This window comes from Eretmochelys imbricata, chromosome 1 (genome assembly GCF_965152235.1).
Source record: "Eretmochelys imbricata isolate rEreImb1 chromosome 1, rEreImb1.hap1, whole genome shotgun sequence".
Classification (NCBI taxonomy): Eukaryota; Metazoa; Chordata; order Testudines; family Cheloniidae; genus Eretmochelys; species Eretmochelys imbricata.
The window spans coordinates 155,985,557-156,057,645 of NC_135572.1; the positions used below are offsets into that span (position 1 = coordinate 155,985,557).

The 72,089-nt window shown below is 42.6% G+C and overlaps 1 protein-coding gene across 1 annotated transcript; it reads left to right on the forward strand.

Annotated features, from left to right (window-relative positions):
- Positions 1-19,161: 19,161 nt before the first annotated feature.
- On the forward strand, positions 19,162-58,566 carry MAOA (monoamine oxidase A). The gene is made up of 15 exons (XM_077817604.1): positions 19,162-19,353; positions 27,467-27,561; positions 29,728-29,865; positions 42,612-42,716; positions 43,954-44,045; positions 46,924-47,065; positions 47,633-47,782; positions 48,127-48,286; positions 49,113-49,209; positions 51,189-51,242; positions 52,140-52,197; positions 52,633-52,730; positions 54,197-54,308; positions 56,207-56,269; positions 56,797-58,566. The coding sequence occupies exons 1-15, from the start codon at positions 19,308-19,310 to the stop codon at positions 56,950-56,952; spliced, it is 1,566 nt and encodes a 521-aa protein (XP_077673730.1). The 5' UTR covers positions 19,162-19,307; the 3' UTR covers positions 56,953-58,566.
- The last annotated feature ends 13,523 nt before the right edge of the window (positions 58,567-72,089 follow it).

Below are 72,089 nucleotides of genomic sequence, written 5' to 3' on the forward strand. Positions count from 1 at the left end.
AAAATCCTCACCAATTTGCATAGGTGACCACAGACGCAAACCCTTGGATCTTAGAACAATGAAAAAGCATTCAGTTTTCTTACAAGAAGACTTTTAATAGAAGTAAAGGAATCACCTCTGTAAAATCAGGATGGTAGATACCTTACAGGGTAATTCGATTCAAAACAGAGAATCCCTCTAGGCAAAACCTTAAGTCACAAAAAAGACACACAGACAGGAATAGTCATTCTATTCAGCACAATTCTTTTCTCAGCCATTTAAAGAAATCATAATCTAACACATACCTAGCTAGATTACTTACTAAAAGTTCTAAGACTCCATTCCTGTTCTGTCCCCAGCAAAAGCATCATACAGACAGACACAGACCCTTTGTTTTTCTCCCTCCTCCCAGCTTTTGAAAGTATCTTGTCTCCTCATTGGTCATTTTGGTCAGGTGCCAGCGAGGTTACCTTTAGCTTCTTAACCCTTTACAGGTGAGAGGATTTTTCCTCTGGCCAGGAGGGATTTTAAAGGGGTTTACCCTTCCCTTTATATTTATGACACCTTGTCATAAATATAAAAAGGGTCTGAACCAAGCTGAAGAGGGTACATTTTGGATGAGATATAAAACCAAGCTTCTAGATGTTTGTGGCCATTAAAAAAAACCATGGCCTTTTAATTTTTACAAGTGTAGGCATATTAGCTCTAGCGTCCTAGGCAATGTCCAATGTGGGTAAATCTGCAAACCTATTCTACATTTCCCCTGCAACTTCACTGCTGTGTGTATTTACACAATTCCTGCATTTCACCCTATGGCAGCCATGATTTGTAGTGGGTGAATTGATTCCTGTGTATGCTAGTTTGTCAAGCACTTTGGTGTACGTTGGGGATGAAAAGCAGGATCTAATTATTATTCACAGCTTTTTTTATTTTCTGGATGACTGAGGAAGCGGCAGGCTACTAACTAACAATTTCTTATTTGAATCCTTGTATTCTACTTGCCCTGTGTCAGCCCCTTCTTCTATGTGCTTTCTTTCCCTTTCTGCTGTTGCTCGATATACTGAATAAGCACTAAACACTCTTGCAGGCCCCAGTTCAGCAAATCACTTTAACACAGTGTAACTTTAAGCACATCAGTAGTCCAATTGACTTCAAAGCCATCAGGAAGACATTCCAGAGGCTAATAGAAGACATGATGAAGACAAAGAAGTTCCCAGAGAATGACTGTTTCCTAACTGAAAAGAAAGGGAATACTAGTGGCACCTTAGAGACTAACCAATTTATTTGAGCATAAGCTTTCGTGAGCTACAGCTCACTTCATCGGATGCATTCAGTGGAAAATACAGTGGGGAGATTTATATACACACAGAACATGAAAAGATGGGTGTTATCATACACACTGTAAGGAGAGTGATCACTTAAGATGAGCTATTACCAGCAGGAGAGCGGTGGGGCGGGGGGAGAAGAAAACCTTTTGTAGTGATAATCAAGGTGGGCCATTTCCAGCAGTTAACAGGAAGGTCCGAGGAGCGGGGGGGGAGGGGGTGGAAATAAACATGGGGAAATAGTTTTACTTTGTGTAATGACACATCCATTCCCAGTCTCTATTCAAGCCTAAGTTAATTGTATCCAGTTTGCAAATTAATTCCAATTCAGCTGTCTCTCGTTGGAGTCTGTTTTTGAAGTCTTTTTGTTTTAATATTGCGACCTTTAGGTCTGAGATCGAGTGACCAGAGAGATTGAAGTGTTCTCCGACTGGTTTATGAATGTTATAATTCTTGACATCTGATTTGTGTCCATTTATTCTTTTACGTAGACACTGTCCAGTTTGGCCAATGTACATGGCAGAGGGGCATTGCTGGCACATGATGGCATATATCACATTGGTAGATGTGGAGGTGAATGAGCCTTTGATAGTGTGGCTGATGTGATTAGGCCCTATGATGGTGTCCCCTGAATAGATATGTGGACACAGTTGGCAACGGGCTTTGTTGCAAGGATAGGTTCCTGGGTTAGTGGTTCTGTTGTGTGGTGTGTGGTTGCTGGTGAGTATTTGCTTCAGGTTAGGGGGCTGTCTGTAGGCAAGGACTGGCCTGCCTCCCAAGATTTGTGAGAATGATGGATTGTCCTTCAGGATAGGTTGTAGATCCTCGATGATGCGTTGGAGAGGCGTTCTGTTATTAACTTTGTTGGGCCTGTCCTGTAGTAGGTGACTTCTGGGTACTCTTCTGGCTCTGTCAATTTGTTTCTTCACTTCAGAAAGTGGGTACTGTAGTTGTAAGAATGCTTGATAGAGATCTTGTAGGTGTTTGTCTCTGTCAGAGGGGTTGGAGCAAATGCGGTTGTATCGTAGAGCTTGGCTGTAGACAATGGACCGTGTGGTGTGGTCTGGGTGAAAGCTGGAGGCATGTAGGTAGTAATAGCGGTCAGTAGGTTTCCGATATAGGGTGGTGTTTATGTGACCATCACTTATTAGCACCGTAGTGTCCAGGAAGTGGATCTCTTGTGTGGACTGGTCCAGGCTGAGGTTGATGTTGGGATGGAAATTGCTCATCTTAAGTGATCACTCTCCTTACAGTGTGTATGATAACACCCATCTTTTCATGTTCTGTGTGTATATAAATATCCTCACTGTATTTTCCACTTAATGCATCCGATGAAGTGAGCTGTAGCTCACGAAAGCTTATGCTCAAATAAATTGGTTAGTCTCTAAGGTGCCACTAGTATTCCCTTTCTTTTTAGTTAGGAAACAGTCATTCTCTGGGAACTTCTTTGTCTTCATCATGTCTTCTATTAGCCTCTGGAATGTCTTCCTGATGGCTTTGAAGTCAATTGGACTACTGATGTGCTTAAAGTTACACTGTGTTAAAGCGATTTGCTGAACTGGGGCCTGCAAGAGTGTTTAGTGCTTATTCAGTATATCGAGCCACAGCAGAAAGGGAAAAAAATCACATAGCAGAAGAGGCTGACACAGGGCAAGTAGAATATAAGGATTGAAATAAGAAATTGTTGGTTAGTAGCCTGCTGCTCCCTCAGTCATCCAGAAAATAAAAAAGCTGTGAATAATAATTAGATCCTGCTTTTCATCCCCAACGTACACCAAAGTGCTTGACAAACTAGCATACACAGGAATCAATTCACCCACTACAAATCATGGCTGCCCATAGGGTGAAATGCAGGAATTGTGTAAATACACACAGCAGTGAAGTTGCAGGGGAAATGTAGAATAGGTTTGCAGATTTACCCACATTGGACGTTGCCTAGGACGTTAGAGCTAATATGCCTACACTTGTAAAAATAAAAAGGCCATGGTTTTTTTTAATGGCCACAAACATCTAGAAGCTTGGTTTTATATCTCATCCAAAATGTGCCCTCTTCAGCTTGGTTCAGACCCTTTTTATATTTATGACAAGGTGTCATAAATATAAAGGGAAGGGTAAACCCCTTTAAAATCCCTCCTGGCCAGAGGAAAAATCCTCTCACCTGTAAAGGGTTAAGAAGCTAAAGGTAACCTCGCTGGCACCTGACCAAAATGACCAATGAGGAGACAAGATACTTTCAAAAGCTGGGAGGAGGGAGAAAAACAAAGGGTCTGTGTCTGTCTGTATGATGCTTTTGCTGGGGACAGAACAGGAATGGAGTCTTAGAACTTTTAGTAAGTAATCTAGCTAGGTATGTGTTAGATTATGATTTCTTTAAATGGCTGAGAAAAGAATTGTGCTGAATAGAATGACTATTCCTGTCTGTGTGTCTTTTTTGTGACTTAAGGTTTTGCCTAGAGGGATTCTCTGTTTTGAATCGAATTACCCTGTAAGGTATCTACCATCCTGATTTTACAGAGGTGATTCCTTTACTTCTATTAAAAGTCTTCTTGTAAGAAAACTGAATGCTTTTTCATTGTTCTAAGATCCAAGGGTTTGCGTCTGTGGTCACCTATGCAAATTGGTGAGGATTTTTACCAAACCTTCCCCAGGAAGTGGGGTGCAAGGGTTGGGACGATTTTTTGGGGAAAGACATATCCAAACTACGTTTCCCAGTAAACCCAGATAAAGTTTGGTGGTGGCAGGGGAAATCCAAGGGTAAAATAACTTTGTACCTTGGGGAAGTTTTAACCTAAGCTGGTAAAAGTAAGCTTAGGAGGTTTTCATGCACGTCCCCACATCTGTACCGTAGAGTTCAGAGTGGGGGAGTAACCTTGACAATAGGTCATGAAGGCAAACTTAAATAAGGACCATTAAGGTAAAAACTATTATCTGGGTTTGGAAATCTCATTGTTCTCTGCATTAATTTATCACAAGGATTCTTGAGCTTTTCAATGAGAGATGGTGCCCACTCTTCACTACTCCCTTCTTTTGCAGTCGAAGACATGCATGAGAAATAAGGGTTAGCAGTGCAATTTCATACCTAATAAAGCTTCCAATCATCAACAATGTCCACTGATTAATTAAAAGTTCCATCGAGCCAATTTGTGGACTTAAACCTTTTTTAGTTCTGCAGTTTGTTAGCTGCAGTTAGGATATAGCACAAGGTACATTAGGTATTCTTCATTAAAGCAATCAGTTAACTTCTTGTGGAGGTGGTAAAATGAATTCTGTCAGGGTTTTATTCTGCGGAGCACAGGTGTGAGGTGTATATAAGCTCATATATAAGCACAAAGTAAAAGTGCTGAGCGGGGCAAAAAATTCAAGACAAACCTGATCCCGCATTAATAAGGACATTACTCAGCCAGTGTCATGTTACTCCTTGATGCAGATTGTATTTAATCCAGGTCGTCTGAGACTTGCTCATACTCCACCTTCGCTACACTGTGGACTTTTAAGTAAAAAACATCGGAAACTTACTGTGTTGCTGGTCAGTGCAAAGGACTGAGTCCACCTACACTCCCCTCCCCAAGGGACTGCACACACGCTTAAAGTTAGGCACATTGTTTCATACACCACTTGCTGGGTAATAACATGAGAGAACTATGTTCTTATTTAAACTGGTTCTTTATTAAAATAACTATTTTATAGAGCTGCTCCAACTGCCCCTAGCATGCCAGCTAGGTGTACACAAACTAATTTCCGCTGCCTTCAGCAAACACTTCCTTCTGCAACCTGCGCTTCTCCCTCCAAGATCCAAGCAGGTCACTATGCTTTGGTACCTCTCTCAGTCAAAGCCCTAGCATCAAACTTTACTTCTCCTCCGTTACCAATTGTACTGAAGAACAATAACCTGGCATGCCCTGCTGATCACCATGTAATGCAAAGATGGCAGGGTCAGGAGTACCCACAGGGATAGTCACACTTCTGTTTCATTCAGCTGCTTCACAGTTACCGTAACTCCTCACTTAATGTCGTCCCAGTTAATGTTGTTTCGTTGATGATCAATTAGGGAACATGCTTGTTTGAAGTTGCGCAATGCTCCCTTATAACATTGCTTGTTAGCCACCTGCTTTGTCCACTGCTTGCAGGAAGAGCAGGCGTTGGAGCTAGCTGGTGGGGGCTTGGAACCAGCGTGGGCCAGCAGCCCCCCATCAGCACTCCACTCCCCTCAGGTCCCTGTGTGGCATCTGCCCAGCAAGCTATCGATTGCCAGGCAGTTCAGCTGTTCCTCCCCCATTGCCGTGTGCTGCTCCTGCCCTCTGCCTTGGAGCTGCTCCCGGGAGCCTCCTGCTTGCTCTGCGGGGGTGGCGGGGGAGAGGGGTTCTAATGTCAGTCGTGTCCCACCCCCACTCCTGCCCCCTGCTCCTTTACCCCATCTCCACAGAGCGGCAGGGGACACAACAGGACTCAGGACTGAGGGAGCTAGCTGGCAGCAGCTGCTGTCTCAAATTGCTGATCTATTTAAAAAAGGCAATGTATTTAGAGTGTGGTCAGCGTACTTAAAGGGGCAATGTGTATCTCTCTCTCTCTCTCTCTGACATATGGTGTGTGTCCCTGTCTCTCTCTGCCATGTTGTCTCCCCTCCCTCCATTTGTGCTGCCTTGTAGAGTGTGAGGCTACACAAACAACAATGCGTTAACCCTTAAGGACTCAGCCAAGTGCTAGTTCATCATTTAGCAGTAAGGCATTCCCTGGGAAATATCCCACCCTCTGATTCCACCACCTCAACCAAGCTTCACAATCACCATTGTGTGCAGTATTTAATTGTTTGTTTAAAACTTATACTGTGTATATGTGTGTGTGTATAAAATATAGTCTTTTGTCTGGTGAAAAAAATTTCCCTGGAACCTAACCCCACCCGCCGCATTTACATTAAGACTTATGGGGAAGTTGGATTCGCTTAACATCGTTTCGCCTAAAGTAGCATTTTTCAGGAACAGAACTACAACGTTAAGCGAGGAGTTACTGTATGTGAAATAAGAACTTGCAAGATTGGAAGAGCAAGCATTTCCAATGCTTCGTATAAAATAAAACAGGAGGCTCCTATTCCCTTAAAACCCTTTTCATTAAATCTAATCTTCACTGAATAAAAGGCCCTACCTCCTCCCTAAATATAGGAACCTGTAAAAGATTTCTGTCCTCCCTCCTGGAGTAGCCATTAATATCCCACAATGCCCAGGTGCAGACAGGTATTTGGAAACAATGGTAAAACCACGTGCCAACTGAATGTCTGTTATTGATTCTCCTCTGCTACAACAGCAGCTCTTGGAAAAACAATGCAGTTTGACTGGAGCGTATATTCTGAGTGCGTAAACACAGAGGACACTTTTCAGACTAGTGTTAAACATGCTTTGACTGTATATTCTTAAAACACATCAACATAACACTATGCACACATCCAAAATAATGCCTAGTGTACAAAAACATTTTTTCTACTGAAAAGAAAGATTTGATTAGTATGAAGTACAGTTGAGTCTGTGCATTAAGGGGCTACAGAAGTTGATTCTTTGCAGCCAAATTATTACTAGTGATGCTGCAAGTTAAGCCACAATCCAAGTGGGAAACTATACTACCCCATGCTAGTAGATAATGTCTTTTGCAGTCTTGACTATTTTGACGTGGGACTATATTCTATAGGAGCTACACACTGTAGGTTCCTGGAGACTTGTGCCATGAGGAAAGTATTTCAGTCTTTGGATGTTAGTGTTGTTTTCCAAAGATCTGTTGATCTTTTGTGTTTCTCTTTGTGGCTCTGGTGTGGTGGATGGGAGAACCTCTGTAGGCAATGAAGACGCGTCAGTGAATTAACAGAGGATATCATTAAAAAAATGACCCAAGGAAGAAATTAAAAGAATTATTTTTATTTTATGCTTGCTAATGATAAAAATATCACTCAGAGAATCAAGATAATCACTATCGTTAAAGATCCTGAACAGTTGTAAAGTCCTGCTTTTCTGGCCGTCATTCAACCACAAAAAGACACGGTAACTCTTTTATGAACCACATCAGAAGCTTTTGGCAGATCAGAGTTTATCTCCTGGAAACTTAAAGTAAGACTTTATGTAGCTAAGACTGTGCTGGCAACCGTGAGTGATAGGCTCTTTAAATGTCTTACTATGAAGACTTTTTCTTTATCAAGGTGCTGTGTACTCTAATGCCAGAATGAACCTTTTACAGCTGAGAAGTGAATCATCTGGAAAGCAAACATCTCCATTCTTCCCCTTGGCTAGTAGCACTAGTCAATAGTAGAACTGAGCTTAGTTGCATTCTGCTCTATAGAAGCTAGCTAAAATGCTGAATCTTTACTTTTTCTGCAAAAAGGCCACTCCATCCAGCATGTAGTCAGAACCTACAGAACATCATGGAAGCTGCCTTTCTCTTTAAGGATCAGATTGTGCCATCTTTGCTCACATGAGTGATACCTTACTCTAATAATCCCATTGAATTCAAAGGGGCTACTTGCAGAGTAAACTACTATTCAGCCTAAGTAGGGGAGGCACAGTCTGTCCTCAGTGTGCCAGCCTCAGGGACCAAACTTAAGATGCCTTTGAGGATATTATATATCTGTATTTGTATATAGGGAGCAACATATGGACATGGTTCTACCCGGATGCAGATGCTCCCCTTTGTAAAAATTTGTGGCCTATTTTTTTCTTTTCTTTTTGTCCTTGAGGAGTCCCCCGTGTCTCCTTGAATTTTAAAAAATGATTACTGGTAGGTTTATTAATAAATTCCCTTAAAATTTGTTGAATGCATTATTGCCAGGACCTGTTGGTTTGTACATATTCAATTTTGCCTCAGCTATCCCTTTACCTGCTTTTAGTTACTAACTATTACTGAGGTTTTCACTATTTCCTAGGGGCATAGGAAGCAACAAACGTTTACTTAGACTATCATGAAAACAGTATTCTTATTAGTTTGTGAGAAATAAGTATAACCCACTGATGGGAGTGTGCTACATGTCCCCCCACTGTGCCAATCCACAGAAGATATGAGTTGTTATAGCTCCCAGCTGTCGCTGTCACATAAACACACGTTCCTTTGTCTCTCTTTATGTTCTGTGCTTGTGTCATATAGGTTGTCAGTTCTTCAGAGCAACAGCTGTGTCTTCTTTAAATCTCTGTAATGACTATCACTTTCCAGCATATTTGAGGACTCAGTGTGCCATATTCTTGTTCATCCCCCTGTTTTCAAAAAGTTTCAATTATACACCATTGAGCTTGTTGCCGGCACAGAGTGTCCAAGGCAAGCAACAGTAGGGGTTCGTTGCCCGGTATGCATCACCCAATAATCACAACAGGGTGGAGAAGCAGAGAGTTTATTTGCAGCTGCAAACAGGCCCAGGGAGACACAGCTGTCTCAAATCCTGCACCCCGACTGCAGATTACATCATATAATTTGTACCCTTTTTCCCAATTTAGCTACAGAAGCATATACAACCAATTACCTATTGCCCTGTACAATAATACAGCCAAAGCGGCCAATTAGATGTTTCCTCATTAGCATTATTTGGTTGTATCCGTTCCTGTGTTGCAGAAAGCTAGTGCAAAACATTCCTTTCTTATCTATACGCTTACCCTGGCCAGAGCTGTCTGAAGGCTGTCTCTGAGAGCAGGCTGTCCGCTCTAAACTGTTTTTGCAGCTTTCTATCTCTGTTTTTATACTAGCTTCCTCATAGTCTGGCAGGATTACAGAAAGTTCACAGAATGGAGAGGCTTTGGTTTGTCTGGGCCTAGCGCGGGGGGGGCTTCCTCGGCACTCGTGGCCTTCCACCCTCACGAGTTACCTAGTATGATGCCCAGTGTAACCAACAAGCTGGAGTAGATTAAGAATGTCATTATGATTAAGGAGTCAGAGGAATGGCCCAGTAACTGCAGTAAGCAGTCATACTCTGCCACTCACAAACCAAAAGTTCAGAAATTGTGTTGTTAGGGTTCCACCTTGATGATCCAGAGCATCTTGGCAGCTTCAAGCATCCCATCTCTTGGCCTTCTTTCCTAAAGGCATTTCTCCTGTTTCCCCTTCCCTGGGCCAGCTCCAAACCACAAGAGCACAATGATACAGGGAACCCCACTGCTGTGGGAGTCTGTCCCTGAGTTCTAAGCAGGGCTGATGAGGCCATGGCACGGGGATCCTGAGAGCGAGGGGCTGCTGCAACCCCTTGTAATACTGTTTCAATATGACTCCAGCATGGTATCTGTTAGAACGGATCCTTATAACTCCGCACAGCTACAATGTGGTATAAGGAGCTAGAAGATCCCACTTCAGGATCTGGGCCTTGGTTTACATTTATACTGTAAACATAACCCCATAATATGCACTGAGTATTGTAAGTTGCATGAGAAAATGCCAAGATACCAGGAGGAGAAAGTCTGTTATTGTGATATTTTCAGCAAGATTTCCTGATCTTACTGTCCTTACTCAGGACACATTCCCACTGAACCCAATACTAGTCTGAGAAAGGACTACAGGATCAGAGTCTAGTTTTGCAGACCTGAGAGATTTGGATGGTTCAGATAACCATCCAGACTTTTGGGTACTTACCTGACCTGCACATTTACACTGTCACCCATCAAAGATATATAGCTGCCTCAGCACAGCTGCGTTTCAGATAAGGTATCAGTCCCAGAAGACTCTTAACAGTGATGTCTGCTCCCAAACCTCTTCAGAGCAATCTTGTTACTTTCCAGGTTGCTTTGCAGCAGAGGAACTACATGCACATAAAATGCCTTGCAGTGGAGTACACACACACTTACCTACACACACACACACACACACACTTACCTACACACACACACACACACACACACACACACACACACACACACTTACCTACACACACACACACACACACACACACACACACACACACACACTTACCTACACACACACACACACACACACTTACCTACACACACACACTTACCTACACACACACACACACACACACACACTTACCTACACACACACACTTACCTACACACACACACACACACACTTACCTACACACACACACACACACACACACACTTACCTACACACACACACTTACCTACACACACACACACACACACACACACTTACCTACACACACACACTTACCTACACACACACACACACACACACACACACACTTACCTACACACACACACACACACACACACACACACTTACCTACACACACACACACACACACACACACACAAGTTTTCAACCCCACATTAAAAAAAACTGTACAGATTCAATAGAATCTATTTAACCAAAATCCACGTGCCAAGAATTCATTTGCCATGCCCCAAACCTGAACCCTGGAAGCCTTTTCCAGTGTATACATTCTAATGGGAAAGGAGGAGAAAATCTATTAAAAATAAACTAGTTCGTCAAGGGGAAAATTGTCACCCAATTAACAAGTGTATTTTCTGAGTACCTAGCAAAGATATGTAATATAAAGCAGCAGAATCCTTGTAGTACCTTTAATATTTATATATATAAAAGAGGAATTTTTTCTCTTGTCTGAGATTGCAGCAATGGTGGTGTTAAAAAAATATAAAGTACAAGACATAAAAAAATTTGAGCAACTGCTCAGCATTCCATTAAAAGGTGATTTTATTTTTCAGAAGTCACTGATTTCTGAATTTTTATTAACATCTATGGTACCTCTTAATACAGAAACCTGCAGCAGTTAGCTGTGACAGAGACTTCAGAAGTTGACCACAGTGAGCTGAGTTTTGAAGTCAAAACAGGAGTATGTCAGGGGTGTATCATGTCTGCAATCCTCTTCAGCATTGCCATCGACTGGGTAATGTGGCATACAACAGAAGACATGCCAATACAGTCTGGAAATCATCAAAATTCAACACCAAAACCAAACTCAAGATTTATCAGAGCTGCGTACTTTCACTACTACTTTATAGTGCAGAATGCTGTGGAATGACAAAGTATGACATGTCCAAACTGTCTTCATTCCAGATAACCTGCCTCAGAAAAATCCTCTGTATCTTTTGGCCCAGAACAATCTCAAACCAAGACTTATTCGCACAGTGCAGCCCAGAAAATACGAGCACCATCATTGCCAGGAGGCATTGGAGATGGATTGGCCATGTGGTTTGGATGGAAAATGATTCCATCACCAGAGTAGCAATAAGATGGACACCTGAAGGTAAGCAAAAACGAGGCTGCCCGAAAACAACATGATGAAGAGCTGTGGAAGCTGAGCTGAAAAATCTGGGGCACAGCTGGCTTCGTCGCTGCCCTAAATGCCAGAGGTGTAATGTGTACTAACTAAGCTAACTAACTAACAAGCATTTCCCTGCCTCAGTTTCTTCACCACTCCAGAGCATTCTTTGGGCTTGCATCAGAGTGCTCTGTGGGATCCAGGATACTTCCAGCACAGTTGCATAACTGCTCTTCTGAAACATGGACATGGAATCTCTCCTTCCAAAACTCCTTTTGTGTATCTCCATGCATCTTCCAATGTGAGTCCTTTTATAACTTTTTACTTTGGACACCTGTCACTTTATCTTGCTTGGTAACTTTCTACCTCTCTCCACTTCCCCCTGTCCCTTCAGCCAGGAGGAGGAAGTATCTTCTGTCAGCTCAAGCAAACCCATTGGCCACTGGCACTTTACCTTGAATCAATGGTCATTGAGTTCTAAGGACCTGCTCTTGTCCCTAGTCTGGCAGAGACATGACACAGCCCTGCCCGCTTATGGTGAATATACACATCAACAGGTATTCAAAATAAAGCATTTTCATAGTAACAGCTCCTTAATATCAGCCAGAATTCATAAATTGTACATAAGCTCCACAAATCACCACAATAATTAATTGGGTCCAATACAGAAAATTGAGATTTTTGTTTAAAAAAATTATTCCTTAGGAAGGTGGATGGGAGAGAGGGAAAAGGGTATTGCTAGGAGAGTTCTGTTGGAAGGATATACAGTAAATGGGATTATTTCTAATCAGATTACTCACTAAGGGATCAGAATATGAACTACACACCCCAGAGAGACAAAAGGTCTCTGGAGACACAAACATGAGCTAGAGAAGAGTGTTTACTAAGGTGAAACCAAACTTGCTTCCATAACAACATTGCAGCTGGCATAAAAACATTCAGGCATAGTGATGACTAAATATTCTCAGAAAGGTACATGGAAAAGCCCATAGCTCTGACTGTGAGTAGTCAAAGACAAAGATATTAACCATAAATGCAAGTTAGGAGTACTGTATCTGCCTTTATCTTTAGTGCTTTCATGTAATCCAATTTACTTACTCTCTTCTGGAGGACAGACAGCTGCCTCCATCAGATAAATATTTTTCCAGGAATCATTTTATAACTGGATACTAGCTTCCTATAGACCTTTGCAAACCTGTTCCTTTGTATTTTAGAGAAAATTCTCCTTTTTGAATAGAATGGATGATTTAAAGCTGCCCGTCTTGTAACCTCTTGAGCACAAGAACTAGGTTTTCAGGTAAAAGAGCCCCAGTTAGGTGTAATATCTCACATTCGTGGGGGTTCCCAGGGTTCTGAGAACAGAACTACATATTAAACCACACACACAGTTATTTATTGTGACAAATTCCTGTTTTTATCCATGCTATACACTCTACTTTAATAAGGTATTTTAGACAATAAGAGAAAAAGTACAATCAACATGATGATTTATAATGGTAACACCTTAAGGCCCCAGCTGAGATTAGGGTACCATTGTACTAAGCATACTATCAACTCGTGGTTAGAAGTAGGGTAAAGAGGGAAAAGGCACAGAGAAATGAAATGATTGTCCAAGTGGCAGAGCAAGGACTAGAGCCCAGATCTTCAGACACCCAGTACAGTGTCCTATCCACACTGACTCTCATATTAACAGTTTTTGATTTAGTTTTATGGGCAGAGAATTCTACCTGTAAGAAAAAACATACATAGCCCTTTCCTCCAGAACTACAGCCAGCTGCTATAGCCGGTCAAACCATTCCTATTGCTGTCCCACAGACTAGATTTATGAGATTTTTGTTTACAGTTGCAAGCAAAAGTGAATTTACGTTGTCATGGTAGTTTTCTTCTAATCCTCCTTACATAATCTGCATGGGATTTCATTAGGGTAATTAAGGGTTTTATGTCATAATACAGAGTGTGAGTGCTGAAATAATCTTTAAGAATAATTTCAAAATCACAGTATACAAACTGAGATTGTCCCATTTCTTGCATGCTGCATAAAGCAGAAGAAACCGTGTACAATGCTCTCTTTTAGGGACAAACAGGTACAAGTTAACCTGCCAAACCCTGTGCTGCTTTGCTTCTCATTTCCAAAGCAGCAGGGCATTGTTGCACACCAGCTGCATGCTTTGGTCATGCAGAAATGCCAAAAGGGGCATAGCCCCACTGAAAGAGCCAAGGCTGGACCGCATAGCCACACTGAAAGGGCACATACTCAGACCACATTCCTTTGTGCTCAAAAGGCCCAAGAAAACTGCCTCTTCCTGCTGTACATTATGTTTAGTTCTGGGCATGGCACTGTGGCTCTTAGGTTAAAAAGCACCAGAGAGAGACAAACAGAATTTCACACTTTACAGCAATGTTCCAGGCCTTACCCTCTGTTTCCCTAATTCTGTGGACTGAACTTAATTATCTTGATCTGGCTATATCGTACAAACCCCTTCTAAACATCTGCCTGCCTTCCATAGATTCTGGCTGTGTGTGTGTGGATGAGATATGGCATTGCCAGGGCTCCCTGTATGTGTGTTAATCAAGCGGCTGTGGTACTGCACTGTACAGATATTTGCCATCTGTGACCATTTTCCTGGCTGCTGGCCCCCAGTCCTGTTACATACAATAAGTGTGCAGTTCTTGCCATTGTGTGTGTTGTCTCACATTGGGGATGGAACTGTGAGTAGTCAGAGTTCGTAGCAATCAGTGCCATCACATGGTTTATCTGGTTGCCCTTGTAGGAAGCCAGACCAGCATAAGTGTGAATGAGGATCAGATTTCGGAATTTGCCAGTTAGATTTGAATGCTGAAATCCAACCAACTAGATTTGCTGATCTGATAAAATGTTGTAGTCCACACTGAAATTTGTTTTAAAAGGCATAGAGAGGTTATGGGAGGTGCAATCTGTGTTCTGAGGTCGTTTTGGCAGCTGGCAGGGGAGACCCTTTGTTTCCCTTTAGAAGTGGGGTGAAGAAGAGAATGAAGTGCTGCTTTCTAGGTCTGAACTTCAAAACTCCAAGACCCAGCAGGTTCAGCTGCTGAAGATATAAGTCCCGTCAAACCCATCTATAACCCCTGCACCCCCACCCCTCTCCTGCACCCATGTGGGGAAACTGACCTGGATGCACATTGGCATTTCTCCCTCCCCCTTTCCCCCGCCACCCAGGAGGCTGTGAGGGAGAGAGTGAAGAGCAACCTCAGGGCTCCCTGCATTCGGCATCAGGAGCTGCTGCTCCCCTCACAGCACAGCACAGGTGGGGAAAATGACCTGGATGCACGGAGCACTTCATGTTGCTCCTCGCTCCCCCTACCCCAGCCCAGCTCCCTAGGTGGGTGTGGAGGAACGTTGATGGGGATGTGAGCAGTATCTGTGTGTCACTGGTTCACCTAGTCCCAGCTGAGTCCTTTTCATATGCACTTATATCACTAGAAAGGTCAGGCTAACCAACTGGTTTATATAACATCTTACAGAAAACAAAAGTTAGCTAAATAAAAAGGCTAATAAAGCTTGGTCTGTAATTTTACTACCACAGAGACCATGATGCAGAAAGTTACTATGCAACAGTGCAAATGTCAATACAATTAAGTTTTTTTTTTTCAAATTAAGGCATAAATCCTTTTTCTGCCCTAAATCTGCGTTACAGTGTATTCCAAAAACAAACTAACAAAAACAGATGCTGAATCATAAGAACATGAGAACGGCCATACTGGGTCAGACCAAAGGTCCATCTAGCCCAGTATCCTGTCTTCCAGCAGTGGCCAATGCCAGGTGCCCCAGAGGGAATGAACAGAACAGGTAATCATCAAGTGATCCATCCCCGGTTGCACACTCCCAGCTTCTGGCAAACAGAGGCTAGGAACAACAGCCCTGCCCATCCTGGCTAATAGCCATTAATGGACCTATCCTCCATGAATTTATCTATTTCTTTGTTGAGCCCTGTTATAGTCTTGGCCTTCACAACATCCTCTGGCAAGGAGTTTCACAGGTTAACTGTGCGTTGTATGAAAAAATACTTCCTATTGTTTGTTTTAAACCTGCAGCCTCTTAATTTCATTTGATGACCCCTAGTTTGTGTGTTATGAGAAGTAGTAAATAATATTTCCTTATTTACTTTTTCCGCATCAGTCATGATTTTATAAACCTCTATCATATCCCCCCTTAGTCTCTTTTCCAAGCTGAAAAGTCCCAGTTTTATTAATCTTTCATCATATGAAAGCCACTCCATACCCCTAATAATTTTTGTTGCCCTTTTCTGAACCTTTTCCAATTCCAACATATCTTTTTTGAGAGGGGGCGACCACATCTGCATGCAGTATTCAAGATGTGGGTGTACCATGGATTTATATAGAGGCAACATGATATTTTCTGTCTTATTATCTATCCCTTTCTTAATGATTCCCAACATTCAGTTCACATTTTTGACTGCCACTGCACATTCAGTGGATGATTTCAGAGAACTATCCGCAATGACTCCAAGATCTCTTTCTTGAGCGGTAACAGCTAATTTAGACCCCATCATTTTATAGGTATAATTGAGATTATGTTTTCCAATGTCCATTACTTTGCAATAATCAACATTGAATTTCATCTGCCATTTAGTTGCCCAGTCACTCCGTTTTGTGAGATCCTTTTGTAGTTCTTTGCAGTCTGCTTGGGACTTAACTATCTTGAATAGTTTTGTATCATCTGCAAATTTTGCCACCTCACTGTTTACCCGTTTTTCCAGATCATTTATGAATATGTTGAATAGGACTGGTCCAAGTACAGACCCCTGGGAGACACCACTATTTACCTCTCTCCATTCTGAAAACTGACCATTTATTCCTACACTTTGTTTCCTATCTTTTAACCAGTTACCAATCCATGAGAGGACCTTCCCTCTTACACCATGAGATAATCCAGGTTTTTCTGGTGTTTTTACACTAGAATCTTGATTTTTTGTTTCTGTTGTTGGACTCAAAGTAGCCGTATTGGTTCTCCCTTTAGACAGTGGAATTTGGAGGATCAGAGCCAGAATTTGTCTGGATGTGGGTAGGTTCCCAGTACTGGATCTAGATGTTTGTGATACTGTAGGAGGACATCAGGAACTATTTTTTAAAAAAAAACTGGACTATTTTGATAGGCCATTCAAATTACAGAGATTTTTTTTGAGCAGGTGGGGGGAGAGGGGAAGGAAAGAGTGAGCAGGATCCAGGTAGAACCATCTTTCCCCCCAAACAGTAGATTATTAGCAGCGCAGTCCCAGTTACCTATCAGGGAAAAGACATCAAAGTATCTGTGCCTCTTAGGGATGGCTAAACTGCAGCTCGTGAGCCACATGTGGCTCTTGTAGAGTTAAAGTGAGGCTCGCAGAACACCTCCCCGCTCCCCTCCGCCCCTTAGCAAATTGTGGGTAGAGGGGAAGCTCTGGGCTTCTATCCTGTGGTGCGACTGCGCTTCTGCCAGAGACAACTGGTACTCACTGAGAGGTGGGTGGCACAATTTAAAGGTTTGCTGCCCCGCAACAACTTGCACCACCCCTCCAGACATGCCCCCGTTGCCCTCAGCAGCCCCTCCCTCCAGCTCCCAGGTGTTAGCACCACAGGGCGGGGTAGTGGCAAGCTGCAGGGAGTTGCTGCTGCTGCCTTAGCTCCTTGGGGAGAGGCAGCAGCAAAAGCAGCAGCTCTCCCTGCAGCTCCCAGCTGTTTGCTGCTGCCTCTCCCCATGGCTGTAACTCCCAGCTTGTGGGCTCCAGCAGCTGCCATGTAACCATGTAACCAAGCAGGGCCAGCAAACCCTGGCAAAAATCTGGGGCGGCGGCACGTAAGCCCAGAGTCCTGGCAGGTGCCTCCCGGCTCTGGAACTTCTGAAGATTGTCATATGTGGTTGGGAGAGTCAGTAAATTTGGCCACCCCGATCTAGGTCCTTGGGCTGTGCAGTGACTGGGGATCACCTGAGGGCAGGGCTGGATTAAGACCTTTAGGGGCCCTAAGCACTGAAAAGATTATGGTGCCCCCCCCATACATAATTCAAAATAAAAACAATACTATACCGTAAAATAAAATTTTCTTTTTTGAAATGACACAAAAACTTACTTACATGTACATGCTGAAATTAAAATAGCTTCTTTCTAGATTTTCTGATTGCAAAATTCTGGATAAGTTCATCGAAGCTGACTCGACAAAGCATGTCTGCTTCCATACACAATAGGGAAAGTGAATCAAGACTGTCCTGACACAATGTTGTTCTCTGAGGGTTTTTTATTCTTTTCAGCTGAGAAAAAGAGCGTTCTGCGGAGCAGTTAGTAACCATCAATGATAGAAAAATACGTAGCACGATCTCTACGTTTGGAAATACACATTGTATTCCGTCTTTCAATATTGTGTCATGAAGATCAATGTGACTGAATTTCATTTTTCCTGTTTCGTTAAACTTTTTGCACATATAACAGTGGAACTGCCGTACTTCTCCTCAGAGATTCATGTTCAAGTCAAGAGGGTATGAGTCAACTAGCTTCTGGGAACCTTGTGAATATTGTTCGTCAGATAAATCCATATCGTTTAGAAATAAAATCTCCTTGATACTTCTTTGTACACTTCACCTCTCCTCTTCATATGAGCTTCAAGTGTATCAATTATAGTATAGTAAGTAGATACGTGAAATTTGTCTCTAGGATTCAATGCTGTTTCTGTTGCACTACTATCATTTGCTTGTTTTTTCCTGATTCGCTTGCAGGACTGGGCTTCTTTGTAGTTAGTATCAGGCAACATATCTTTTGATATGTCTTCAAATCTTTCGAAATCATTCCTCAAAGTGTGTAAATGGTCTGCTAATGATTGACAGAGGTCTGCACATGTTTTCAAATCCAATTCTTTTTCTTGGAGAGCTTAACTTGTGTGGTAAAAGTGTTGTAAAATTTCATTCCACAGGGTCAGCATGAATACAGACTCTAGTCCTTGCATCTTGTTTGCAATGTTTTCTGCCTCTTGTATAGTTTCTCCCTTTTGTGATTGGTCTTCAGCTATACTCGGAAGAATATATCAATAATAAAACATAACTTTATTGCAATACATGACAGGATCTGATTTCCCCGCATTATTCCGATCTACCTCAGTAGGATGCCCCCCCCCCCGGGTTTAGGTGGGGATAAGTAATAAAAAGAGAACAGAAAAAGGGGGGAAGAGTGTGTAGTGGAGTGTAAGGAAGTCTAACAAAGTTCTGATTTTTCCCATGATGACTACTTTGGTGCTTTTTTGGAAATATCAAATTTTAAAAAAAAAAATCTCTTTTTTTTTTGGTGCCTGCTACTTTGCTGGTGCCCTAAGCAGGTGCTTGGTCTGCCTCCTGGGTAATCCAGCCCTGCCTGAGGGGCTGAGGAGTTCACAAGCACTGCTGCTCTGAGGGCGCTGTCCTGGGTGCGCGCTCCCCTGGCCCCTGCAAGAAGGAACTTTTCATCCCCAGGAGACCCGAGCCGCGCCCCACAGGGAAGAAGAGGACGCGAGACCGGCCGCCGGTGTCTTCCCTTCCCACGACAGTCCGGGAGGGGGCGCTTCGGAGGGGGGGGGGGCTCGCCCCGCTTTTCCCAGGACCTGATTGACACGCGGCGCTGCGCGCTCCCTCCCCGCACCCCCGCGGCCGGCTCCCCGCCTCCAGCGGGCCGCTCCCCAGCGGGGGCCCTGATTGGCGGGGCGGCGGGCGGGGCCGGGAGCGCCGCTGTCAGACTCCGGCCGGCAGCGAGGGAGGCGCGAGCGGCAGCTGCTCCGGGAGCCGAGGCAGAGCCATGAGCGAGAAATGCGACGTGATCGTTGTTGGGGGCGGCATCTCAGGTCAGTGCGGCCCCTGGCGTGTCACGGCTGGGGGCTCGCTGCCTTTGTAACTCATCCTTTACAGAGGAGGGGGCTCTAATTTACCCCCCCCTCCCCACCGCCCTCCGCCTCTGAGTTCCACGCCCTGGGGATGGCAACGGGTTGTGTGCCTGATGGGTGCCCTTGTTTAGCCCCCGCGAAAGTGCAAACCCGAGGCAAAATCGTCACAGGCCCCTTGACCCTGATTCAGACCTGGCACAGCGGAGAAGCAAAAGGTGCAGCTGCACTGCGGGTGGTCTTGAGTTTTGTATGCAAGCTGAAATGTGATGCCCCCCCCCCCCAAGGCAATGGGTGAAAGCCTTGCCCCATCGCAGTCCGGTGAGCCGGGTGGCAAGGAAACTGTAACTGCCTCTATCATGCTGCAACAGCTATAACTGTTGCAATGTCAGGAGTTATGTTTTCCCGACTGAACTCTATTGATACTGATGTGTTGCATAGGTGTCCGTTGCAATAATCAGCCCAGGTTAGGCTTCCCTTTACTTAACTGATCTTATAAGGAGTGTAGGGTAAAGCACTTTTGTGACCTATTTTGAATAAGTATCTCTGATAATAGATTGTCTGAGCAGGATGCTTTATACATTTTCTCTCCACTTCTCATTTTGGGCTCATATTTCCTTCTTTAGGGACTCAACCATTCCCCTCTCAGCAGCAATAACCCTGTTGTCCCCTTTCCTCAGAAGCGGAACAGTCTCCCTTGGCACTATCACGCTGCTGTTTGGAAGATTGCCTCAGTGCATGTGACAGGTTTCAGAGTAGCAGCCGTGTTAGTCTGTATCTGCAAAAAGAAAAGGAGTACTTGTGGCAGCTTAGAGACTAACCAATTTATTTGAGCATAAACTTTCGTGAGCGACAGCTCACTTCATCGGATGTATGTAGTGGAAAATACAGTGGGGAGATTTATATACACAGAGAATATGAAACAGTGGGTGTTACCATACACACTGTAAGGAGAGTGATCAGGTAAGGTGAGCTATTACCAGCGGGGGGGGGGGAACCTTTTGTAGTGATAATCAAGGTGGGCCATTTCCAGCAGTTAACAAGAATGTCTGAGGAACGGAGTACTTTATTAGGCATATTAGCCAGGCTTAAAGGATTTATGCAAAGCAAACCCAAACATTCTAAAACAGTGTTTAATTCTGATCTCTGGCATTCCTGTGCAGCTCTCACTAAAGTAAATGGGAGTCATTCACAGGTACATGGAGCAAGAATTTTTTTTATCGTATAAAAAAGTATGTGTTCAGAATATTGTAGCAGGTGAAATGTGAAAAGCCCAGAATTTCTGAGGGACCCAGGCTTCTAGCAAGGACATCTTTTCTCAAAGAAAAAAACCCCGTTTTAACTGTCATACTGTAATTTGGAAAGATCAATGTTAATCAAGAAAATATAAACTACATCTGTGCTGCAACCATTTAAAAATAGTGTTTCTGTCACAGTTGAATGACAGATTGAATTGAACCTATCCTAAACCTTGGCCTACACATGTGAAAACAATAACATTAAACAAGAGCCATCTAGTTCACACACACACCGTTTTCTTACTGGCAAAACAGCAGTAACAAAGTGCAAGAACGAGCTATGCATTAAGAAACATCTGAAATGACAATAAGGGCACCTTCTACTTCTCTTGTAACTTCTCAGAAGTGAAAGACAAACTCTCCCCATGCCTACGATTCTAGTCTGTTTCAAAAGCAAGAAAACCAAGCCAAAACTTTTATCTCCTGGCTCCATTCAGTTTCATTGTACAGTGGGGTTTACAGGCCATTTCATTACATTGTACCTAACTAGGGTGCTACATTATTTACTAATATTGACACTGCTGTAACTTTACAATTCTATGAAAAGGGTTCCCCACTTAAAATCAACCGATGGTTGTGGTCAGCCTGTTGGGACAGTTGATAACTGACTCACTGAGTTGCTGCACTGAAAATGACCTCTTTCCTCAAACCACTAACAAAGATTTCCACATACACTGTAAAAGGAAAAGGAGAACTTGGTGGCACCTTAGAGACTAACAAATTTATTTGAGCATAAGCTTTCGTGAGCTACAGCCCACTTCATCGAATGCATGCAGTGGAAAATACCGTGGGGAGATTTATATACACAGAGAACATGAAACAATGGGTGTTACCATACATACTATAAGGAGAGTGATCAGGTTAGGTGAGCTATTACCAGCAGGAGAGTGGGGGGTGGGGGGGGAGAGGGAAGGAGTACTTGTGGCACCTTTGTTAGTCTCTAAGGTGCCACAATTACTCCTTTTCTTTTTTCCAGTTAAAGTGTATCCTGAAATGGAGATCAGTTATTCTGCATTGTTCTGAAAACTATGCCATGAATCAATTAGAGGGTGGGTTTTTTGATTGAGAGAAATGAGTTGATCAAGAAAACTAACACTGACAAACACAGAAACCAGTGATCTTAAAATCACAAACTAAATGAACCCTCATCCTTAATATTGCCTAAACTGTCAGTGGATATAAGGAAGAACAAGTAAAGTTTCAGACAAATAGAAAGCTAGTAGCACTCTGGGTGAAGGGAGATTGAAAAGAGGAAATGAACTTAGCCTAGTTATGGTAGTTAGCATTTTTTTCAGCTCCTAAATGGCTTTGCTGTCTTGTGAAAAAAGGTAGTGGTTGAAATGAATGTATTTATTCATTTCATTCTTGTTTGTTGTTTTTCTTCAGTGATCTCAGATGGATCCTTTTACAGTCTGAAAAGAAAAAATGGGCCTGATTCTCCTCTCATTTGCAATCTTTTATACCAGGTGTAACCACGCTGATGTCAGTGAAGTAACTCTCAAATTACACCAGTGTAACGGAGAAGAAAATCAGGCACAACTCACTTAAACGTGTATTTGTGGTACCCAACCAATCTCCATTAAAAGGGAAATGGGAGTGGGAATAGAGGAGAGAGTTTCTCCCTCAGGATATGGTGGAAATGTGTTGTAGCTCAGATTGGTACATCCACATTTGCTTGGCAAAGATTTCTGTTAGACTAATGAGAGCTGAGTTTAAGGTGACCATTGCCAGATTTAATTTCTCAATTGTGTGTGGAAATAATTAGATTTGCCATCATTGAAGCAGTAAAAGTAATCACAGCACTAGCATGTTGTTGTAGTAGAACTTTAATGTAATAAAGATTTATTGATAATTGCCTTACTTTACTGCTAACTGATAAATCTTAGGAGAATAAAAAAAGAAAAATATTCACACCTTAAGGTCAGGAAAAATTGCAGACAACCCCCTAAAGAGTTTTTTTTCCTTTTATTGCTCATTCAGACTCAGCCACATTTACTGCTACAATGGGTTAGTAGCTAATTTTATGTGGAATATGTGAATTGCCATAATACTTTAAGAAATAATAGCCTACAGTGTTTTTTTTAAAGCTGGTCTCTTTGTTGCCTATAGTAAACAAATGAACAGAGAAAGAGGTTGACAGGTGAAAGATATTTATCTCTGTGTATTTTCAAAATTAAGGCTATCTTTTTGTTTTTTAAAGTGACTATTGATTTTGGTTTCAGAGTAAGAGCCATGTTAGTCTGTATTCGCAAAAAGAACGAGGAGGACTTGTGGCACCTTAGAGACTAGCAAATTTATTTGAGCATAAGCTTTCGTGAGCTACAGCTCACTTTGTCGGATGCACGCAGTAGAAAAAATTTATTTTGGGTGTCTTAATTTTTAGGTTCCCAGCTTGGGAAGCCTTAAAGGGACCTGATTTGGGAGGGTTGGATGCTCAGCATTTTCTGAAAACCACTCTTGTTTAAAGTTCCTCAAGCCTGGCACCTAAAATCATGAGTATTATTTGAAAATTTACATCCATAACCATATGCCCCTCCCCGCCCAATACAGTAGTTTAACTTCTTGCGTTGCCGTAATGTTTTTAAAAAGATTTCCCAAGATGTAATCTCACAGTCCTAGAGGTTGCGGAGAAGCTAGGCTGCAAATAGTCTGACACAGGGATGTACAGCAATAGGCCATTGCGCTGCCATTGGAAAGAAAGAGATTCATGACTGAGACAAGACTTTGCTTCTCAGCCTATTACAGGGGTGGCCAAACTGACTCGCAAGCCACATGCGGCTCTTTCACCATTAAAGTGCAGCTTGCAAGCCTCCCACGCAGCCCCCTCTTCTTGACCTACCAGACTTGGGGTGGGGGAGAGCTCAGGACCTCTACCTTGCAGTGAGGTGGTGGGATAGGGGCTTCTTTCCAGCAGGGAGGGGGTCTTGGGGCTTCAGCCCTGCAGGGCGCACCTGCTGGGGCTTGGGACTTCAGGAGGAGTGGGGCTGAAGCCCTGAGCCCTGGCTTCTGTCTCTTGAACTTCTGAAGGTTGTCATATGTGTCTTGAAAGGCCAGTAAGTTTGGCTACCCATTGCATGAGGCTAGGCACTTGCAACGCCTGCTCTTTCAGGTTAAAGGTCTTTAACGTCAAATAGCTGGTCTCCAGGCTTACGGTTGTTCCTGATGTAAGTAACTTTGAAAACACTGGGTGAAATTCTGGCCCCATTCATGTCAATGGTAAAACTCCTATTGATTTCAGTAGGGTCAGGATTTCATCCAGTAATTCTGGATCTGATAGTGTGGTTTCAGACATATTCTTTGCCTGGTGCTGTGATATCAGAGATAGAAATATAGTTACCTCTGCACCGCACTGTTCCTCAAACTTTTGCAGTGTGCTGTGTGCTAATAGTCCACCAAGGTGCTGCTTTCTGGTCTCGCTGTGACTGCATTCTTGTGATCTTCTGTGTATATCATTTGGGATATGCTTTGGGTCTCTCGGGATGGAAAGTGCTATCTGTAAGTAAAATAATAATTATTCTGGTTATGGCATAACTATAACCTTCTGGTTATGGCATAACTCTAGACTCTTCGCTGCACCAGCAACTCTGAAGGTCAGGTATTAAAGGAATGTCCACAATATATACTGATGTTGGCAGTCTAATACAAATTTCAGATAAAATGAATTCTTCCTTAGAGAGCTACACTGAATAGTCTACTTACATGGACCTCATCAGAATAGCATCTGAGCAGTTTGCAGTCATTAATGAATTTTTATCATCACAACAATCCTGTGAGGTAGGAAAATATTACCTCCATTTTACAGACAGAGAGTGGAAGCACAAAGTGCACTAAACTAAGCAACTTGCCCAAACTCACACAGGGAGTCTGTGGCTAAGCCAGGATTGAACTCTGATCTCTTGAGTCTGAGTCTTATACCCTATCTACTAGATCATTCTTCCTACCCTATGAGCTAAAAGGCCTGGTTAATTTTATTGTGCTTGCAAATAGCTTTTTCTGGACTTCTATCTGCAAGCCAGATAGTGTTACTTGACAGCTGTATACTTTCTAAGCAGCTGTATTTTTCACCAGTTAGACTTGGTTTGTGTTCTGCAGGCTGACATTAATTTATCTTCCTCTTATCTAATTTTACTGTTTAGTGCACACTGTACATCTTGTGTTTTACGTCTGATGACTGCTTTGGTTGATATTATTGCTATTTCTTCTGAAATGAAGGCAGTGACAGGAGTCATTTAGGGCCTCCAGTAGCATGACAAAAATTAACTGGAATACAGTTTTCTTGTAGTGTCTTCAAATGGATGGAGCTTGATTTCAGGTTGCCATGGAAACCCCTGTGGAGGCTGTACAAATTGTCTTGCCTTGTTTATCCTGATTTAATAACAAGTGGACTTCTACAGCTTGAGAATAAACAAGGCACGTTCTTGGCAGGCTCACTAGACCAACTAATGCACTGCTAATTTCTAAACTTGGCACCCCCCAAAAAGTGGTATATAGGAAAACAGAGACCATAATTTGGACCATGTTGTGGCTTTTATAGTCTCAGCTATGTTTAGTGGGGATAGAGAATGCAGTGGTGCACTGCTCCAGCACCAGCTGCTGGAGGCATTCTCTTTGTGGCGGAGAGAAGCAGAGAGAATCCCTGCAAGGGTGTTGGGAGAACACACTGATGCAGTAACTACTATCCTCCTGGAAAAGGTACAGCATGTGTTCCCCACAGTACTGGCCACCAGCTACTACAGGGTGCAAAAGGAAGGAAGCCTAGTACCTTAGTCACGGGAGTGCTTCCACTGAAGTCTACAAAGCTGTTTGTGTGCGAGGAAGGTGCTACCCAGCGTGATTAAGGCTTGGAGAATCAGACTCTGAAACAGTGTGCCCTATTTCCCTGTTCTTTACCCTGTCTTGTTGGAACGTCATTATGGGCTAGATTATACACAATTTACATACAGGGCCAAGCACAGCACCCCAAAGGTCTTCCCCCTCCCTCCTTCCCTCCCCCTGCTGATAGGGTAGAACTAGTGCAGAGTGGGCTGTGCCAGTTTAAGGGGTGTTAGCAGTAGGCATACTCCAAGCTGCTCAAGGAGACATCTGTATCTCTGAGATCCCTCTCTTAGTGCTCCCTGTGAGGCAGAGTCTCTGTGCTGCCCCTGTTGCAGAGCTATGCGTTAAAGGTGTAGTTTAGCTCTGTGATACCTTTTATTCAGCTGTCACCTATGTAGGGTCTCCCCTTTTTCTTTCCCTTTATACTGAGCTAAACCTGCATAATTCTGACACTGACTGGGAGAAAGGAACCTTATGGGTCAATGAACCTCACAGCACAGCTGACATTTAGAGACCATACAATGGAAGCACCAGATGGGAATATTCTTTCTCCTCTTTAACTCAGATATCACCACTTTCCTGATACAATAAATGTTGTTGTTGCTCAAATGTATCCTCTTTAATGGGCTAGCATTTCTCATCATTTTCTAAAATGCACCAAATTATAAGCAGTAATGAGAAACTGTGTGGTGAAAGTGGAATGTAAAGGGAAAAACTGGAGACACCCAAGTTAGACACTTTCGCAAGCTTCTCACTAGCAATTATTTTTTTCAGTACAGTATTTCAAACTTCTACCAGCACAGCTGCACATAATCACGTATTTCATTTGTGCAACAACAGGGCATTTTAACTTTCTCGGTTTCTGAGAATGATTTTTTTTTCTTATGAATGTTTTTCCTACCTATGAAATAAAGTACCATCTGGACAAGGGCTATAGGGATTACTCCATTTTGTCTTCAGAACAAATGCAAACACACAGTTACACTGTCCATAGCATTAGAATGATATATGATCTGGCCTTTTGAGGTGTGTGTGTGTGTGTGTGTGTAAAAGCAGTGGTTTTTAAATCACATCTCTAAGGAGTATGATCAGCATGAATATTAAATTACTGTTCCTTACTGCAGGGTATCTTATTGGAAACCTAAGACTGTCTTTCCGATACTTCAAAACAAAACAAAAGAAAACAAAGAAGCTGCTCTATGCCAAATTGGCCTAAGGAACAATGGGTTAATGACAAACTTGTGATTGTTTTTTACAATCTTGGTTCACATTCATAAAAATAAAGAGGATTGCTATCCTAATGGTTTTTCGGTGTCTCTCATCTCCATCATATGCTCTCATAATTAGATCATCTGGAAGAGAAAATCATTTATCTTGCAAAGCATCCACATTCAGCCAATTTGATTGCCAGGGCCAAACCCTGCTGTATTAAAATAAATCCCTATATCAAATGTACTGTACTTCTGATTGTGGACAGGGATAGTGGCAGGGAGTGAGACAGGGAGTTGATGGGAGAGAGAAGAACTAGGAAAGGTTGCTTTCCGAAGATGTCATTCTATATATCATCATATATTATTTGTAGCACCTAGTGGCTACAATCAACACGGGGGGCCTATCTCTTCAGGCATTGTACAAACACATAGAAAGAAACAGTCCCTGCACTGAATAGCAGATATTTTGTTGTCTAAAATCTTAATAAGTTTTTAAAACCTTGGAGATTGAAGCTTGAGTCTTTGGGATTTTATCTGTCCCAGTGTTTTTTACACAGAGAACTCAAAGTTAATGTTAACCAGATGCTTCTGTAGTGAAGTTGCATTTCACATTTAATAGGGTGCTAAAGCTTTTCACGGCTTCTGGAGACAGCATGGAAAGTTCTGACCACACGGTTTTGTTGTTTTTAAAAAGCTCTTCTTCCTCTGAATAGGTCTTATACTTTAAAATGATAGTTTCTCTTTTTCCTGTAGGTATGTCAGCAGCCAAGCTGCTGGCTGAATCTGGGCTTAGTGTTGTGGTTTTAGAGGCCCGTGACAGAGTTGGAGGAAGGACTTTCACGGTTAAGGTAAGTGCTTTTTGACAGCAGTAACACTTGATTTTGTGGGCGCATAGGGCTAAGGATGGCAAGAGGTTCTGAATGATGCGGACCTTTAAAATGGGTATAAATGTAAAGGTTGCTTATTAAAAACTACATCTCATTTGGATTACGTGGCACGTACAGTGGTTGCCAGTGCGCTTAATGTATATCAGACACTGAATTTGAAACTATTCCCTTCCTCCTTCAGATACAAGTTAGACTTCTGTCCATTGCAGAGGAGAGTCCAAATCATTATTACTTTATATACATGTGCCGGTGGAAGGAAGTTGCCAGACCAATATGATAATAGCTAGTTCTCTTTGGGTATTGTTATGATGTCAGAAAATACAGGGTCGCTATAGATGCCGTATACAGCCAGGATCATATTGTAGAAAGATGTATGTTTGGAAGGACCAAAGGTGGTGTTTTAGGGCAAATGGCCACTCTTTCTACATGGGTACAATCCAGTAGAAGACTGAAAACTTTCACAGATCTGTGATAAGAAGCAATCAAGGCTCTTGAATATTAATATCACATAAGGCTCTGTCATTACAGCTCAGAGGTTTCTTTTAATGCCATTTCCCTATAAGGTTGTCTGTAACAAAACTATTACAAAAACATACTGTACTTTTTTCAGAGTAGCAGCCGTGTTAGTCTGTCTCACCAAAAAGAAAAGGAGTACTTGTGGCACCTTAGAGGCTAACAAATTTATTTGAGCATAAGCTTTCGTGAACTACAGCTCACTTACTTTGTTTCCCAACTACATTGGTTGTCATTAACAAAATAAGCATTTACCTGAGATACCACACTGTGATGTACAAATATTGCAGCTATTTCTGAATCTAACTATAGAGAGATGCTTAATTATGTCAGACACCACTGTGTGGTAACTGGGGATAAGTATTAATATTCAATAGCAACCATTGTACTTCAAATCCCAGCACATAAACAACATCCTTCTATGACATTAAAAATACTTGATTTAAAACTCTTGCTATAAACAAAATCGAACAGAATTATTGTCTTGGGAAATCAGCCTGCTAACAATAGTATGTGTGTCTTCCCAAGTGTATCTGATGCTGTTCAAAGTTCTGCTCCTTCACTGCCAGGCACTAATGCAGCAGGGTTACATGTTCACACTGTATTACATCCCAGTCCTGTGGTGCTGGAGAAGGGATTATTGTTTTCAAATACTCTTGCTCAGACTAGAGGTGCTCAGACACAGGATTATTGTTTTCAAATACAGGTGCTCAGACACAGCAGAGCTAGGGGCCATGTAAGTACCTAGATAGAAACGGCAAGCTTTAATACCAGATCTATTTTCAGTTTGTAAATATTAATAAAGGAAACCTTCTGCAAGGATTGTGGCGGGCCTCTCTTTCAGTACAGAAACACAGTACAATATGGATTCTGAAAAGGTAGGGATAGTTTTTTTTTTTTTTTAACGGCCATTTATTTAGATTTTAACATTGCATCTTGTATGCTACGGACCTCAAATGATTAAAAAGACAATAGGGGAAACTATATTGAAATACTGAAAATAATTATCAAACTGTCATGATAGCATTACCATGTGTAATAGTCCTCCATGTCTCTCATAACCCTCCTTATCAGAACTGTGTGCTTGGTTCTCCACTGCTTTGCACCTCATCTACTCATTGACATGTGGGCATGACTGCATTAAGGCGTGGAGAATTCTAATCTAGCAGTTTTCAAAGTAGCAGCCGTGTTAGTCTGTATCAGCAAAAAGAAAAGGAGTACTTGTGGCACAAATTTATTTGAGCATAAGCTTTCATGAGGTACAGCTCACTTCGTCGGATGCATCTAGCAGTGTTTGACACTCACTTTGCACCAGTTTTGCACAAGTGTAAATAACTACATAACTTAGACCTCAGTGGAGAATCCAGCGCTAACTTTCTTTGCTCTATCAGGAAATGAACAGTGAGACAATAGAGCTTCTTGAATTCTGTAGTTAAAGGACTCAACCCTATACCTGCTTGAGTCAATGAGAGTTTTGTCATTGACCACAATGGGTGTAGGACAGAGGTCATTGTAGAGATTCTGCAATATCTAAGACCACCTTCCAGTTCCTAGAGCTTTCTGCTGCAGGCCATCCTCTAGCCTTTCTGATTCTTGCAATTTTTCTTTTGACAGAACAAGAAAGTTAATTATGTAGATGTAGGTGGAGCATATATAGGACCTACTCAAAACCGAATCCTCCGATTGGCCAAGGAACTGGGTATAGAGACCTATAAAGTCAATATAAAAGAGCGTCTTATCCATTACGTGAAGGTAAGATTTAAATCTTCTTTTCTGCACAGACAGCTAATGAGAATGTTGAACGTTGAAAAGTACTGGCTTTTGTGAAAAGAGTCCTGTGTAAAGTGCCTCTTTGGTAGTTCAGTTATGCATTTATCTGTAGTAGATACTGCTTTTCCATTTTGATTTATTGGCAATTGAAACAAAGATTTTCTTTTTTAAAGTGTGTAAAATATATTCAGTCCTCAGGTGCTGGGGGGAGCAAATGGCCATTCCACCCTCCCCCTTTAAACAAGGGGGAACCAGCCCCCCACCCCACCCCCCTGCCACCACACACTTTTGAGAACCGGAACTCAGAAAGGGCTCGGGGCTCCACCAACCCCTTTTGGCTCCTGACTGAAGATGGATGTAGTAACGGCAGCACCCCTCCTCTGTTGTCATGATAGTGGGGTGGGCAGGACAAATTTGAGTGGCGTTGTGACCCCGTGTTTCCTCCCCACTTTTGCAGTCCTTCCAGCACCCATGATTCAGTTAGACTGTTACAATTTTAAGACAGGACAAATTTGGTACCTAATTATTTTTGAAAATATGCTTTGTAGAGCTTCAATATTTCATAGAATCATAGAATATCAGGGTTGGAAGGGACCCCTGAAGGTCATCTAGTCCAACCCCCTGCTCGAAGCAGGACCTATTCCCAGTTAAATCATCCCAGGCAGGGCTTTGTCAAGCCTGACCTTAAAAACCTCTAAGGAAGGAGATTCTACCACCTCCCTAGGTAACACATTCCAGTGTTTCACCACCCTCTTAGTGAAAAAGTTTTTCCTAATATCCAATCTAAACCTCCCCCACTGCAACTTGAAACCATTACTCCTCGTTCTGTCATCTGCTACCATTGAGAACAGTCTAGAGCCATCCTCTTTGGAACCCCCTTTCAGGTAGTTGAAAGCAGCTATCAAATCCCCCCTCATTCTTCTCTTCTGCAGGCTAAACAATCCCAGCTCCCTCAGCCTCTCCTCATAAGTCATGTGTTCCAGACCCCTAATCATTTTTGTTGCCCTTCGCTGGACTCTCTCCAATTTATCCACATCCTTCTTGTAGTGTGGGGCCCAAAACTGGACACAGTACTCCAGATGAGGCCTCACCAATGTCGAATAGAGGAAAACGATCACGTCCCTCGATCTGCTCGCTATGCCCCTACTTATACATCCCAAAATGCCATTGGCCTTCTTGGCAACAAGGGCACACTGCTGACTCATATCCAGCTTCTCGTCCACTGTCACCCCTAGGTCCTTTTCCGCAGAACTGCTGCCTAGCCATTCGGTCCCTAGTCTGTAGCGGTGCATTGGATTCTTCCATCCTAAGTGCAGGACCCTGCACTTATCCTTATTGAACCTCATCAGATTTCTTTTGGCCCAATCCTCCAATTTGTCTAGGTCCTTCTGTATCCTATCCCTCCCCTCCAGCGTATCTACCACTCCTCCCAGTTTAGTATCATCCGCAAATTTGCTGAGAGTGCAATCCACACCATCCTCCAGATCATTGATGAAGATATTGAACAAAACCGGCCCCAGGACCAACTCTTGGGGCACTCCACTTGATACCGGCTGCCAACTAGACATGGAGCCATTGATCACTACCCGTTGAGCCCGACAATCTAGCCAGCTTTCTACCCACCTTATAGTGCATTCATCCAGCCCATACTTCCTTAACTTGCTGACAAGAATACTGTGGGATATTTCTGGATGGCTGTCCAGTCTTTTGCATCCTGCTTTCGAAAACTCGTATGACTTTAATCAGAAGCATTTATAGAAGCTGTAAGCAGCTCTGTGTGAAAATTCTTTGCTCTTTAATTTTTTTATTTTCTAATATAACCTTGTAAAATGAGGGGGGGAAAAACACCCATATAGGTTTTGAGCCCCACAAGGAGTAAATGCCAAACAAAGAGCTACTTCTCTGGCAACAATTTACATTTTTAGCTATGACCACGTCTAAATAAAATGACAGTTCCCATGCCTGCTTGGCCACACTACTTGCTTTTTTATTTCCTTAAAATTCTCCATACATTCTTCCCTTTAAATGAAGTGACATCAAGATAATAGCTGATCAGTTCTGCAAGTTGCCTGCTGCTTGGGCAAGTGGCCATTTTCATTGAACAAACAGCAGTTCCATGGAATGTTATTTTTTCCTCGCTGAAGAAAAACAATGAACAGCTGAAAATTGGAAGTGGGCCTTGAGAAACAGTTTCTGATATGAAATACCAGGAAGACCCAGTCATAGAAGCACAAAAACAGTTTTGTAGTTTAAACTATTTTTAAAACACATTTTATTTTTCTAACACTCAAAATATGCCATTTATGAAAATATTTACATGTAAATGATTTGCCTAATATTGTTATATAAATAAAATCCTATAAAGAACATGTAGGATAATACCAGATATGACATACTTTTCACAGTAACAAGGCTAACTGCACCTCTGACCCCTTCTGATCTCTGTGCGCTCACCTCCTCTCAGGTCTCAAGCCTTTAGCCATCACCTTTCTCTTGGGGTGGAATCATGTGATTCCTTCATTCTCAGGCCAGGCCTTAGCTGCAGTCCCCAGTGATGCACCATGATTTATTCAGCAGGCTTGACTTAGGCTCAGACCTTGCAGTTCTATTCCCTCCAGGAGCAGTGACAGTAGTAAACAATGACCAGGCAGCTTCCTTAAAGCAAAATATTACTTATTTAGAACCAAAGCATTTAAGAGAAAACAGATCTTAAAAACTAGAAAACATACTACATGTATGTCTAGCCTATTAGGCATTTACCATTTTTCACATGGGGACGCTAGTGGTTCTAAGCTTCCTAAAGGCCCCCCTGAGACCTCTAGGGTTTGCATAATTTGTTCTCTTAACTCACAAACCATTTCTTTCCCCCTGCTTCACAAGGAGTCTCCTTTTAAAAGCTGCTTAGTCTTTGTGATCACCCCGTGTCCCAGAAACTAGTCATCTTTTAACTGTTTCATAGAATATCAGGGTTGGAAGGGACCTCGGAGGTCATCTAGTCCAGTCTCCTGCTCAAAGCAGGACCAATCCCCAACAATTTGTAGCCCTTTGATTTATTCGTTCCTAGTCATGGCAGAAAAAGGCTTACAACTTTGTTGGATACAGAATTAAAAATCCTTGAAGTAGATAGCTTTGCCCATTGCCTTGCAAATGTGTGCTGAGGTGTCCATATCTGGTCCATTGTCATCTTCCTATTTGTTTTTTCCCCCAGTCCCCACTTAAGCTAGATCAGTACATTCATACAGGAAAGTCTTAACCCAATTACACAATAACTTCCCCTCACTGAACAGATCACATACCATGTTCCTAAAATTGTCCTCTCAACATTCTTAGATTATTAGGTGTCAGTTCCTACAGTATTTATAGCAGTATTACATCTCAATATTCTTAGGTTATTACTTAGCAGCTCTACTTCTGTTACAATGCTTACAAAATAAATTGGACCAGGTTTTCAGTCTCTGTAAATTGTTATAGCTCCAGTGACTTCAATCAAGCTATGCTGGTTTGCACTATTTGAACATCTAGCCTACTGTATTTAATTTAAACTCAAATGTGGGCCCCTTTCCTTCTTAATGACTCTGCCTGTCCTGTGTGCTAGAAGCCTCTAATAGGATACATGAATTCATACCCTAAATCCATTTTGACACTGTAGATCCACGTTTCTTTGTCCCAGGTTTCATTATGTGTGCTTTAGGTAATGACCGTGCTTCTCCCATAAGCTTTCTTTGGTGTAGAAGTGTGTTCCTGAGTAAGAAGCAGAATTACAAGCTTGTCAACTATCCTACATGCCATGGGCTAGTCCTGGATTTGGCCTTGCAATCCTGCTGAGCTACCTTTCTTCTGTATGTAGGGCTTCTGAAATCTCAGATCAGAGCAACAGAAAGCAGATTAAGTTCTTAACATGCTGACTGCCGTAGGTGCTAAATAAATAATGCCTCCCTTTCTCCAGTAGGACTGCTATTCCAGGGGCTGGAAGGCAAAACGATCAGAAGCTGCCTTCTTTCTCTGTCAGCTGTTCCCCTTCCTCCTCTTCCTTCTTCAGTGTATCATCGTTCTGTGTTGCACTATAGCACAAAGATCCCACCCATCACTGGTTGTCTAATGTAACATTGGGTTCATCTACACTTGGAGCTGGGAGTGCGATTCCCAGCTCAAGGAGACGTACTTGCGCTAGCTCTGATCAAACTAGCATGCTAACTATAGAACGTAGCAGTGGCTGTGAGAGCAGCAAGATGGGCTAGTTACCGCGAATACATACTAGGGGTCTCTGACAGGTATGTAATCGGGGTGGCTAGCCCCTCCTGCCACTTGCACTGTGGTGATTACATTCTATTTTTAGTGCACAAGCTCAATGACTGCTAGTGCAGGTATGTCTCCTCCTTGTACCCCAAGCTACAAGAGAAGACACATCAATCTCAGATATCCCCCTTTGTGGGAGGCACATAAACACTAGGACAGAACCTGACAGCATGGTCTATTTCTCTCTCCCTCCCACGAATTCCAGCCCTAAACTACTTGCTTTCTTCCCCTCGGATCTCCATTACTCTTTCTTCTTTCCCTTGAGATTTTGTGTTATATCACATTCTCAGATGGCAACTACACTATCTCCCTTTTAATCCATTCTCAAGATCCATTTCTACTGTGATGCGTACAAGAAGTTAGCTACTTAATACTGAGTACGTTAAGGGGCATTCAAGGCTATATATATAATTGCTTGTATGTTTTATCCCTCTCCCTCCTGTTCATATGTTTCTTGGCTTCTTAAATTATAAACCCTTTAGGGTAGGGGTTGTGTCTTCATGGGTGGAAGCATGCCTAGCACATTCTAAATGCTACTGGAATCTAAACAACAATAGTACTTCCCAGAAAATGTAGAGTTAGTCAACAGACTATTTGATACGTGGAATTATGGGCATGAAATTCCTTTATTGATCTGGAAAATATTTGCTATTTAAATTACCAGGTTAATTAATTGTAAGTTGTGGATTTGCTACCAAGTTCCACATTTGAACGGAAAGCACTCAGGGGCAAGATTTAAAACATTTCTATTTAACTGTAATACAGTATCTCTCTCAGCTAAGGCTTGTCATAGTTTGTTTAGCTGTGGTTAAACAGGGAGCTCCATTCCCAAGTGCTTGTCTCTGAGGTTCACATTCCAGCTGTGCTGAGGTCAGAGAGGGGAATGGACAGATTGTTCAGGAAGCCCAAGCCAGCTTTAGACTTTGCTGTGACAGTTTCAACCATTCATGCCCCACCACAGATTCACAGAGATTTTTTGTTCGGCAGTTTCCCACATGAGTCAGGAGGCTTTGCTCTAGGATACTGCTTAGAAACATTTAATTTAGAAGCAAGGAAATTTAGCTAGGAAGCAACTAAAGAGATTTAGAGTACTCCAAGACATTCTGTGAACTTCTATCTGGGGAAAGAATTTTTAAAGTGTATTATACTAATTGCACTTTTAAACGGGAGCAGCTCCGGAGCAGTGGAGCTGCAGGTTTTTGCCTGGAGCTGGAGCGGAGCCAGAGCACAGCTCCAAAGCTCTGCTTTTAAAGAACCATGAGCTTTGACTGGTAGGTAGATTTCCTTTGCAGCCACTGTGTATCTAAAAAATCCAAACCCAAACCTACTATCTGTCTTTTCGCATTTTTTGTTCTTTCTTTTTCTATAGAAAGAACTCCACTTGTTACCATGTCAACCAACATGAATCAAAAGCTAGTTCATATTCTGAAACACTAAATATATTTGGTTTTGGCATGTAGATTTTGCTTAGCTATTAGGCTATCTCTCCAGCAAGACTGTTCTTTATTTATTGGCCCCCCCGCCCAGTAAGAGTGTTTTAGGAATGAGGGGGAAAGGGAGGACTTCTTCCTTCACAGATCTGGTTGACAGTGGGGGGGTTGTTTTTTTTTCTGCCTGATATGTTACTTTCATTGAAAGTCCCTCCATTTTCACTTTCATGTCAGTTGAACAGAAGCTTCTAGAAATCATAGCTGTTGGTACCTTGCTGTGGTGTTAAATGAAGCTCCTCTTACAAAATGTGCAGCCTATTGGTGTCTGTCTGCAGCATTCACACTGATACACAAAATCAATGGGTAGATAAGGGATTTTTTTTTTTTTTTTAAATTTTGGTTGTGCTGCATTCACTCAGCATTTTCAAAGCATATGAACTTCTGGCAAATGGCAGTCGTTTGCATGTAAAGCATGGTGTCTTATATAGAATGATTTCTTCCACGCAAAGGGTACATCTATACTGCAGCTGGGAGCATGCTTTCCAGCTCAGGTACGCAGACACACACTAGCTCTGCTCAAGCTTGCACATGAAAAATAGCGTTGTAGCTGGGGGTAACATGGGTGGCAGCTCAGGCTAACTGCCTGAATACAAACCCTCCCAGACCTTTTGGGTATATACTTCGGTAGCTAGCCTAAACCGCGGCCCAAACTGCCCCTAGGTACCTTTTAGTACAGTAGCTCAAGCAGAATTAGCACGTCCGTCTACATACACGGGGATGAAGGTGCAGCTGGCGAAGGTGTGAGCAAGTCTGTGTAGAGATTTGTGAACTGCAGAATCAGATCCAATAAGGGGAACGACAGACATTCTGAATCTGAATGTTCTTGTTCCTTATGCACGAGCACTTGGGAAGAAGGGCATGATGGCATAAGGAGCCACCGCTCCAGCCCAACCTGTGGGCATTGTGCAAGGCCCAAGGGCAGTCTCAGTCCCTGCATTCAGCGGAACACAGGGGCTGCTTCTTCTAGGTACCACCGTGGTGCACATTGCCCCAAAGGAGGCGTGGGAGAAGAGACAGGTTTCAAAACACACACGCACCTCTGCCCTCCCTCCCCCAGCTCCCAGATCAGCAGAGAGGAGTAGGCTGTGCCATCCTCAAGGTGGGTGCAGCTGTGCACTTCCCTTGCACATCTTGAAGCTTAGGGTGGGATTGCATCTCCCTGAACTTTGCTTGGGGTGGGATGGCTCCGAAGTGCATCCTACCATGGACTAAATGCCACCATTTAGCCCTGTGTGTGCACAGTGCAGCTCTAACAGAAGCCTTCTCTCCAAATTGCTTTTGCTAAGCACTGAGCTGTGGAGCATCAGATTGTTTTCTTTTCTTTGGTGTGAGGTAACTAAGTCAGGCAGGCAGCAGGATTAAAGTCTGTAGGAAAGTACTCAACACCCTAGGGAAAGAAAAATTAAATAAACTCTGTGGGTTAGTCAGGCAGCCTGGCTATTAGCATGGGAACCAAGCCAGGAGGTTATTTGCTTTTCAGTTAAGGAAACAGTAGTTCAAGGTAATCCACCCAGAACGTTACAACTAGCATAAAAATGAGATAATTTCAACCCTTGCTCACCGCAATGAACCCCTCTGTAAAGAACAAAGACGCCACTGATGCCCTGCTTGGGATGTGGCAACTTTTAAAAGCAGTTATATAAACTTTTGGGCCAATAACCACTTGGCCTGGATTTCCCCCTCCCCTGGAAACACCCATGCAAGAAGGTGGCATGGGGATGGAAGATGGTCAGAAACTACAGTGATGGGCACCAGGATAAGCATCTGCATAGATAGATCAATGATTTCCCCCTTGGAGCTTTCCTTGTATCAGTCCTTTGGGTTGAAGTAGCAGCTTCCCTGCCCCGCATGCTCCACAGATCTCCTGAGGTCTCCAGCAGGCCCAGGCTATCTGCATGGAGGTCCTGTGTCTACATGCTAGATTTGGGGACCTCTAATCTCAGCCCCATCATCTCCCTGGCAGTGTGGCTCCATTGGAGCCATGTAGTCAAGGACTTCCCCAGTTGCTGCTTCCTCCAGGATCCCACTCCTCCTGAAGTTGCCTTCCCTGGCACAGAAGAACTACATAGAAGTTAACGCAGCTTCACGCTGTATTAATTGTCCACTGTTCTAATTCACTGGTTTGAGGGGAGTAAAAGGTGCATCCCGCTTGACTCTTCCCCCTTCTGTATGCAGCGCATCATTTCGCCATCTACAGATCCCAGACTTCACTGAGGTCTCTCCACAGGGTCCAGGCCTGCCAGGAAGGTTATTGTTGTAGAAGTCACCAGCACCACACATACCCCACCACACCTCTACCTTCCCTTGTGGGGGACAAGGGAGTAATTCTGAGGGAAAGATCCAGCCCCTGTGGTTAGAATCGCTAGAGTTTAGCAGGTGAAAGGAAGTAAATCAGGGATCGGTCCTCGGTACGGTTTTGTTCAGTATCTTCATAAATGATCTGGAGGATGGTGTGGATTGCACCCTCAGCAAGTTTGCAGATGACACTAAACTGGGAGGAGAGGTAGATACGGTGGCAGGTAGGGATAGGATACAGAGGGCCCTAGACAAATTAGAGGATTGGGCCAAAAGAAATCTGATAAGGTTCAAGAAGGACAAGTGCAGAGTCCTGCACTTAGGACGGAAGAATCCCATTCACCACTACAGACTAGGGATCGAATGGCTAGGCAGCAGTTCTGCAGAAAAGGACCTGGGGGTTACAGTGGACGAGAAGCTGGATATGAGTCAACAGTGTGTCCTTGTTGCCAAGAAGGCCAATGGCATTTTGGGCTGTATAAATAGGGGCATTGCCAGCAGATCGAGGGACGTGATCGTTCCCCTCTATTCGAGATTGGTGAGGCCTCATCTGGAGTACTGTGTCCAGTTTTGGGCCCCAAACTACGAGAAGGATGTGGAAAAATTGGAAAGAGTCCAGCGGAGGGCAACAAAAATGATTAGGGGACTGGAACACATGACTTATGAGGAGAGGCTGAGGGAACTGGGATTGTTTAGTCTGCAGAAGAGAAGAATGAGGGGGGATTTGATAGCTGCTTTCAACTACCTGAAAGGTGGATCCAAAGAGGATGGATCTAGACTGTTCTCAGTGGTAGCAGGTGACAGAACAAGGAGTAATGGTCTCAAGTTGCAGTGGGGGAGGTTTAGGTTGGATATTAGGAAAAACTTTTTCACTAGGAGGGTGGTGAAACACTGGAATGCGTTACCTAGGGAGGTGGTGGAATCTCCTTCCTTAGAAGTTTTTAAGGTCAGGCTTGACAAAGGCCTGGCTGGGATGATTTAGTTGGGGATTGGTCCTGCTTTGAGCAGGGGGTTGGACTAGGGGTTGGTCCTGCTTTGAGCAGGGGGTTGGACTAGATGACCTCCTGAGGTCCCTTCAACCCTCATATTTTATGATTCTATGAAATAAAGGGACCCCAGTGATCCTTTCTGCTACTTTCTTTAGAGAGCCAGTTTGTCACGTCCAGGGTGGGGCATGAAAGGGCCTGGAAGCATTCCTTCTGTGCCAGAGCTCTGGCTAGGTGTTAGTTGTGCTGGTGCAGCTGGTCCTCCCTGCTCAGGCTTTCAGTGCTGTAGGTCAGCAGAAGAAATTTAGTCTTCAGAGCCGCGGATCGAACACCTCATCCAAGGCCTAATCCTCAGTCCACCAATGTCAATAGAAATTTTGTCACTGACTTTTTAGGGCCCAGGATTTGGCCCTCCAAATACCATTAAAATTCCAGTCAGTTACTGAAAGCTGTTACGTACCAAGCCAGTGCTATTGCCTCAGTTTAGCAAAAGAAAATAAATAAAAGCACAATAATTTCAATGTTTGGATTGTAAGCTCTTTTGTTCTGTGTTATATAGTAACTAGCACAATGGGGTCCTGGTCTGAGACTGGGGCTCCTAGGCGCTATACTGCAATACCAATAATAGTAAATAATAAAAGAAGAAATGAGTGTCAGAAGTAATGCTAAACGTTTCTAAACTTGCTCCGAGTAGGCTTAGATTACATGGTGGTTAAAATATTGGCAGCCGGTCTGCACTAGCAGTGGAGCTGAACTGGGGCTAGTGCAGCAGTGGGAAATGTGCAGGAGAACACTAGTGTAGACGCAGCCAGTATGGCTAGAGAGCGTGCAGATTCTGTCTGTCACATTCGGAGTTCCAACTGCAGTAAATCAGAGAAGAGTTTTTGGAGTATCTGAGCATTTTGCTGCCTAAATCAGTTGAATCAATAGCTAACATTGGCAGAGCTGCTTTGGAAGAAGGCCTACAGAGTTACTGTCAGCTGTTATTATCTGGCTCTTGCTGTGGGCACTGATAAAGGAGTGCCTTGGTTTGAATAAGGGAGGGGAGGGACGGGAGGGATTTATTTTGAACCTACAGTCACAAAAGTGACTCTGCCACTTTTTTTTTAAAAAAATAAACACTTTCTGGGATTGAGTAAAATAGGCTTAAAATGTGAGGTGTGGTGTGTTAGCTAGTCCATTCCCAATGGAAGTTCAGTATCCATATTGCCAGTTTGTGTGAAGAAGGGTCTTTATTACACAGTAAAAAGAAACTGAGCTTCTTTGAAAGAGAAAGTACCTCCTTCTTGTATCTATCTTGGCTTTCTGTAGCTAAGAGTTGGGTGAGATTCTTCTATTCATGCAGGAGATAGAGCTGTGGGAAGTTTTCATATTGTCATTCATTCTGAAGGGAGAGTTTATTTCTGCCCATTCCCTCAATGTCACCTATGCATTGCAACACCTGGCTTTGTAGCCTCAGTAATAATTAATCTTTAAGGCAATGAGATGGTGAACTTAGACCTTGCCCTTTGCCTTTCAGTGGCATTCGCTTTGTTTTATGATGAGAGAGTGTGTGCTGATATTTCAGATGCATCTAGAGTCCTGATTAATAATAGTTAAGCTCTACAAATACAGAATATGATTTTTTTTTAAACAAAGCAGTAAGAAAGATTTTTAAAAACCAAATAATTTGCTCCTTCCTATAGCATTTATCCCTTATGAATAGTATCAGTTTACCAAGCTAGGACTTCTGCTGTACTAGCCAGTACATCATGATTCAGCATCCATCCAGTCTCATCTGCTCCACCCTACAGCACAGTTTGTTCTCTTCCAAATTCCACTTCAGAGCTGCTGCCCAAAGCGAAGGAGGAAGCAGTTTGTCTTGATCTGAATAACTACCTTGCAGCTGGTTCAGGGGAGCGTTCGTTCTGTTCTAGTAGCAGCAAGTGCACATACTGCAGCCACACTGGAGGGATGTGGAGCAGAGATTATGGGCAGCAATTCCCACCCCACCCTCTCCTAAAAAAGATGGGGGAGAAACTGTGGCCCCGATGGTTGAGAATGGCTACAAAAGAACTCTGAGCTAAACAAGTACCCAGTACCCAGAGGGAGTACCCTGTTTCAAGTGCTCAACATAATTTGAAAAAAAAACAACAACAACCCCGTAAGGACTTTGGGAGCCTGAGCAGCACTGAGAGTGGGAGGAGGTGACAGTGGCTCAAGGCATTATACCTAGCTGGGCCACAAGCTGGCACTGTACCTCCTAGATTTGCTGTGAGAGCACGTTCGCTACCAGCTCTTGCTACAATTGGGACAAAGGTATAGCCCACATTCCCCATCCCATCCCAGAGCAGCCCTTTGGCCTCAGGTCATTGTGTGGAGATAGAAGGATCATGGCTACATCTTACTGAGGGATCAAATACTACTGGCTATGCCAGGCAACGCCACCCACCCTCCCGCTGCAGTACGATACCTGCCTCCTGTATCCTCTCATCTCCGCACATCTGCACTAGAACATCCATAATTTGACCCTAAATCTTGAGGTTTGCCTTCTTTACTAGTCTCACCAGCTCGGGTGGTGAAATGCCCTGGTGAAGGGTTTTGGTGTTAGGATCTCTGTAGAAAGCCAGTCAGAAGAGAATTAACAGGGCGCGCACACACACACAGCACAAAGTCAATGGGAATTTTGACATTGAGTTCAAGAGGAGCAGGTTCAGAATGATTTGGTGAGGAAAATATGGTGACTGTTGATCCAGCTCCTCATTCAGATAAGAGCTGTCAAGAGAACCAGCTACTCAAATGTGTGTCGTTGGATTGCTTTCCTTTTAATGATTTCCCAAGGTCATCGGAAGTAGCCTGTATAGCTGCAGCAGTTTCCTGGCAGATCCATTTTTGTATGTATTCATAACGAGAATTATTTTCTGAAGCCAAAAACATCTGGAGGGTTTATTTAATTGGTTTGTTTTTAGTATAGAATTTTTTAGATGCTAGTGTTGTCTCAGGATGCGTCATATCACAAAGGAATGTGGCCAAATTTCTAAGCCTAGTGACTGATGATCAGTGACTGCAGTCAAAGATATTCAGGTAGTTCTGATGCTTATTGAGAGTTTATCCAAATTTTTCGTTGCTTATTCAGTGTGAGCCACCAAATTGTCTCAGTTTCAGCCATCAGTAACAGGCTTAGCAGCAAGGAATACTTAACATTTAGAACTTGTCTTCCTGAGGAGTTATTCCAGAATAGCTATTTCCTGTGTGTGAATATTTTGTGCATTAAGACATTCTTATTCTGGAATAAGAGCATCCGTACATGGAGTTAATCAGAAATCACTAATCTATTTTAAAGTCACACCCCACCTTATTCCAGATTATTTTTATGTGTATACAAGCCCTCAGACATGGCTGAAATCTGCTCTATTATCTAAAACCAGATGCTACAAAAACTGAATTTTTGGATCCTATTAAGACAACTTGGTTTTCTTAAGTTTGTCACCTGGCCTACTTGTTGATCAGCATTTCTCACAGCAGAAATTTACCTAGGGTTCATTTACAAAGACTTTTTGGATTGAAAGTTAATTATAATATTGCTTTGGTAACTGCAATTTCTGTTTAATTTGTGCTGCCGTGAAGCCTTGATCCGTTTTCTGTTGTATCTCAGTTGGTTACCTTTATTTGTGCATTTCAGGGGAAGTCCTACCCATTCCAGGGTGCATTCCCTCCCATATGGAATCCCATAATTTACCTGGATTATAACAATCTGTGGAGGACAATGAATGAAATGGGGAAAGAGGTATGATGTAAATGCGGACTGCATATAAATCTATCATGAGATTATACCATCAGTCTTGGTGTCACAGGGAATAGGCTTTTTTATATGAAGGTTCAGAAAAACCCTTTCAGAATTCCAATATGGAGTGTCAGACAACAACCACAAACACTGAACGGTATCAGGGCACGTGCACTGAAAGGGTAGAAGTGATTTTTATGGCTAAAGATTGGAGGCTAAAATGTGCTATTTTACTAAAGGACTTTTAAAAATGTCAAACCCTGGACCATGGACGACTAGACTGTGTTTAGACAGCCTACCCTTTATAAAGGATATAGCTGCAGGGCCCCAGGAAAAGCGCTGTACGTCACAGAGGTAAGATTCCTGCCTTGCTTGGGGAGAATAGCAATACGTTACTAATCCAGACCGGTAGGGGAGTGTTACCTCCTGTGGTGGCGCAGCTGTGCTGTCCGGTGTATTGGGAAAGAGGCAAAGTCAAGATTCTGCCAACGTGCTCCAGGATGGGGCAAAGCAGCGGATGTGCTTAGCACTTGCTTACCCCTGCTGTAGGTCCAGGAAGGACAGCATAGGAGTTGCGGGGGTGCTTACTGTTATGATGATATTGATGTTTGTGGGCAGCTCCGTAAGATGGACTACAGGCTAGTTCAGAGTGACATTATTTTTAAAACCAAAATTTGTAAATGCTTCAGAAATGGAACTTTTAACATTCCTGACCATCCACTGTGCAAAAAAATCCCTGCAGAGGATTCCAAACTTTCAGGTATCTGTCAACTGTTCCATAACCTTTCTACTGAACTGAAGGCCAATCTGGCAAAGACTCACACACCTCAATAACTTCACTCACACAAGGACAAGTTACTCATATGTGTAAGGTTTTGCATTATGATGTACCTACACTACATGCTTTCTCCCAGAAATCTCTGATAATACCTTTCTTTCGACAAGACTCAAATAAACAGTAGTGCATTCCTGTGTTGAGACTTGTAGGCAGCAGATCAGCATTAAATGTGTAGTTCAGTTTTACAGTGTGAATAAAAGGCCAGATTCTGCCTTCAGTTTTACTCTGGGTTTGCATGAGTGTATCTATTGATGAAACAGAGAGAGTCCAGATTTACACCAGTGTACCAGTAGGTGGGAGCAAATTTGACCCCCTATATTAGCAGGCCTGGGGCTGCAAACTAAATATGACTAGGTAGTAATATACTATGCACTAAGTTTAATATTTTGCCTTCATTTGTAGATCCCTGCTGATGCACCCTGGGCGGCCCCACATGCTGCAGAATGGGACAAAATGACAATGAAAGAGCTCACCGACAAAATTTGCTGGACCAAGTAGATAACATTTTATTCACTTTAAAATCCTCTAGCTTCCTTGGCACGTTATATGATGGGGTGTAAAGTGCACTTACTGAGGTCTTCATCACGCTCTTATTGACTTCAAGTGGGTCAGGTCAGACTTCAATTTTGCAGATGATGCAAAGGGAAAAGGGATTGTAATGACTTAGGAGGAGAGAGTTAAAAATATAGAATGAGCCTGACAAATTAGATGTTTCTGAAATCACTGAAATGAGATTCAATAAGGACAGAGGCAAGGTGGCTAATGTATGAAGAATAATTGAATGCTCCAGCAAAGAATAGAAGATAATTGGGTAGACAGTAGGAAGAGGGAAGGTTGTAAAGGTATAGTGGATGATAAATTGAATGCATTAACAGTGCTGTGCTGTCACAAAGGCAGCAAATGTGATACTAGATTGTCTCAACAGAAGTACCCATGTAAAACGAGTTAAGTGTTTGTTTCTTTTTGCTCAGCATTAGCGAGGCCACAACTAGAGTAGTTTTTGGTGGTGCGGTGTATAAAAAATTGACTAATTAGAGCAAGCCCAAACATCATAAATAAATAAAAATGATATATGGATTTTACAGCAGTTGGTCTATGAGGGCAGGTTAAGAGAGTTGAACATGCAAGGAGCTGAGCGCCTCAACTCCCAGTGTTCGGCACCTGGCAGCACCAGGGTCTTAGATTGTAAGCTTTTGTGGGAATGGGCATTGTCTTTTCCTTGTCTGTAAAGTGCCATGCACTTCCAGGTGCTATCTGAATAAAAACACCACTGCCTGGATGTGGAGTCAGCAGCTCCAGTTGTGGTCTGCTCTTCCTTCCTCATTTCATAGCATCCGCCCTATAATGAGGCAAACAGAACCAGGTAGACTGTATTAAACCTATCCCACTTTGCTGTGCCATTCCCTTACACTGTACTAGAATAGCTTCCACCTCTATACTTAGTACAATACCTTTTATTTAGGCAGGTCAGCACTGTTTGCCTTTTCTTTCTTACTAGTTTTTAGCACTATATCAAAGATTTCAGACTACTTTCTCCCTCAAGGTATTGTGCTTCTCTGAATCCTTCTCCTGCTCTGAGGCTTACAGAATATGGCCACTAGGTTTCTGTCCTGATTGTTATTGCATGATATTTTCCATACAATTAATTTTATAAGCCACTTGTCTGCCCATGCCTGTAGTCCAGTGGTTATCAACCTGGAGCCCAGTCAGCACACAGCTGTGGCCCATGTAACATGCTCAGGGCCATACAGGTAGCATATATACAGGTGTGGATGCGGCCCACATAACACATAGAGAGCTGCTTATGTAGCCCATGATGGTAATAGGTTGAGAATCACTGTTGTAGTCTATAAAAGTAATTGTGAGCAGTCCTTTCTACACCCAATGGACTTTCTTCTAAGTCAGTAACTCACAGATGTATAAGCAGTACTAGATTTATAATAAGCTGTATGCTACAGTGCTTCTATGCAAAGTGAACAAAACTGATACTTTTGCTGATTCTTGTAATTTTAATGAGGATGTTGAGCTGAGATATGTTCAAAAACTCAAAACTCTCTCTGCTTTATTCCCTTCAAACCAATCAAAGTTTCTGAGCCATTGCTCAGAATGGTAGTATTATAAGTAGGAAACTCATCTTTCTGCATGCTGGGTACTTTCAGAGCCACACCAATAACTTGCAAAGGCAAGTAAAGCGCATGCCTAAGTAAATTAAATCTATCCTCAGAGCCAAAGTAAGAAAGGGCTGTAAAAGTTCACAAGTTACATATTCCATCAGAGATAGCTTGCTAAGTTGGTTACCTCAGCAAATGAATAGAGATTCTCTCTGTTAATGAAACTTTATCTGGAAGCACTTTGACTGTCTTTCATAAATGATCTAACTTAGTATGCTAATTAACAAATCACAAGTGAAATATAGGTGAATACTCTGGGCCTAATTCTCTGGTGGTGTAACACTGTTGTGTTGAGTGGAGTTACACCAGCAGGGAATTTGGCCCTCTGTATATATATTTACTATGATTGCTGTCATTGCTGTACATTGTAGTACTTAAATTTGATGAGGCAATAAAATTTATTGCAGTGACATGTGGGAGAGTAAGGAGTGGCCTTGGAAGTGTACTCCTTAAGCTACCAGGGATGTATCAAACCGTGGGAGTGTCTACTTGATGAGCTCCCCATGGAGGAGAAAGGCAGAAGACCTCCACTAACTGGCTATCAAATGCATCTCCTGTTGAGAAAATATTTGTTTTGTGGCAGTAGTGGCAACTGGGAAACTAGTTAAGAAGCAGGGTAAATAAGAATGGGTAAATGATAGGGAGCTTCTTATAAACATATTCAAATAGTCCTTTCTACAGGCCAAAAAAATTGAATTGAGCAAAAATGATCTGTGCGCTTTCGGGAAATAACCTTGTTCAAAGATAATAAAGAAAAACTAATAATAGCCAACAGCAAAGTAATATTTATTATTGCTTAGTGGCTAATTGAATTTAAGTTCAATGGTTAACAACAACAAAAACCTGTTTTGAACCAAAACAGAATTGTTATGGTTTTTCTCACCAAAACAAAAAAACAGACATTTTGTTCAGGTGCAGTGAAATATTTTAAATATTGTTTTGAAACCATATTTCATTTTGAAAGTGTAGTTTCAAAACAAAATGTCAAAACCAAAACATTTTGATATTGCCAAAAAAAAAAAAATAAAACTTCCCCAGTTTTTTTCAGCTGAAACTATTTAAGTTCAACCTGAATTTGTGATTTTGTTTCAGGGCCCTGAAAAATGCATTTTTGGTGAATGTACTAATTATCCAAAAACTTTTACCCAGCTCTAATATCTACTTCCTAACCCCGTTGTCTTTGCTTTTGTTTTGCATACAGAACTGCCAGAGAGTTTGCTACTCTCTTTGTGAATATCAATGTCACCTCTGAGCCACATGAGGTCTCTGCTCTCTGGTTCCTGTGGTACGTGAAGCTGTGTGGGGGGACAACCAGGATATTTTCCGTAACCAATGGGGGGCAGGTACAGAATGTCATAAATGTTTCCTTTCTTGAGATCATAATGAACAAGTGTGGTGGTCCTTTTCCATTGCACAAACTTAACAAGTTCTCTGCAGTTAATGAAAAGATGAATAATCAATCAATAATTTACACAGTGCAAGAGTTCAATATGTGTTTGAAAGTGTCAAATTATCATCTATGGGAGCTCTGTACAATGTGGCATCTAATCAATCTAGGCCTCAAGTTAAAGCAGGACAATTTATTTAACTTCCCTCCCCACATCCCTTCAACATAGGTTTTTTTGCTGCTGTTGTAATAGCTGCCATTTTGGTTTCCATGGCCACTTATTATTGAATGTATGAGTGTCCTTCAAGCATACAAAGCAAGTGTAGTTCAAACTAAATATAAGTGTAGTAAAAAGTGTACTTGGATAACTTGATTAGTTAACTCAAAACAACTCTTGAAAATCTGGCCTTGTTTGTGTGCTCTGTGTACTTGAAAATCTGACCCTGATCTTCTCGTGTGTTAACAGAATTTATGATAGACTCTACTCTGAAGATGATTTCTTGGTGGGTTTTTTTTTTTCCAGGAGCGGAAGTTTGTTGGGGGTTCTGGTCAGATTACAGAAAAGATAATGGAACTCCTCAAAGGCAGAGTTAAACTGGAGAGGCCTGTAGTTTGCATTGATCAGTCAGGTGATAGTGTCATCGTGGAGACTCTAAACCATGAGATATATGAGGTAATTCAATAAAAATAATAGTAATTTGCATTTAGAGTGTGTGTGAGGGGAAATGTCCACTGCAGCTCTTAGCCAAATGTAATCAGCACCACACATTTGTGTGTCTCTGCTTCTCAGACTCCCCTGAAAGTCTTTGAAATCTGCTTTACTGATTTATCTATGACTGGGTCTCATATTAGTGTATTGTTAGTTGGCTCCTGACATTAGTCTACCTTCTATCTGCTTTGTTTTATTGTGTCATTTTATAGTGCCACAAAGGTCATTGTAAATAAAGGAAAATAATATTTAGGTTCATATCTAAGATTGAAGGTGTGTGTGTGATATATCAATTCCTTGTGTTTCAGGGCAGTTATGTGATTAGTGCCATCCCCCCAGGCCTGACTACAAAGATCCATTTCAACCCAGAACTACCGTCAGAGAGAAACCAGTTAATTCAGCGTCTTCCTATGGGTTCTGTCATTAAATGCATGGTGTACTATAAAGAGGCCTTCTGGAAGAAGATGGGTATGTGGGTACCAACTCCAGGGAAAAATGAAGAACTTGGGAGTTTAGTGTTACACTAATTTTAAAGCCACGGTTTTATCATCTTTAAGTGTTGGAGAATGGGCAAAAAAAAAAGTTTCCAGAACTGTGTGTGAGGATGCTTCATTTCCAATATCAGAACAGCCACCGTTGCATTAAACAGGTGGATTTTTTTTATGTTATGAGGATTTATATCTCTTCAACCAGCCACCAAGTCATTCCACTGTTGCCCACTACAGGGTTTCTTGCACCTGCCTCTGAAGCATCTGATTACTATCAGAGGCGAGATACTAGACTGGGAGGACCAGGGGTCCGATCCACTATGGCAATTCCTATGTTATGTCCTACCCCTGCTGTTTCTACCCCACTTCTGTGTAATCCCCTTTGAGAGTTCCACAAGGAGTACAAGATTGAGTTTCCACTGAGGAGGCTTGCCAAGAATAGGGTTCTGGTGTTGTTTTGGGCAAGCTACTTGAGGAACAAATAAAATATATTGCTACTAAGTCTGAATTTTTTTTTCAGTTTCTGTTATTTGATAAGAGTAAGTCTCCATAACTTTCTGTGAGTCGCAAATAAATTCATGCAAAGCAACAAAATCCCCATTTAAAAACAAATTAGGATGTGTATGTACACGCAGTTTGGGAAACTGTACTGACAGGGAGAGAGAGAATGCTAGAAGGAGGTTCCAGATTTCTTGGTATTATCAGTGAATGAAGAACAGCTCTACATTTACTTTTTATGGAATTTTTTTCATTACTACCAGTGAATAACACCCAGCAGTTATTATATGTTTCCTTTCTCCTGTCAGATTACTGTGGCTGCATGCTTATTGAGGACGAAGAAGCTCCAATTTCAATAACCTTAGATGATTCCAAACCTGATGGATCTGTGCCTGCCATTATAGGGTAAGGAGCCCCTAGTCCATATTCCTAGATTTTTAGATGCTTTTTAAAGGACTTACGGAGGGGATTGGAAAGCATGCAAATCACTATAGGTGATATTCATACATTGTAAGGATGCATGGAAGGCACACTGCAGTCTTTGGGCATCCTCTTGTGTGGGATAAAGTAGTTATGCAGCCCCTTCAAGCCTCTGGATTCCTTGGAGAGAGGCTTTTCACCAGCTGTGAGGAGGCTGGTGGGAAGGGAGGTACATTGTCCAATGTGCCTATTCCTATGGTTGAAGTTAAGCATACATTTAAGGGTTTTGCTGAATTGGGTCCATAGAAATTAAACCTCTCTTACTCAAATTTACCAAGCATCTTGCTCTGGCTATACTGGGCCTTCTCTTTTGGCCATGCTGAATACTGAAAATGCAGTTGACAGAAGCCATTGTTTGTCTTGAATCTGCAATGCATTGAAGAGAGGTGAAGGACTGTTCCTCACAGCATCTTGTAATTCGGTCGAAGCACAGCTGCTCAGTGACAGATTTGGAATTCTGGAGAAACTGCCAAGTATTTAGCATTTTATTTTGGAAGGAGAGCTGGAAAATGTGTAACAGCACTTAGTGGCTTTTGAAAAGAGTGAATTAAGTGAATATAAATTAAAGAAAAGTTTACTAAATGTTTCCATTTTAAATCCAAGGCGAACCTTCCAAACAAGCTGAAAAAACGCTTGTGTATATATACCAAATAATTGCATGTACAGTACCATACAGAGAGAGCCTAACACTCCTATTGAATTGTGTAACATTATGGACACACAGTTTTAAAATGTCCTTGTTCTGAACATCATGAAACCCCCTAACATTCCTCTCAAGTTACTGTCAACAACAGGAATGTAAATATTTTTTTCTTGCTACTAAAATCAATGTCGGAATCATCTCTTTGCTAATATGCACAACTTTATGAAGGATTCCAGGAGCCAAATTCATCTGAGGTCAATGGAATTATTCCAGGAATCAATTTGACTCTAGCTGAAAACATCTTAGAGCAATTACTGTTAGGAATGTGACTAGCCTTCTAAACTGCTTGTCATAAAATATATGTTGTGTATACTGTAGCCTCACTCTCCTGCAATTGCCCTGCAGCTGACCTAATCATGGATCTTTTAATAAAAGTGTTATTGGCCTTGTAGGAGGGGCAGCTACCTGGGAATTTAGAGGGACAAGAAAACTAGAGCCCAGTTCAAGGAAACTCAGGTCTTGATCTTAGCCAATTCGGATTTAGATCTCGATAAGGAAAGAGAGGCTGCACGTCTTGTATTGGTTGATTATCTCCTCACACTGGAGGAAGATCAGGGTGTTGCCTAATTCCGTTTCCACTGAAGTCAATGGGCATTGCACCGCTCAATTCAGTGAGAGGAGAATTAGGCCAATGCTGAGCAATTTTGAACATTCCACCATAGGGGTGTTTATTGATTCTTCCAGAACTGTGAGCTCTCTTTGATACCAGTTACCACAGGGTACTATTGACCCCTGTGCAGATCCTAGCAGGGGTAGATGGAGTTGCTTTCAAAGGGCTCGACCCCTTTCTGAGATCTCCCCCAGACTCTCCCTTGTCAGTAGTCCATGCCTCCGTCACCTTCACCTTGAATTGCTGTACTATGCTGTACCTGGGGCTACACCTTCAACCCATTAGGAAGCTTCAGCTAGCACAGCACGTGGTAATCAGTTTTGTTAGCTTCCTGCAAGTAGCACTTTACTCCTGCGCTCTGTGATCTCTGTACAAGCTGATCATTTCTGGATATAATGCAAGAAGCTATTGAATATGGATAAATGTATTCTGTGATGATTAAGCTATTTATCTGGTAAAAGAATGAGACTTACCAGGAGTGTGTTTGCCCCACTCATTGTAAAATCTTTTAAACCAAAGACTTTATACGTGTGCTTTGTAAATCAGCCTGTGTATTGACACTGCACAATACTTATGTCCTCTTGTCTTTAGTTTTATCCTTACAAGAAAGGCCTATAGACTTGCACGGGTCAGCAAAGAAGAGAGGTAAGAACTTACAAATTTCAAAGAGTTGTTCTTTAGGATGCTTCACCAAGTAATTTTATATACCCATAGAGCAACTACAGATAATAGTATTTCCTAAACGCCAAGGGCCAAACTCAGCTTGCGTAAGCAGGCACAGCACCCAGGGAATCCATTTTAAGGATATTTTAAAGGGTCCACATGCTATCTGCTTTTTCATGTTATCACTAGCACATTGTCTTTCATAGATAGTCCTGGGGCACTGTTTTGGTCTGCGACAACTGCTGGTTATTGCAAAGATTCTAAAATGCTTGCTTCCTTCCTGACCATTTTCACATAGTTGGTCCATTAATGACATGAAGGGAGTGCTGAGGTACATAACCTTCGGTGTCCTTCCCCTAAGGGCCAGACAAAAATATTCTGACATTTATTATTATTTACATACATGTATAAACGTCCATGTCTACAACAGTACTATTTCCACAACCATGTATGAAAAGAGTCCAGTTTGAAGCTTATTTTGTTATTCATAATAAATAAAATACCATTGAGCATTTTACAGGTCGAAATTTGCTCTCAGCTACCCTGTTGTAAATCTGGAGTGATTCCATTGACTTCATTGGAGCTATTCCAGACTTCTACCAGTGAATCTGAGTATAATTTGACCCTGCATCCTCAGATAACTGTACAAACATTCATTTGTTGGCACTCAGTCCAACATGAGCCTCCTAAATGTGATATCAGGATTTAGCACTTAGGCATCAGTGTTTGAAAATTTGGCCTAAGGGTATGAACTTGGAATCTGTTGCACGTGCAAAAATAACTTTACCGTGTATTGAAACAGATTTTAATGTTAAGAACAGCAGCAAAGAATGAGGTTCTTTCACTTGTTTTCTGATCGCTGTTTATATTTGTGTTTAGGAAGAGAAAAATCTGTGAGCTGTATGCCAAAGTGATGGGCTCAGAAGAGGCTTTACATGTGAGAAACCATGGCCTGTTCTTTCATTTACATTGTAGTAGTGCTACTTGTTTCTTCCGAGTGGTGAAGCAAGGACAACATTTACATTTTAGTTCTCAAAAGCAATGCAGGTTACGCCATAGGATACCCGCTTCCCCAGCTGCTGTTGAACCCCAAACACTAGCAGGAGTCAAGAACTCTGACTCTACACCAGAAAAGAGGATAAGAATTGTCAAAGTCGTCTATATTATATGGGAGATCAGTTCTCCATAGAAGTACAAACCTGCTCATTTTGTGCTGTTGGATAGTATTAACAGCATGCAGTGTGAGTCCTGCATCAGCATTGTAAAAAAAAATTCTAGTTTTGTTTCCTAAAAGCCGAACATTTACTTATTTTATTTCCAATATCCTAGCCAAGGGCTTGTTCTTTCTTTCACGTCTTGTTAACTGTTACAGCCAGTGCATTATGAAGAAAAGAACTGGAGTGAAGAACAGTATTCAGGGGGATGTTATACAGCCTACTTCCCACCAGGCATCATGTCTCAATATGGAAGGTAAACAAGATAACATTGTGCTTTTTTTTTTAAGTAACTTCTTTGTAATTGTTACAATATTCTTTCTATACAAAACACATTGAACATACAGCATAGGGTGAAATCCTGGCCCCACTGAAGTCAACGTGAGTTTTGCTGTTGACTACAGTGGAACCAGGATTTCACCCATAATCTTCAGTGAAACAGAACACACTGGCTAATGGACCTATGTCAGCAATACAAGACCTCTTCCCACTAGGTCACTGACCATTTTTGCTACTTAAAATGTTTAATATGTTCCTTCAGTGCTTTCTAGAAGAGTGATGTTGTGACCACTGAAGTCAATGGGAGAGTTGCCATTAACTCAATACCGGCAAGGTCAGGCTCAGGCAGAGCTAATTCAGTTAGTCACAGGGAAGGAACAAATAAGTAAAATTCTTATAACGTAAACCCAAACCCACAAACGACATACAGTTCTTACATCTAACTAGGAGCATAGGAAAATTGCTTTGTTCATATGGCCCACTTCAGCTACTAGTGATCAGAAGTCTAGCTCTATTACTGAAGTACTTGCGGTGAACATGATACTCCTTCCTGCACACAATGGGAACTCCTCAACCCATACGTCCTTGGCAGGGGCACACTATGGCCCTTTTAAGATTTTTCTCAAGCTGGCTGCCAGTCATCTGGGAAATATCCTGTCCATGTTTCAGGATGCTGGGGATTCCCTGAACATGTGGGTGCTATATTTTATTAGCCTGAGTGCCATGGAGTGATGGGTGAGGTTTATGGCTTTGCCCAGAGGCCGAGCTAGTTTCTGGCAGCTGTTTAAAGTCTAACCCAGTGTTTTCTCTGTGACCAGTAGAGACTCTCCCTCTATGAAAAGGAAGTGAAATTCCTGTGGCTGTGTGGACCAGGAAGCTTATGGAGTTTGTGCAGCTAGCATCTGAACTAGAGCAGCGCAGGGTCCTAAAGGGGGAGATGCAGCTTTCTCTTCTGCACACAGAAGCATCTCTCTCTCTTCCCCTTTAGCATGCAGCCATACAAATGGGAAAGTTCTGCTGAATCTCAAAATATAAGAGCAACCCATCCCTGCAAAGGCATCCTTCGTATCCAGTTGTAATGGAAGAATAAAAGCAAAGCGGCCATACAGGGGAAATAAATCCATTTAACCACAGTGCATTTCTGGTGCCTCTTAGGATTGTTCTCTATCCAAGCACTAAAATGAGACATCTTCTGAGAGATCAGTTTGTGTCTTGGATTTTCTCTGATTTTCTGTGTCTTGACTAAAGTTAACATGTTGTAAATAGGAGCAGGTAAGATGCTAACCGAAGGGAAAACCTAATGTATTTCTTTCCCTTTCCATACCAGCCCTTTAGGAATTCTTGAGAAACTTAACAGGCTCTAGTGTCAAGGGCAATAATTGCTTTTAAAATGATCGTCAGCCTTCTGTTAGTGGTCTTTGACATTTGACATTTGTTTTAAAGGATCATTCGCCAGCCCGTCGGCAAGATCTACTTTGCGGGCACAGAGACTGCTACCCAATGGAGTGGGTACATGGAGGGGGCTGTGCAGGCAGGAGAGAGAGCAGCAAGAGAGGTACGGATAGCCACTTTTCCTTGATCATGGCTATTGAAGACCAAAAGAGGTCAGATGTTTCATGGAGATTTTGATCTTCGTTTCTGACATGGAGTATGTCTGCATTTGGAGCTGGGGCTGTGATTCCCAGCCAGAGGAGACATATCCATACTAGCCGTCATGGGGCTAATCACTAAAACTAGAATGTAGCTGTCCTCGCATGAGTGACAGGGCCACCCCAAGTAGGTGCCGGTCAGAGACTCTAGGTACATACTCAGGGCTAGCAGCCCCTCCCACCACTCCCATTGTTGCAGCTACATTTGATTTTTAGCCTACTCCCTCACTGAGAGCTACCACAAGTGGGTCTCCTTGAGTTGGGAATCATATGCCCCGCTCAAAGTGTAGACATACTCTGGGTTCATTAGCTACTGTAACTGTACTAATGAAAGAGGGCTCCTAGAATGAACAGTGGCAAGATTCCAAAACACCACGAGCCAAAGTTTAACTATATTCTGTATATTATTAAATCCTTTGAGGCATTACAAGTTAAAGTCTCAGACAAATCTGAATGTTATCAAATTCATCACTGAAATATTAAATCCAAGCCAGTGCAATGTATCCTGTGCCTAAAAATAAACACCTCAATCCCAGTTCTGCCCTCAGATCTACCCATGCAACTTCCCTCAGAGTCCATTATTTGTTTTAGCTCATTATGTATTTCTTGCACTAGCTTTTATTTCCAGTTATAGAACCTTAAAATCTGACCTTTCTATGACAAGTGGTCACTCCCTTCTGCTTCTCTCTGACAGAGAGCATGTAGCTGAGGTCTGTCGATCCATCATAGGCAACGAAGAGTCTGTTTCAAAAAAAATAAAAAGAGCAAACAAATAGCACATACAGGGCTTGCTTCTCTGTCAGACTGGGGATGTCTGCACAGCAGCTGGGAGGCTTGCTCCAAGCCCAGACAGACGGACTCGTGCTCACGCCGCTTGAGCTGGCATGCTAACAGTAGCAGAGTGGACACTGCAGCCTGGGTGGCAGCACAGACTAGCCATTCAAGTCCCCAGTCCGCCTGACCTCCTGGGTCTGGGCTCAGCTAGAGAGCCCAGGCCACCATCCCTGTCGCACTGTCCTCACTGCTATTTTTAGTGTGATAGCTAGAGCAGAGCTAGCATGAGTCTGTCTCCCCGGACTGAAAGGCTGGCTTTCAACAGCAGTGTGGATGTACCCAGGATAAAAGGGCCTGCAAGTGGGCACAGACTATATTTTACCCCTGCCACTGTTCCTTTACTCTGGCAGAGCAGTGTAAAGGAGGCTTAGTGGGACTGAGAATCGGGTCCAGGGCTTCCATTTGATATGATAGTATATTATTTTAATAATCATAAGTGTTTCAGATCACCCCTCCTTCTCTTTCCCTCTACACACCACAACAGTGGTAGCTACAGAGACATTTACCTATTTGTGCTGCAGACATTTTATGACCTTGCAAACCTCTGCCCTTGTTACAGCACTATGGTTTTTTGTTGTTTTAGAAACACTGATTTTTATACTCCCCAAAAAGCCAAGGGATAACTCCACAATTGAACCTTCAGAGGCACAAATTTACACCCCTGTCCCTTTGATTGGCAATCCAACCAGCATCACTGCCGGTAGATGTTCAATCTCATGAGTGACACAAGGTTAAACTTACTTTAATATTTCTCAGGTTGGGTAATAGATTGTCAGGTAACCTTTTCGCCTGTGCCTGGTGGGATGAAACCTATGACAACGGTCTCAAGTGGGAAAGCTGCACAAGTTGCTCTGACTTTTAGCTTATGAAAAAAAGAGTTTTTCATTTTCTTCATTACTTAATATATTACCAGCCTATGATTATTAAATAAAACATGAATGTTTATGTGGTGTCATTATTTTTCTTCCAGATATTGTTCAATATGGGAAAGATCTCAAAGGGTGAAATCTGGATGCCTGAACCAGAGTCAGAGGCAAGCTTTATATCCTATGCATTGATAGAGCAATAGCTAAACCCAGTGTTCTGGTTGCTAGCCCTAGCTAAGTTCTTATAGCGATGGGGCCAATTGAGTGCTTCTGATCACCTAACATTATGAATGAATTCATCTTCCCAGCACCCCTGTGAGGGAGGGAAATATTGTTTGTTATTTTGCAGATGGGGAACTAAGGCCCAGAGAGAATGATTTCATTGCTCAGGGTACTACTGGGAGTCTTGGAATAGCCAGGAAATGAACCTGATTCTGCTGACTCCCAATCTAGGTCCTTAACCACAAGGCCACCCTTCTTGCCTAACCTGTTGTCTGATTTATATCCGTGGTTCTCAGCCTTTTCCATATTGTGACCAAGTTACAACAGAAGGTGTTTTGGGACCCCCTCCTGCCCCACATTTAGTTAAAAAGAAAGAGAAGCCTATGATTTATATAATACATTCGTGAGCTCTGTACTCTCCCTCTCATGGCAGAGGTGACCCTGCACTAATACTGAATGTTTCCTCCTCCAGGATGTCCCAGCCTGGCCAATCACTACTACCTTTTGGGAGAGAAACTTGCCATCTGTACCAGGACTGCTGAAGCTCGTTGGATTTTCCACTTTCTTCACTTCAGTGGCTGCCATTGGGCTGTTTGCCTACAAAAAGGGGCTGCAAGCTCAAAACTAAAGAATGTCCATGGGAAATTGCATACTTGCTGTTTTCCCCTTCCCAATCCAAGGGTTATCTTTGGAGAGGAGTCACACGGAAGGCTGGAAAGGGCAAGAGACCTTCTTTAGGTGTTCAAAAAAGAACGTCTACATTAACACACCAAAACCATTCAAATCAGTGTCAGTTCAACAACAAAAAGATCTATTGTGGTGAAAGAAGTGGCATTTCTAGTTTCCTTCTACATTAATTTGGCTTGATTGACAGCATAAAATCAATTGCATATATTTCCTAATATCTGGAGGGGACAATCCAGAGCAGAAACTTTGCAAAGGGCAAGATGCCCTTGGATAATATATTTTTCTTCCATTTGCTGTTTTGTTTTTTTTTAAAAGTAAAATTAATATATATCTTTGTTTCTAAATCCATCTCTGTGCAGAGGTTGAGTAGGTTAGAGGGCTCTTCTGTAAAATCCCTGCTGCACATAAGACTGACAAGCCAATCTGACTTACAATAGCAACAATTAATTACAAACATATTTGAGTAATTATTACATAGAGATATAGAACTTAGCCATGAGCTGAATGAAGATAATTAGCATTCTACTCCCACCCCCCAGTTCAATACAGCCAGAAAAAGAATACAGATGAACTTTTTGACTGTATGTTATTGAACAAATGGCCACACTTGTCTAACAGTGGAGATCTGTATCTCAGTTGTCCATTTGCTATGGATTATGTGGACACATTATGGATCTGTTACCTTCTGTCCTATACACCTGTAATGCTGCTTGGCCTACTATTAAAATTGACAGAAGTGAATTAGCGAAGTTAAAGACCAACTGACCTAGGATACTAAAGACATTATTTTCACAGTGTCAGCAGTTTCCTGGCTCCCTATTAATTTGCTGTTTCCCTTCACATATAATCTGTACTGCCTTCTTACTTTCAGGGGAAATACATGTGGGGCTGGAATTACTGCCTTGTAAATGCCATTAATTGGATGCTTCTGGCCATCCCACTGTTGTACAGGAGACATTTATTGCTACATTCCAACAATGCTTCTTGCACTTGGAACTTTAGAGTGTTTGTTTTCCAAATAAACACTTTTCAGCGTGTTAATTTAGAGTACAAACAGAATGATTTAATAGTGCTTAAGGCCTGATCCTGACATCACGGAAGCCACTTATATCCAGGGGAGCAGATGCAGGCCCTGAATGAACATTAATCTGCACCTCTTGGAAAAACTGAATCAAGGCTGTCGTCTTCTACGCTAGGATGCCTAAAACCACTCTACTGCTTTCTGCAGTTCTCTTATGCTAAACGATGAGCTCAGAGAAGCCAGAGTGTGTCTACCGATTAAATTAATGCGGTGTTTACAACTTGTTTTCTGCAGGTGCTGGGCTATAGTTGGTGTGGTATGTTCTCCAAAAGTATTAACCAAATAATCACTGTTATTAACTGAAATGGAATATATACATTTCAAAATGTGCCATTGTTATGAACTGCTTTTAAGAATGTGGATATTGTATGTAAGTCCAGGAATTCCATTGTAATTCAACAGTTGTGAAATGTGCCTTTCAATAGTCCTCAAATCTTGATAAAAGGATCCATTTTGTAAAGCTTTCTTCAGATTCTTTCACTTGCATCTTTTTTGTGAGTTTGCCCAGTGTTCTACTTATTTTAGACTTTGCCATCTGCACCTGTGTTAAAGCTCGTAATACATCACATACAATAAAACCGAAACACATCCAATGGATCTTAATCACCAGACACAGAAAGAGAAGTCTTCTCAACCCATATGACCTCTCTCCTAACCCCTCCCTTTACTCACCCTCTGTGCCTGAGAGAACACATGAATGCAGGTCCTTCTGGAGTAAACTCAGCGTAGGCTCTGGTGAACCAAGACAGGATGCTACTTCCAAAGCAAAGGACTTTTCACTGAGACAGCTTGTCACCATTCCGCTTCCAATAAAAACTGGGCACGATTAGTGCCAGCACTCAGATCACAACTACCACAGGCAGAAAGGTACAGTAACTGCTCACTTAAAGTCATCCCAGTTAACATTGTTTCATTGTTATGCTGCTGATCAATTAGGGAACATGCTCGTTTAAAGTTGCGCAATGCTCCCTTATAATGTCGTTTGGCAGCCACCTGCTTTGTCCACGGCTTGCAGGAAGAGCAGCCCGGTGGAGCCAGCTGGTGTGGGCTTGGAACCAGGGTGGGCCCGCGGCCCCCCATCAGCTCCCCTAAGTTCCCTGTGCGGCAACCGCCCAGCAGGCTATCAATTGCTGGGCAGTTCAGGTGTCCCTCCCCAGACTGCCGTGTGCTGCTCCTGCCCTCTGCCTTGGAGCTGCTCCCGGGAGCCTCCTGCTTGCTGTGCATGGGGGGGGAGGGAGGAGGCTAATGTCAGAGTATCCCCCTACTCCTGCACCCCGCTTACCCCATTTCCATTGAGTGCGGGGGAGGGGTGGGGAAATGGACAGGACAGGGCTCAGGACAGAGGGAGCTTCTGGCAGCAGCTTCTGTCTCAACTTGCTGATCTACTTAGAGTGTACTTAGAGTGGGGTCAGCATACTGAAAGGGGCAATGCGCGTGTCTCTCTCTCTCACACACGCACTCTGTGTCTCTCTGCCATGTTGTCTCCCCTCCCTCCATTCGTGCTGCCTTGTAGAGTGTGAGGCTACGTTAACAACGTGTTAACCCTTGAGGGCTCAGATGATTGCTAGTTCATCATTTAGCAGTTAGGCATCCCCTGGGAAATATCCCACCCTCTGACTTCACCACCTCAACCAAGCCTCACAAACATCGTCACTGTGTACCAGTATTAAATTGTTTGTTTAAAAAAGGAGAGAGAGAGAGAGAGTGAGTGCGTGTTTGTGAAAAATTTCCTTGGAACTTAACATCCCCACCCCCCTTTTACATTACTTCTTATGGGGAAATTGGATTCGCTTAACATGGTTTCACTTAAAGTCGCATTTTTCAGGACCAGAACTATAACTTTAAGCGAGGAGTTACTGTACTTCAACCAGTAGAGAGCTCCAAACTATTTACATCTTCACTCAAAGCCACTGCATGAGAATCATCCAGGCTGCACCATTATTTATAAGATGATCTGGAGAGTTTTCAACTTCCTTACCCATTTGGTACGTGCACACATTCTCTCTTGAATTTAATTGTTGGGAAAGGACATCATAATACCAGCAGGGAAACCCCTTGGAAATGTTGGATTTTTAATATACTCAAAAAAGAACTGGAGAAGTTCATGGCGGATAGGTCCATCAGTGGCTATTAGCCAGGATGGGCAGGGATGGTGTCCCTAGCGTCTGTTTGCCAGAAGCTGGGAATGAGCGACAGGAGATGGATCACTTGATGATCACCTGTTCATTCCCTCTGGGGCACCTGGCACTGTCGGAAGACAGGATACTGGGCTCAATGGACGTTTGGTCTGACCCAGTATGGCCGTTCTTATGTTCTCAGTGGCAGGGCCAAACTTTATTGAAAGAGAGTTTGTGGCAGACTCCCTGCAGAAAGTAGTTTAAAATGGAGCATTTGGGAATTCAGTTCTGCTTAGTTTGACAAAGGAAGAACAGCAGCTACCCATGTTATTTGCCAGACAAATGGCCACCCCTTTAAGTCTTCTTTACACCACTCCAGCAGTGGCCAGCTGAGGATTCCCATGCACTGGGGAATCCTCCAGCAATGCAGAGTTAGTCCAGACGCAGTGAAGAAATCCTATGCCACCACGCCTCACAGGGCAACATGTCAGGGGCACGGCCAGGGGAAGGGAAGATGGCCTGAGTGGTGCCACACTTTGGCAATCCCTGGCTGCAGGAATGGCCCTATGGGCTACTGCAGATAGGCATAACTTAAAGCACCCCTGAGCTGCTCTAAGTTGTACCAGGGCTTGAATATTTCACTAACTTAATACATTATATATCTAGCCACTCAAATACATTCACCGGTTTGTGTATATAGGACATCTGTCTCTGTTCATTTGAAATTGATTTCTACGTTTTGCTTCTAAGACAGCTTTTATGCACGTATTGGAAGTGAAAGGAAATAACTCAACAATATCCATAGCTAAAGTGGGACTAAAGCAAAGAGACACCAGTATTATTAGTGGTGGACATTTTTCTTTTCTAGTTTTTCCGGTTAAACACAGGCAATGCTTGCAACGTACTTCAGTGCTACAGTGATGGAATAATTCAGCTGAACCTGTCCTGAATAATTTAACATCGCCCAGCGAGTGCTCCAAAACAGCACAGTGACAAGTGCTCCTCACTACTGTGGAGACTGTAAATGGTATTTGAAATAAAAGTGTTTGATTAAAATTGGCATTTTAGAATCTCTTGCTGCCTTGAAGGCACCATGCTGCTGCAGAAAAAGGACAGCAGTTGTGATTCTGGAAGAGATTATAAAGCAGAAGGGAAACTGGTAAAATACCCTTTTGACAATCAGAACAACTTTACTGTTTAAACATTTGGTTTTAATATTAAACAGCCAAGTTCTTTCTGAAACCAATTTGAAGATAAAACAGGGTGGAGTTTATCATCATCTCTGCCTGGGCTCAAATGGAGCCATTCCCATCGTCAAAGTGCTGCTGTTAAAACAAAAGTAGAAGCACTTCCTTCCACTGAGAGCCTTTTAGCAGAAGTTGGCCGGGCCTATTAAGTTATGTCTTGTTGCTATTTTGACACATGACTTTAGCACTCATGAAAGATGTGTCAAAAGAGGCCCTCACTCTTCAGGGCTGTCAGTTTGCCAAGAGGAGTAGATAAGCACGGGCAAGCAGTAGCAACGCCGGCGTCCTTGCACTGCCCCACCTGTGCAACTCTCCGCTCACCAGAGGCTCTTGCTGAGCATCCTGGCCCATTTCAGTAATGTACTTAAGCACGTGCTTGACTTTAAGGCTAGGAAGTCAATGGATGCTTAAAGTTAAGCATGTGCTTAAGGTCTGCACTGGATTTAGCTGGAGTGCTCAGCATCTTGCAGGCCCAAACCCCTGGACAGACTGAGCCAGATTCATCCCTGCTCTAACACAAGCATCAGTACTACAACAGGAGGGAAATGGATTGTGCCGCCTCTAGTCAGGGACTGCCAGGTGCTAGCTGGTCCCACAGCACAGATTACAGCAGCCTTAGAGCTGCCCTACTTTGCATCCCATGGCTAATGCAGGGCCTCAGAACAGCCACACTCCCTCCAATGCCTTTCCCTCAGGCCACCCCAGAACACTCCCTGGCCCAGGAAGCACTGCAACAAGGAGGGGGTGGAAAGCGGTTGTTATTGTCCTGACTCGGGGGATGCACGGGTAACAGGAGTGACCTGCAGTTCTCCAGGGACATCATCTCCTGATTAAAAGAAAGGAGACGATGTTCTAGCCCACTAGGAAAGCCCAAGGACACACTGAACAGTTATCCTCACAGATGGTCCCCTGGTGTGCTGTCGATAAGGAGATGTACAGTATCAAGTTACCAGCATGGAGTGACTGCACTACGCCCTACACTAGGCCCCTCAGAATGGCTGGCGTGAGGTTTGTCTTTGTAGAAGACTGAGCTGGCTCAGTCGCAAAGGCCAAGTGTCCCTCTGCATCATCACTTAGCTCGGACCACATACCACCCGGTCCAGCCACCTGTGGCAGATGATGGAACAAGCCCCCGGACTCTTGTAAAGGTGGGGAATGCTATGGGCTCACCCCAGGAAAATAAGGGCTAGTGAAGGAGAGAAAAAGGGGAAATAAAATCTCCAAAGAGGGAACAGTTAGGGTTAAAATCCCATTTAAAAGTATGGGGGAGGGAACTCAAGGGGAAAGACTGATATCTGATGTGTTGAAGTAAAACAGAGATCAGAGGAAGCACGGATTGAGGGAACAAATGCGAGAAGAAAAAGCTACATATTATCAATGACATAAAACAAACAACAAAGAAAAGTTGTCAAAATATCCAGACAATACAAAGAGAAGAATATGTGCTGCAGCCCTCTAACATCTATTTTATTGTCTGTCTCAGAGACCATACCCACAGGACCTGAGACCCTCACAACCTTTAATGTATTTATCCTCACAACACCCCTGTGGGGTAGGAAAGGGCTATTAGCCCCATTTTATAGGTGGGGCATTGAGGGCCCAAGAGGCGAAGTGACTTTCCTGAAGTCTCACAGGCAGTCTGTGGCACACCATGGGGGCCTATGGCTTCCAAGTTCCAAGCTATTGCTGTAACCTTCACTTTTATTTGGCATAAAGGGTTCAGAGATTAGCCTCTGCTCAGAGGTTTGAACCTCTGGCTGTTGGGTTGCACCTGCCAGAGCTCAGACATTAATTAAAATTCAGCCCTAATTAAAGCCTGGAGGGGCAAACAGCACCCCTGTACAAGGGATAGCCACCTGTCACACACAGCCCTCTCCTTGACACTCACCAGGCTGTTGTGTTTGGGTACCAATTCACTAGCCCCATGTGCTCATAAGCTTCCCTGGGTCTGAGTAGGCTGCAGTATTGTCTCTCTCTCCTTGATCTCTCTGCCACATTTCCTAAGCAGGGACTGTCTGTAACCCCTTCACAGAAGCAGAGCCCCACAATCCCCTGGACCTGTGCTGACCCCTCAGATTCCCCAGTGGCTTAAGCACACCCTTTTCCACAGCTCCAACTTTATGGATAATCTAGGTTTAAAGTTTAGCTCTTCAGGGACACATAATATGTGACGCAAGCAGACACACCTGTAGGCTTTACAAAGGTTTCTAAACACATTACTCTTTTCTCAGCTAGCACAGTAGCTACAAGTAGCCAGAAAAACATCATTAAAAACACCTACATGCATTTCCCTGCCTCAGTTTCCTCACCATTCTGACGTATTCTTTGGACTTCAGTTTGAGTCCTCTAAAGAGTTCAGGATCCTTCTGGCTCTCCTGCACATGGCTCCTCCTCCAGCACACGGCATCTCTCTGGTCTTTTCTCCATCTCTTGCCTGTTCAAGCTTTTTGTAAAAAGTAAAATGGCTGGTGAGAGCCCCATAATTTTATAACCACCATCCCCCTTGTCAGCTGACTCCCTGATCAGCCTCGACAGGTGATCAAAATCCCCTAATAGGGGACCTGTTGCTTAGTCACCACCCCTGGACAACTTGAGACTTGAAAAATTGCTTTTCCCTGCATGGCAGCCAGCTCTTTTTGTCCAAGGTACTCCATTTAAATGGATGATCATCAAAGTTGAATGACATTCCATTGTTAGCCCTGTGCCACCAAACCTTGGCATTTTTAGTCCAAGATGGAGATAAAGGATGCAGGAAAGCAAAGACCAGCCTTACAATCAAATTGGAGTTTGCAGCTTCATAAAGACATATACAGAGCGTTCATAATCTCAAACAGACTTCATAAACTGTACATAGATTCCCCAAATCATCACATCCATCTTATATTGTTTAATTTCCATTGCGCAATATAGACATATGGCCAAGTTCACCCCAAATACTATAGACTGATTAACACAAACATATTGAATTGTTTATTAGCATCTTGTTAACTATTTGTGTTTAAATATTTTTATCTATTATTTTTTCCAAACTTTATTAATGTTTTCCAGGTTATGCTCTCTAATTTTTAATTTCACTTTACTATTTGATATATTTTAATAATAACAACTGGGATGGTTGGGTGACACTTCCCAAAGGGTCAAATTCATCCTTATCATAAACCCATTTACTTCAGAGCCCCAATGAGCTAGGCACTGTGTGAATACATTGAGAGAAACAGTCCCTGCCCTGGAGAGCTTTCAAAAATGCCAGTGAGCATATCTGTACGTCAGAGGCATGATTGCAACACATGCAGATGTGTGGGTTGCCCAGATGTGAACTAAATTTAATCTAGGTAGCATGAGTACCAATAGCAGAGAAGCTGCTTCAGCATGGGCTTCTTGGCTTTCCTGCCTTTGGTTGTATCTGCCATTCTGCTCTGTTATTCATAGCACTTCTCTCTTCTAGTTTCTGTTCCACTTCAGACAAACCCACCCATGACCCTGGATACTTACGTGGGTGGCTATCCCACACTGAAGTCCATGCTACTCCAGCTTCACTGCTATTCGTACTTGCGCTAGCTAGATCACCGCTAGCTCACACAGGGCCACACAAGCTGCAATCACACCTCTGGCCACAGTGGAGATGTTCCCACGTTTAGAAAAAAGAAACAAGGATGGAGCGACTTGACCTAAGTCACCCAGCAGGTCAGTGACAGACCAAAGGCTAGAACTCAAGGCTCCTGATTCCTATGCTCGAGCCACTACCATGTAAGTAGTAGCAGCCAGGAAACCATGCCAAGAATAAAGTGTGTGTGGCCTGGAGTATTTCTATTGCTGCTGTCATTTTCCATTACCTGGATCCTGGAGGAGAGGCCAAAATAAATAAAGCTATATAACAGCAGCAAAAATTTACAAGTGAGGGCAACAGGAATCAACTTTGGTTTTGTGGTGGCATTTTTCCCCCCTGTTTCTCCTCTGTTCAGCTGTACAGAATTACGAGCTTTGACTTTGTAAATACTTGATGCAAAAATGATTGTCTCCTGCCTGCAAAAGTCAAGTTTCAATTTAGTGGAAAATAAGAAGGGCGCGTGAATGTGATCCCCTGTGATTTTTTGGTTGTTTGGTTGGTTGGTTAGTTGGTTGGTGTGTGGGTGGGTGGGCTTTTTTTGCACACAGCTCCTCAACTTTACGCAATTTATCTTGGCTTTCCTGCCTTTGGTTGTATCCGCCATTCTGCTCTGTTATTCATAGCACTTCTCTCTTCTAGTTTCTGTTCTACTTCATGTTTTCCTACCCACATCTAACACAGGCAGAGTAAGAGAGAAAGGTCATCAAAAGCTGGAGTTTTTTATTAATGAGTAAGAGAACATGATGATACTGGCAGGTAGCTTCAAGCAGGGTCAACCTCCAACTTACTGAGTCATTGACAAGGTCATCCATGTCTTAAAATGACCACCCATCCTCTGATTTAATGGGATTCCCTTATTTGGTGCTATGGGATGCACTCTGTCTAGTATTCCAGCAGTAAGCGTGCAAATGAGACTACACTGGCATGCAGACGTATAATTTTGCATTTTATATTATTTTTATCAAGCATAAAGCATGTGGGATGCTCTCCCATAAATATAAGCTTTGGCCTGTAGTTTTCACACCGCTGTCCTTTATTTTCTTAAAATACAGACGGTGACCCCAGCTGATTCACTCATAATGTGTTACTGTGGCTTCCATTCAGAATAGTATTGAAAGTGGAGCAATGGATTTAATTATTGCTGTTGCTAGGGCTTGGACCTGGACGGTCAGACCCTCACCTTGGGGCCTATTTCCTTGGATTATAGCTCAGGCATAGTCAGCCTGGCCACAAATATTGATTAAACCTGTGCTGTCCAGCTGAATAATAAAAGGCAGCGCCTAGACTTCAAAAGAGCCTGTTCTTTATATGCTAGTCACAGTTACAGCAGCTGTGACTAAACAGTTCTTGCAGACCCACTTCTTTATAAAAACACAGCACAGCTGAGTCTAACACAGAAATAAAAGTACCATGTCCTGGCTAATTGACAATATCATCTCACCAGCTCACACACAAAAACCCGGCAAGGCTGAGAGCTCAGATGACCAGAACAGTGACCCCCCACTGACTTCTTGGGAGCTCGTTCTCACAGCCTTCCTGCGTGCCTAAAATATCTACCTATAAAATTAGAACAAACAGAAACTGTAAGTGCAAAGCAGCAAATTGGTGGAAGCAGGAGAGCTGGACTGGCATCTCAGGCCCTAAATCAGAGCTGTGTCCAAGGTGCACTCAGTACAGCCTGGGTAAATTGAGGAGGAAAAGGGTAGCTGTACACCACTTTTGCAACCTTTGAGTTCTGGGACCAGCTGGTCTCTGGTGCAAGTTAGAGCAGCTCAAAGGCTGCTGTGCCATCTCTATGCCACTCAAGGATTCCCCTTACATCAGAGGAATCCACCTGTAGACATTAAGCTAGTTCTCTAACTGCTTTAGGCCACTGGAGCAATGTAAAACAACCAGAATGGAAGTGAGCATCAGGCCCTTCATATGTATTAAGTGCACCCTTGTGGGGAGAGGGGGAAAATCTTCTGCTGTCATGTTTGAGTTACAGGAACAGAAAGACGTTTCTGCTTGAATACACCACCTCTTACAAAACTGGGATTCTCCCAGCTTCTGCTCTGTGCTACTTATTAAAGAAATGTGTAGGAAATAACATGCTTTCTCTTTTGGTTTAATATTTTCATTATCTTCTGGACTGAACTGGGAAGCATAAGCTAGAATAGCTGTCACACTTGATTTTGTTTAAGCATGAGCATGCATTTCAAGTGTTTAGAATAATGACTGTACAATCCATTGGGACATTTGAATGCTTCAGCTCTGCAATGTTAGCTTCCACATCTAAAATTATAATGTCATTTCTGCTAAGTGCACCACTGCTGTGAAAAGTGTTTTCTTTACAAATTAGAGCCATGCAAATTGAAAGCCAACACCATGACAGCTGACAGGATTGTCTTAGTGCATTATTAATATGCTTAGATTTTTTCCCCTCTTACCATTAAACTACATCCAAGGTGCAGCACCTAATGGTATCAGAACACAGGACTTGCAGATCCACTTGACACACCTAATCACCTGGAAGTTGTGTATCCTGCTGCATAGCCATTCCCTGGCTCCATTATTTCTTTAACAGCTTTTCATTTGCTGTGTGGAAATTGTGTTTACCAGCCCACACACAGAGTTAATATTAAAGTTCAATGAAATAAAGTTTCTAAGCAAATGAAGTTGACATTTATTCACTCAAACTGTTTCTTGGCATAGGTCAGACAAATGCGTCACTCTTTGTAAAAACAAGGGTCTACTTGTCTAAAATGAAATGACATTGATGACCAAAGGGATTTAGAGGCTAAATCTCAGTGAAATTCAATGGGAATTGGGTAGCTATCTTCCTCAGGTCCCTTTGAAAATCCCAGTTGTTGTTATTAAAATATTTGAGGACAAGAAGTTAATAAAACACAGTGTGTGAAAATCTTCCCATGGTCTTTACAAAATAACGAAAGAAAGAATGAAAGATTTTAAGAGTGGCTAAAACTTCCAGCACGACAGCTCTGGAGACTGAAGGGCTCACAGACAGCTACTTATCCTCACAGCAAGTGTACTAAATAGCACCGACACCACCTCCCATGGTTACGCTATGCAGCACAGACATATCCTCCATCAGAACAAGTATTTTATATAGCACTGACGTGCCCTCCCTCAGAGCAGGTATGTTATATAGTCCAGAGATATCCTCCCACAGAACAGATACACTATATAGCTAGGGCCCTACCAAATTCCCAGCCATAAAAAAACACTTAATGGACCATAAAATCTGGCCTTCCCCCGTGAAATCTGGTCTTTTGTGTGCTTTTACCCAGATTTCACCGGGGGAGACCAGTGTTTCTCAAGTTGGGGGTCCTGACCGAAAAGGGAGTTGTGGTGATGTTGCAAATTTATTTTAGGGGGGTTGTGGTATTGTCCCCCTTACTTCTGTGCTGCCTTCAGAGCTGTGTGGCTGAAGAGTGGCAGCTGCTGACTGATGGCCTGGCTCTGCAGGCAGCAGCACAGAAGTAAGGGTGGCAATAGCATACCATGCCATCCTTGCTTCTGTGTTGCTGCTGGCAGGGCACTGCCTTTAGAGCTGGGCTCCTGGCCAGCAGCCGTCGGTCTCCGGCTGCCCAGCTCTGAAGGCAGCACTGCCACCAGCAGCAGCGCAGAAATGAGGGTAGCAGCACTGCGACCCCCCTACAATAAACTTGCGACACCCTCCCAACAACTCCTACAATTACAACACTGTGACATTTCAGATTTAAATAGCTGAAATCATGAAATTTATGATTTTAAAAATCCTATGACCATGAAATTGACCAAAATGGACTGTGAATTTGGTAGGGCCCGATGTATAGCACAGAAATGTCTTCCATCAGAGAAGATGCACTGTACAACACTAGCATATCCTCATGGAAGGCACACTACATAACACAACTTGAAGGTCAATTACTGAAATTATTCTACTATTAATTTTGTGGCACTTATAGAAGCATTTGGGGGTATTTTTTTAAAGGGCCACTATCAAGTAAAAAATCATAAATTTAAAATAAGACCATGCCTCCTTAAATCAACTGTTCTCAAACCGTGGTCTACTGAGTAATTGTTAGGGGTCCAAAGGAGCCTAGTTCTCCTTCTTGTCCCAGTTCAAAACTGGACTTCTCATATAATTAACATTAAGCAGACGAATAAGGGTTTGTAGGATTGGGCGCCAGGTTCTTACTAGGCTCTCTCTCTCTAAGTGGTTGATTCAAAGGCAATTGAAATGCATGGAAAATCACCCATTGACTTCAATTGACTTTTGCTTATGCCTTTGTTCTGTCTCTGTCCAATGTTTTGGTTTACGCTGCTTTCTCTAAAACTATAGGCCAGTTTCCCTTCTAATTTACCCAGCTTTTATACTGGTCTAACTCCACTTGCTTCAGGGGAATCAATCCTAAGAACAGAATCAGCCCCCTACACGTTTTAGGAATTTGCTTAAAAGGTGTAACTTTGGAAACTTGGGATAAGTATGACCAACAAGGTGGAGAATGACCTTCATTCTCACTCTCCGGATAGGTTTATAGGGGTCTTTACTAGCATATTTTACAAAACATGCAGATGTTCCAGCTTCCCCTCAACCTTGCAAAGGCTCGTTAATTGGTTTCTCAGGAAATGGATTGTTATTAATTAGTTATCCTTCTACTGACGCTATACAAAATAGAGTTCTACTGTAAAGCCCTGCAGCAGGACTGGGATCCCAGGGAACCCACATGACCCTCTGCCATGATAGCAAGAGCCGGTAAAATGTATTTTGTTACAGATGGGATAGGGCAAAAAAACCAGAGTGCAGTAATTTGAGAGAAAACACTAAAGCTCTCATCAGTTTATCATAAATGGAATTTCAGCAAGATAAAGCAAATGTTTCTTTTTTTATAAATAAAGTTTTTAATACTTAAATTAAAGCAGGGGATAGAAAGAGAATCAATGTCTATTATGACAAGTTGAAGTATTTTTACATGGTTAAAGCAAGATTTGTTTTATTATTTGGTAAAAATTGTGTCTGAATTCATATAATATATTTACTGACTGCCAATCGCAACTCCCACTGGCCGCGGTTCGCTGTTTCAGGCCAATGGGAGCCGCAGGAAGTGGCAGCCAACACATCCCTCAGCCTGCGCCACTTCCTGCAACCCCCATTGACCTGGAATGGTGAACCGCGGCCAGTGGGAGCTGCGATTGGCTGAACTTGCAGACGCTGCAGGTAAACAAACGATCCCGGCCCTCCAGCAGATTTCCTTGACAGGCCGCGTGCCAAAGGTTGCCAATCCCTGGTCTACATAAAACTTAGTACTGCCTTGAGTGCAGGGGACTGGACTAGATGACCTCTCGAGATCCCTTCCCATTCTATGATTCTATGATTTCTAACAAAATGCAGCAGTGTAGGGCAGAAAATAGCATGTGGGAAGACTTGCTCTGAAAAAGGAGGTGACCTATTTTTAAAAAATTAAGAAATGGTCAAAATTCCTAGGAATATTTCAAATATTTGTATTCATTATTTTAGTATTATTATTAATATTTATTTATTTTTATTATGGCTGTGTTTAGAGGGTCCTACTGATATCAGGACTCTGTTTTGCACATGGTAAGAGAGACTGATCTAGACCATCCTTGACAGGTGTTTGTCCAGCCTGCTCTTAAAAATCCCCAATGACGGAGATTCTACAACCTCCCTAGGCAATTTATTCCAGAGCTTAACCACCCTGACAGTTGGGAAGTTTTTCCTAATGTACATCCTAAACTGCCCTTGCTGCAATTTAAGCCCATTGCTTCTTGTCCTATCGTCGGAGGTTAAGAACAATTTTTCTCCCTCCTCCTTGTAAGAACCGTTTATGTACCTGAAAACGGTTATCATGTCCCCTCAGTCTTCTCTCCTCCAAACTAAACAAACCCAATTTTTTTCAATTGTCCCTCACAGGTCATGTTTTCAAGACCTTTAATCATTTTGTTGCTCCTGAAATGTGGCACCCAGAATTGGACACAATACTCCAGTGGAGGCCTAATCAGCATTGAGTAGAGCAGAAGAATTACTTCTCGTGTCTTGCTTACTGCACTCCTGCTAATACATCCCAGACAGATGTTTGCTTTTTTTTGCCAAGCGTTACAAAGTTCTCAAATGTCAAAGTTCTCATAGATGAAATTAGTATGAAATATCGTGTTATCACAAAATAATAATCAAGATAACACAGAGATCAAAAGCAGGTTTCTGGATTCACAAAAGAAACGCACACACAAGTTTGACATGAACAATCTTTATTGATTCTAGATTATGTTTAAAAAAAAGGTTCACAGCTGATAGATAAAAATATCTGAAGAGTCTACTGAAAAGGGAACTTAAGAAGGGAACCAAGTGAGCCAGCCAACACAGAGTCACTTTAGAAAATGCTACCATTAGTTAAGGCACAAATGAATCACACGCACTGAATCCATATTCTTATAAAAAGAAGTCATTTTTATTTTCAAACCAGAGACAGACACGACTAATGCTGTCCTGCATGTGACCACGGGAGACAAACTATTTGACTGTGAGGATACTCTCAAAACAAAATTACTTTGGCTATTTCACTTTTAGCTTCATTGGAGAGAGGGTTGCAGAATCAAGATGGTCTTGAGCTGGAGATGCTAGAGGGAATGCTATTCTGTTTAGCCACTGGCCCAGTCTATTTTGTGGGCATTGTACTCTACATTTTAACTGCACTGTTGGTTGTTGCCTAGAGGTACTGGCACTTCTGCTGTGATTTCTTTCCAATTCCCTTTTGAGCATAAATCAGATGTAAATATTTACTTTCATCTGAGAAAACAAAATGGTAAGAATTTTGGACCTTTATAATTTCTGCCTTAATTAACATCACTGTCCCATTTAGGAAATACCATGATTAGTGTAATAAAAGTCATTAGCTTGTCCTCCAGCTTTTAGGCTGTAAATCAGGAAAACACTTCCTTAACCTTAAGTGCTATCCTGAATAGGGTGCTTTCTTGAATCGGGGTCTGTGTTGAGAAGTAATGAATCAGTTAAAGAACTGACAT

Excerpts from the sequence above, each read along its gene's own strand:
- MAOA (XM_077817604.1), top strand. The coding sequence starts at position 19,308 with ATGAGCGAGAAATGCGACGTGATCGTTGTTGGGGGCGGCATCTCAG. Across the intron at positions 47,783-48,126 it reads TAAACCATGAGATATATGAG|GGCAGTTATGTGATTAGTGC; the intron begins GTAATTCAATAA and ends CTTGTGTTTCAG. Across the intron at positions 54,309-56,206 it reads GAGAGAGAGCAGCAAGAGAG|ATATTGTTCAATATGGGAAA; the intron begins GTACGGATAGCC and ends TTTTTCTTCCAG.